At 44.4% G+C, this 52,175-nt stretch overlaps 1 protein-coding gene across 2 annotated transcripts; it reads left to right on the forward strand.

Annotated features, from left to right (window-relative positions):
- The first annotated feature begins 7,185 nt into the window (after positions 1-7,185).
- Positions 7,186-51,411, forward strand: CD44 (CD44 molecule (IN blood group)). 2 transcript variants are annotated; one of them, XM_069738879.1, is made up of 8 exons: positions 7,263-7,750; positions 35,389-35,548; positions 36,406-36,545; positions 37,643-37,717; positions 39,612-39,965; positions 42,453-42,587; positions 43,370-43,448; positions 48,592-51,411. In XM_069738879.1, the coding sequence occupies exons 1-8, from the start codon at positions 7,681-7,683 to the stop codon at positions 48,800-48,802; spliced, it is 1,224 nt and encodes a 407-aa protein (XP_069594980.1). In that variant the 5' UTR covers positions 7,263-7,680; the 3' UTR covers positions 48,803-51,411. The 2 variants fall into 2 exon arrangements, with proteins under 2 accessions (XP_069594981.1, XP_069594980.1); XM_069738880.1 differs by lacking the exon at positions 39,612-39,965 and having other exon boundaries at positions 7,186-7,750.
- Positions 51,412-52,175: the final 764 nt, after the last annotated feature.

Genomic DNA, 52,175 nt, shown 5'->3' on the forward strand with positions numbered 1-52,175 from the left:
AAGGAGGCTGGGTTTGGTGATTCCAGGAGGACGTTACCCGCATATCTCAGCGAGGAGGGAGTGCCCCTTTAGCAGTCGTTAGAAGCCATTCTCACACATGCTGGTAGATGGAATGCGTCCATTAGTTGTGAAGTGCTGAAATAATGAATCGATTTGTCCATAAATTTATCACTTCACGCTTGACGGTATTATTGGGTGCGTAGGACAAAGGACGGTCTATGTGCGGTGTCCTCCGCCAGCCCGTCACACACTGCCGCCATTGTCAGGACGTTCACGCATCGCTCACACTGGCAGCTTTGAATATCTGTAGAATGTTAGTTTCATCAAGTCACGCAACACAAACACCGTGACACCCCGAAAGCAGGGAGGAGGCGAAACATAGCGGAAGGAGCCTGAGATGGCGCGTGACCAACACAATCCCAATAGCAATTGTATATCGGCGCTATTCTGACATGGTATAGCGCGGTGATCGGGGTATTTTATGGATTGTGCTCTCGTTTGGTCACTGTATGTTGGTATTATTTGAGCATTGTATGACATCATTATATGAACATTCTCTGTTAATATTTCAGCATGGTAGGTTGGTATTATTTGTGCACTATATGTTGGTATTATTTCAGCATTATATGACCATTCTTTGTGAGTATCATCTGTTTGCTGTATGCTAGTTATATTTCGGCGTTGTATGTTGGTGCACTGTGGTACACAATGTGTATCTTATTATTTGTGCACTGTATATTAGTAATATTCCAGCACTGTATGTTGGCATCATTTGTGCACTGTATGTCGGTGCCCTGCGGACATTATGTTATTATTTGTGCACTGTATGACGCTATTATCCTCCTTGTGGAGTGTCAGTGACGCCTTCTGGACATCTGTCAGGTCAGCAGTCTTCCCCATGATTGTGGAGCTACTGAAACAGACAAAGGGACCTTTCTAAACACTTAGGAGCCTTTACAGGTGTTTTTTGTTAATTATTCTAATTGTGACGCTGCTGCAATGCAGGTAGGTGCAGGCTCCACTAGATGGCAGTAGAGTGGAAGCAGGACTGCACCTAAACAGAGCTGACCTGCAGTGCAACAGTGATGCTACCACAAGAGGCAGCAGAATAGTCAAACAAGCCGGGTCAGATCCTAGACTCTAGTGCAGTCCCAAAGGAATAAGAAAACTCACGGTCAGAGACAAGCCAGGGGATCAGTAACGGTCAGGATCGAATAAGACAAAAGACAGAAGCAGGTCAGGATACAAGCCAAGTCAAAACCTCTGAGTCAGCACACTAAAGGGAAACATTGAGTCAAGACGGGAATAGGGGAAAACAGAGACACGGGTTCAGACAGCAAACACAGCAGGGACAAATCAGAGCAATCAGAGTCAGCTACAGCAGTATAGGCAGAAACTATAACTGACATCGCCTGCAGGAAGCAGCGGCCATAAATAGACAATCTGAACCCAGACAGAGGCTGAGAAAGGTTAACTCTTGTCATGAACAGACTGGGAAAAAGGGAAAACAGGACTCAAAACCTGGTCTGGATCATGACACTAATTTACTGAGATAATGACTTTTGAGCTTTCATAATTCACAATAATCATCAACATTAACAGAAATAAACAGAGGCTTATCTCTTGTCATGAACAGACTGGGAAAAAGGGAAAACAGGACTCAAAACCTGGTCTGGATCATGACACTAATTTACTGAGATAATGACTTTTGAGCTTTCATAATTCACAATAATCATCAACATTAACAGAAATAAACACGTGAAATAGATCACTCTGTAATGACTCTATATAATATGAGTTTCACTTTTGGTATTGAAGAACTGAAATAAATTAACTTTTTGATGATATTCTAATTTTGTGAGAAGCACCTGTATATAAATCTGCCACACTTAGGCTATGTGCACACGTCACGATTTCTTGCAGAAATGGCCTGAGCAAAACCAGACATTTTCTGCAAGAAATCCGCATTCGTTTTTTCCGTGTTTTTGTCACTTTTTTGCGTTTTTTTTTTGCGTATTTTTTTGCGTTTTTTTTCCGGGGATTTCCCAATGCAATAAAATAGTGGGAAATCTGCAAAAAATTCCGCAAAATTAATGAACATGCTGCGGTTTTTACCGCGATGCATTTTTTTTTTTTCACGGAATCATGTGCACAAAAATTGCGGAATGCATTCTAAATGATGGGATGGATATGTATGCATTTTTTATAGCGAAAAAATTTGAAAAAAAGCGCGAAAAATCCGCAACTTGTGCATACAGCCTTACAGTCCTAGAATGGACTTGGTAATAAAAAAAAAAAAAAAAAAAAAAAAAAAAAAAAAAAAAAATCGCTTTAATTCTTGTATCCAACAATGTTCTGCAACGTTGTCATATTCATTCTATTTCAATCTCGCACCATTTTCAAGGTCTCTGCTTCCTGTCAGTGACTAGATCCTTTCTCTGATAACCTCTCCTGATCAACATCGACATTACTGGTGCATATGGGGAGAGCTCTGATACACTGTAACAAGCGCTGCAGCTGTTACCATGACCTGGCCAGGCATAGAAAAGTAAATCGAGAATGTTAACATTTATTTATCTAACTGGGTCGCTGTGACCAGTGGGGTACCGCAGGGGTCAGTATTGGGACCTGTTCTCTTCAACATATTCATTAATGATCTGGTAGAAGGTTTACACAGTAAAATATCGATATTTGCAGATGATACAAAACTATGTAAAGCAGTTAATACAAGAGAAGATAGTATTCTGCTACAGATGGATCTGGATAAGTTGGAAACTTGGGCTGAAAGGTGGCAGATGAGGTTTAACAATGATAAATGTAAGGTTATACACATGGGAAGAAGGAATCAATATCACCATTACACACTGAATGGGAAACCACTGGGTAAATCTGACAGGGAGAAGGACTTGGGGATCCTAGTTAATGATAAACTTACCTGGAGCAGTCAGTGCAAGGCAGCAGCTGCCAAGGCAAACAGGATCATGGGGTGCATTAAAAGAGGTCTGGATACACATGATGAGAGCATTATACTGCCTCTGTACAAATCCCTAGTTAGACCGCACATGGAGTACTGTGTCCAGTTTTGGGCACCGGTGCTCAGGAAGGATATAATGGAACTAGAGAGAGTACAAAGGAGGGCAACAAAATTAATAAAGGGGATGGGAGAACTACAATACCCAGATAGATTAGCGAAATTAGGATTATTTAGTCTAGAAAAAAGACGACTGAGGGGCGATCTAATAACCATGTATAAGTATATAAGGGGACAATACAAATATCTCGCTGAGGATCTGTTTATACCAAGGAAGGTGACGGGCACAAGGGGGCATTCTTTGCGTCTGGAGGAGAGAAGGTTTTTCCACCAACATAGAAGAGGATTCTTTACTGTTAGGGCAGTGAGAATCTGGAATTGCTTGCCTGAGGAGGTGGTGATGGCGAACTCAGTCGAGGGGTTCAAGAGAGGCCTGGATGTCTTCCTGGAGCAGAACAATATTGTATCATACAATTAGGTTCTGTAGAAGGACGTAGATCTGGGTATTTATTATGATGGAATATAGGCTGAACTGGATGGACAAATGTCTTTTTTCGGCCTTACTAACTATGTTACTATGTTACTATTGACAGCAGGTAGAGATCTTGAAAATGGTGAGAATTTGAAACTTTTCTATCCGTCTGGCGAGCTGGATCGGTGGGTAAGATTCTGGATCTGGTTTTATGCATTGTAGTGACAGCAGCTCGTTGCTTCTCATAACTCGCCGCAGACGCGGTGTGGTCTGATCATAAATATCGGTGCGCACAAAGCAACATAAACACATGTAACATCCGCCGTATAGGAGCCCCTCCCCCGTAAGATTGCAATAGCTCTTAATTATTTATGCAAATCAGTTATCATTTATGTAAATTAGGTCATGAAGTGCATTTTTGACTATTGTGAGATGTTCTATGTGTTCTAGTGTCCTTCTATGAGATCTATAGGTGCCTAGGCTGCTGGAAGCTCAGGTCAGTGGAATACGGATTCTTACACACACAGAACTTTACCAGTAATTGCCCCGTTGTGCCTGATCCCTGGTTTCTTTGTAATTAGTCCAGTTAATTAGAATCACCAACTGAGCCCAAGTGTTATATTTGGAATATGGAGTCTAAGGCTTCGTTCACACTTGCGTTGTGTGACGTCCGTCGCAATGCGTCGTTTTCGGGGAAAAAACGGATCCTGCAAATGTGCCCGCAAGATGCTGTTTTTGCCCATAGACTTGTATTGCCGACGGATCGCGACGTATGGTCCGCCGTGCACTGGAAGCGTCGTGTTGTGGCGGACCGTCGTGTTGTGGCGGACCGTCGTGTTGTGGCGGACCGTCGTGTTGTGGCGGACCGTCGGACCGTTCAAGGGAACGTTTTTTCGTACGTCGGGTCCGCCATTTCCTACCGCGCATGCGAGGCCAAAACTCCGCCCCCTCCTCCCCGGACTTTAGAATGCGAAGTGGATGCGTTAAAAAACTGCATCCGCTGCCAACGTCGTGTCAAATTTTCACAACGTGCGTCGGTACGTCGCGCCGATGCTTAGCGACGGACCCGTACCGACGCAAGTGTGAAAGAAGCCTTACACACGAGGACTTGTATCATTCTGTTAGATGCATAGGTGCTTAGGCTGCTGGAAGCTCAGTTCAGTAGAACCAGCTGAGCCTGAACATTATATCTGGAATATGGGCTCAGGTCAGTAGAATCACCAAATGTTTCCGATTGTTCTAGATGGAATATGGATCTTACACACATGGACTTGGGCTTAAACTGCGCTTTCCCCATTGCGCCTGATCCCTAGTTCCATTAAGTTGTAATTAAGCATATACACGACCTTGATGTTTTATGTGTTCTAGTCTCATTCTGTTAGATCCATAGGTGCCTAGGCTGCTGGAAGCTCAGCTCCTCAGAATTGCCAATGGCCTTGATAGGTCGCCATGTAGTGCGACAGAAGGACTACTGGAGGTGAAGATCGGAGACTGCTGCACCCAAGAAATATAAGCATAGCAGTCTATAGTAGTGGGCAGCCTCATGGAGACCCACAGATGTATGGTAGGCCAGGCTTTGTAATTGGCGGTAACTCCTCCGGACTTGAGAACCCCAATTGTGACACCACTGGTACAACCTAAAGCTTGTGATCCCCAATAGCTCCCCAAATATCTCATGTGTACCAAAGTGACAAGAACATATGTACCCAGAGGTAACCATGCTGGTCCTTGGAGAGAGGGACGTAACCATGCTGGTCCTTGGAGAAAGGGACGTGTGTACCCAGAGGTAACCATGCTGGTCCTTGGAGAGAGGGACGTGTGTACCCAGAGGTAACCATGCTGGTCCTTGGAGAGAGGGACGTGTGTACCCAGAGATAACCATGCTGGTCCTTGGAGAGAGGGACGTGTGTACCCAGAGGTAACCATGCTGGTCCTTGGAGAGAGGGACGTGTGTACCCAGAGGTAACCATGCTGGTCCTTGGAGAGAGGGACATATGTACCCAGAGGTAACCATGCTGGTCCTTGGAGAGAGGGACATATGTACCCAGAGGTAACCATGCTGGTCCTTGGAGAGAGGGACGTAACCATGCTGGTCCTTGGAGAGAGGGACGTGTGTACCCAGAGGTAACCATGCTGGTCCTTGGAGAGAGGGACGTAACCATGCTGGTCCTTGGAGAGAGGGACGTAACCATGCTGGTCCTTGGAGAGAGGGACGTGTGTACCCAGAGGTAACCATGCTGGTCCTTGGAGAGAGGGACGTAACCATGCTGGTCCTTGGAGAGAGGGACGTAACCATGCTGGTCCTTGGAGAGAGGGACGTGTGTACCCAGAGGTAACCATGCTGGTCCTTGGAGAGAGGGACATGTGTACCCAGAGGTAACCATGCTGGTCCTTGGAGAGAGGGACGTATGTACCCAGAGGTAACCATGCTGGTCCTTGGAGAGAGGGACATATGTACCCAGAGGTAACCATGCTGGTCCTTGGAGAGAGGGACGTGTGTACCCAGAGGTAACCATGCTGGTCCTTGGAGAGAGGGACATATGTACCCAGAGGTAACCATGCTGGTCCTTGGAGAGAGGGACGTGTGTACCCAGAGGTAACCATGCTGGTCCTTGGAGAGAGGGACGTGTGTACCCAGAGGTAACCATGCTGGTCCTTGGAGAGAGGGACATATGTACCCAGAGGTAACCATGCTGGTCCTTGGAGAGAGGGACGTATGTACCCAGAGGTAACCATGCTGGTCCTTGGAGAGAGGGACGTGTGTACCCAGAGGTAACCATGCTGGTCCTTGGAGAGAGGGACATATGTACCCAGAGGTAACCATGCTGGTCCTTGGAGAGAGGGACGTGTGTACCCAGAGGTAACCATGCTGGTCCTTGGAGAGAGGGACGTGTGTACCCAGAGGTAACCATGCTGGTCCTTGGAGAGAGGGACGTGTGTACCCAGAGGTAACCATGCTGGTCCTTGGAGAGAGGGACATATGTACCCAGAGGTAACCATGCTGGTCCTTGGAGAGAGGGACGTGTGTACCCAGAGGTAACCATGCTGGTCCTTGGAGAGAGGGACGTATGTACCCAGAGGTAACCATGCTGGTCCTTGGAGAGAGGGACGTGTGTACCCAGAGGTAACCATGCTGGTCCTTGGAGAGAGGGACATATGTACCCAGAGGTAACCATGCTGGTCCTTGGAGAGAGGGACGTATGTACCCAGAGGTAACCATGCAGGTCCTTGGAGAGAGGGACGTGTGTACCCAGAGGTAACCATGCTGGTCCTTGGAGAGAGGGACGTATGTACCCAGAGGTAACCATGCTGGTCCTTGGAGAGAGGGTCCTGCATTGGTTGGTCCCATCATCATTGCTACCAGACCCCGAACTCAAAATATGAAACCAGCAACAAAAAAAAGGGTATAGAAGAGTCCCAGGAGACGTGCAAATGGGGCACAGGGGCAATCAAACACGTGTCCCCTTGGCCCATTATACTCATTGTCATGACACCGCTCACTTTATGGGGTTGCAAAATAAATGGCGCCCACTCTTGCCAAGATGGTGATACAGTGTATAGTGGGTGCAGGGGTTACAGTGGCACCTAAGGTGTCCAAAGACCTATGAGAATTAGGGGACCTGTTGGAGATTTTGCATTGGCGCCACTGGATATCGCTATTTGCCATGGTGCTGCCCCCTGTAGGTTGGGCCCGGTGCGGACTCACGGCTGCTCACGTCCGGTATCCAGACACTATAAGGGACAATTTTATTTGATTGTGGGGGGGTTTAAGGGCTCCAAAAGCTGATGGGGTGATGAGAGACGCAGGCGAGGAGCCGGTCCGCTGCCATCTGGTTCTGCTTTCTCCTGGGCACTGGGAGCCATTAACCCTTCCCGGGGTGAAAGGTTTGGGGGCCTCCGGACCCGGCTTCCTGTGTCAGGTTACTGCAGACCCCTGTGCTGCGGGGCTGGGGCGCTCGCTCTCGGGTTTGGGCTTTTTTCTTCTTCTGGGTGTGACTTTTCTTTCCCTCCCAGTTATGACACGACTCCAGCTCCTTTGAATCGGAATAATAAGCCCTTCAGACTTACCAGCTCCTTTGCTGCACGGTGGCTGATTTTGGTGCTTCTTGTGGGAACTCGTTTTAAAGAGGTTTTTTTTTTTTTTTTTTTGAGAATCCCCCCCAAAAAGAAAAAAAAAATGACCAAACCGCTGTGGATTTTCTGTTTTGGATTATTCTCTTGGATCGGAGCGTCCCAGGCGCAGATAGGTAAGAGGCCCCTGATTATTTCACCCATCTGCAAAGTTTCCCCAAAAAGTTATATGTAGCAGAGCCGGACTTGGTTGATGTAGTTGAGCTGAGTTTGTCAAGAAAAAGTAGATTTATTTTTTTTTACCGGAAAGTTTGCAATTGTGGCTTAGATGCAGCGGGGATCAGTTTATTACATATGTTATATTAAGATGTAGCAGAGGCGGCTTTGCTGGATTAAATGGAGCAGTGATTCACATTGTTGGCTTTCTAAGGTGTAGCAGAGCTGGGTTTTTTAAAGAGATATTAAACCCCCCGGGGTCAGATGTAGTGGAGCGGAGTTTTTTTTTAATTTGGTCTAGATAAGTTGGGTGTGTTAGATGTAGTAGAGAGGAGTTTGACATGAGGATTTCATTGATAGATATAGCAGAGCTGAGTTGGTTGAATCTGGCACAGGTGGGCTGGTTACATGTGGCAGAGCCGAGTTTGTAAGTTTTCTCTTGATCTGGTTCTCTTAGATGTAGCAGAGTTGAGTTTGTAAGGTTAAGTCTTATTACAACTGACAAGCTTAGTTTCACTGCCTCTAATCTAACAAACTCAGCTCTACTATGCCTAATAATGGAGTTCTACAGTAGTACAACACATCCAGCCCTGCTACATCTAGGAGATGCAGTGAAGCTGCGCATGTTATATATATATTAGTGATGGGTTCGCTCGCTCTGGTGCTGTGTAACTTGGTATTGTGGATGAAGCAGAGTTGGGTTTGTTGCAAGTAACAGCACAGAGCTGTAGCAGCGTTGAGTTTGCCATTTAGCGCCATTTATCCTCACACCTTTCTTGCGGCTTTACATAGGACTGCAATTAAACCGACCAGGTTATCATGACATGAGGCATGAGCAAAGTACTACAAGTGACAAGCTCAGCTCTGCTACATCTGCAGTGACATGGAGCGAAGCCTCCAGGGTAGACGCTTCTCCTTTATCTGGAGGCAGAGGTCCAGTTCGGAGATGCCCAGGTTATTCCATCAATGCCAGTTACACCAGTTACACCATTGCTTTATTGGGATTTTTTAGGTTTCATCCAACAGATTCTTTTGTGGATCAATGATTTACTGTTTCAGGGGAACTTTGGGAAGAACCACAAGTCCCAGCATGCAAAGAGACAACAACCAACATAATGGTCTCTGATCTGCAGCTCCACCAACTATTGCAGAACTACAACTCCCAGCAGGCTGCATCATTTTTACTTTGCGGAGGTTGCACAACTACAACTCCCAGCAGACTGCGACTTTTTTTTACTTTTCAACTGTTCCGTAACAACTCTTAGTCTGTCTAATATCTGTGGTTTTCAGGGCAATGTCTTTACATGCTGGGACTTGTGGTTCCAACATAAGTTTCATAGGATGCAGCCAAGAAACCGTTCACAAAGCCGCCGACTGTCAAGGTTTGCTGGGAGCTGTAGAGGGGTCTGGGCATGCTGATGCTGGTAGTTCTACCCCAAGCTTTTCCTGTAGCAAAGTATCAATACTACTGCGCAAACCTATGCTGTGACTTGTAGTTCATCCAATAGGATTGTGCAGTCAGACAATGCTGGGTGTTGTAGTTTGGATACATAATAACCATATTCCGCAGCACTTTACAATTCTCAGCATATTTACACAGTCAGGAGCCGGGGGTTGGATGCTGCTCGAAGACATGCTGTGACTTGTAGTTCCACAACATCCAGTGAAGTATGCATGCTATAAGATTGTAAGAGAATAGGCATTTCAGGATTATGACAGCATGCTGGGAGTTGTAGTTCGGCCAGAATGCCACCGGTTGGATGGACAGCGTTGGGTATGACTGAACACTGTACGGTATGTACAACTACTCTAAAATCTGCTGAGACTTGTAGTCCCACATGGCACATCACCCAACACAGTATATAGACTATAAGGGATTGCTGGGAGCAGTAGTCCGCCAGCTGCTGGAGAGGAGCAGTTTAGAGCTCCCGTCTGTAACTTGTGGCCATTGTGTGGGTGTAGCCGCAGACACGTGCTCCGAGAGGGGCTGATAGAGCTCTGCTACATCTCACCCAGTATGGCTGGTGATGTCCTACTATGGGGGCCAAATACCAGACCCCCCAATAGTGCCGCTACCGGGCAGTGGTCTCCAAGAGTCGCATACCCCACAACTGCGACAGTTGGGAAAAAGGGGCACAGCACAATACAGTACAATAAAGCACAAAACAACACAATACAACATAACACTGCAACACAGGACAACACAGCAACACAAAACAACACAATACAGCACAGGACAGCAAGACACAATACAGCACAATACAGCACAACACAGGACAGCACAATACAGCACAGCACAATACAGTACAATAAAGCACAAAACAACACAATACAACACAGCAACACAGGACAACACAGGACAGCACAACACGACACAATACAGCACAGCACAATACAGCACAACAGCACAACACAATACAATACAACACAATACAACACAATACAACACAGCACAGCAACACAGGACAGCACAACACGATACAATACAGCACAATACAACACAGCACAACACAATACAGCACAATACAGCACAACACAATACAACACAATACAGCACAGCACAATACAGCACAACACAATACAGCACAACTCCGGACAACACAACACAGGACAGCACAGTACAACAGCACATCACAACACAGCCCAATACAGCGCAGCACAACACAACACAGCACAGCACAATACAACACAACACAGCACAACACAGGACAGCACAATACAGCACAATACAGCACAACACAAAACAACAACACAACACAGGACAGCAAAACACAATACAGCACAGCACAATACCACACAATACAGCACAGCACAATACAACACAACACAGCACAACACAGGACAACAAAGCACAACACAGGACAACAAAGCACAGCACAATACAGCACAACACAAGACATCACAGCACAAAACAACACAACACAATACAGCGCAACACAACACAGAACAGCACAACACAATACAGCACAATACAACACAGAACAGCACAACAAAACACAACAACACAGGACAGCACAGCACAATACAGTGCAGCACACAAAACAACACAATGCAGCACAGCACAATACAGCGCAGCACAACACAAAACAACACAATACAGCACAGCACAAAACAACACAGAGCACCATGGCAGGTGTTACTCTACATCAGACCTCGTCCAGTCCTTTATATGCGTCCACACAGAAATATTCTCCTAGAGACGCCAATTAGCGTTTCCACACAGTATGGCTCCTCTTTCATGGCCCCCACAGTGCCCCCCACAGTATGATGCCCCCACAATTCCTCCCACTTACTTGCATGTTTGCTCCTATGCTGGCTCTGCTGCTCGATGATGTGATCTGATTGCTGCAGAGACAGAATGGTGGAGCAGAGACCTGACGGCTCCCTGCTCCACCATTATATTATATGTCCTGACCTCTCGGGCCTGTAGAGCCGCAGTCCAAGTGGTTGACTTTCCCGCTGGATCCAGAATGGGTTGGAGATTTGCCTGCAGCTATCCAGCTTTTGCAGAACTACAACTCCCAGCATGCAGTAAATCACCATACCTATCTATACATTTACAGGGTCCACATGTACATTCATTACATCGGGCGTGGGACAGAAAAGTGGAATAATCATGGAAATAAAGTTACTCCAGTGAGTTTCCCAATCAGAGTGAAGAGTAGGGGGGATAGTGTGTGTGACCCACTGACCGCCCTCCGTATAAAGCCCCCACGCTCCGCTTTCCTGGGTGCGGATCTGTACTGACACCTTCTTTTCCTGACCAGCTATGGCGCCGTATATACATTTACTGACGGATTATAACATTTCGGAGGAAAAACTTGTCTATGACCCAAAGAACAAGAGCGAGTGGCCCATAAAATGCCCGTCCGGCCCCTCTAGAGGAATGTGAGGAATCAACGTCTTATTCAGGGGCCTGAAATGTCACCAAGATCAAGTAACAAAAGGGGCTGGGGGGCGACGCCGGGGTCGGCCATTTGGGTCCTATCTGTCATCTCCTCCACATCTCTGCTTCCTGGAGCCATTCATGAAATATTGCCCGAATTAAGGAGGGGTGCAGGCGCCTTCCACGACCTCGCCAGCTCCAAAACTTTTTTGAAAACTTTTCCAACTTTAGCTTTCCCATTCCTTCACATTTCCAAGAGCTCTGCTTGCTGTCGCAGAGTAGGAACCCTTCACCAGTGGGGTAACCTGAAGCTTGTGGACCCCCGATGCCAAATCTCCAATGGGGCCCCCACAGGGCTTTAATAGTAATAGTCTTTCCATATGGGGCAAAGGAACCTTTGGGGCCCCCTAGTCTCCAGGGCCCGGGTGCGATGGCGACCCCTGCACCTATTGTAGTTTTGCTTGTGCTTTTCACAGCTGAGGGTTTGCTACAAAGGTATCTTGTTCAGAAAATCCGCTAAACTAAATGTATCGATCAACGGATTGTTTGTTACAATGTATCAATCACCATCTGGAGAGTTTGTTACAATGTATCGGTCTGGGGGTTCACGCTGTTTATTGGATACATTGTAGCAAATTCTCAGCTGTGGGATATATTAGATCAGGGTAAGTATATAAAGGGTCAACAGGCGCCGTCCAGAGCTGCTCACTTTTACTGTGGGGGGGAACGGTGCCGAATCTGCCGATGATATTCTGGCGAAACGCGTGGTCGTCACATCAGCAGCACCACTCTGACCCAGTACATCTCACAGCTGAGAATTCGCTACAATGTGTAAAGGGGTTGCATGAGAAATAGCGCCACCTTCGTCCATGGCGGTGTCTGGTACTGCAGCTCAGCTACATTGCAATGACTATGGCTGCTTGTGCACACGGTTAGTGCGGTGCTGCCGGGGGCCCACGGTTTGGGGCGGCCCGGCTGGAACAAACGCCCATTGTAATGTGTAGAGGTAAATTTCAGGAATCAATTACTCGGCCCGCGGCCTCAGAGATGGAGCACATGGCAGGGACAGGCCCAGAACTTGGCATAAAGACATGACAGGAGGGAATGGAGATATGGCTTCATAATGGAGCTGATGTAGCAGAGCTGAGGGCGTTCTGTCACTGTTCTTTCAGCTGTCAGGGCATGCTGGAAGTTGTAGTTTTGCACCAGATGGAGAGTCACAAGTTGGAGATTACTGCTGTAGATGTCGTCCATGCAGTGTTTCCTACATCATCCTGCCCAGCAGGGGGCTCCATATTGTTCTTTAACGCTATCACTATGTGGGCACCATATGGCGGTATTTTTTAGGCCCGGTATGGAGGTGTTCCTTGGCATAGGTCATGGCATGTGTCATTGTATGGTGGTATTATTTAGTATGGCATATGGCCATATGCCACAATCGTTTGGGCTCAGTATGGTGGCCCTACTTAGGTCATATATGATATCTATTTTATAGCCCATATTACAGGTAACTGGGCTCCATATACCGGTATTATGTGACCATGTTATGTTACAGCTATTTGGACACAGTATGGCGGCACTATTTAGGCACTGCTTGGTGATATGATCTAAATCACTTTATGGTACTGTTATTTGGGCCGTAGTGTTGAATTATCATTGTCTACCAGTAATATTCGGTCCTATAGTGATATTATTTAGGTCCTGTATGGTAGTGTTATATTTACTATGATGGAAATGTTTGTGCAGTATTATGTACATATACACTCTATGGTAGTATTTGCATTACAAAGGCTGTATTAAATATATGCTCAATGGTAGCAGCATCTGTGCACTATATGGCAGCATTATATATACACTCTACAGGAGTTATATTTCTGCACTATATGACAGTGTTAGATACGTTTATACATATATCTATGGTCGTAGTATCTGTGCACTATATGGCGGTGTTATATGTATGTATACACTCTATAGTAGTAGTATCTGTGCACTATATGGCAGTGTTATATGTATATGTATACACTCTGTAGTAGCAGTATCTGTGCACTATAGGGCAGTGTTATATGTATACACTCTATAGTAGTAGTATCTGTGCACTATATGGCAGTGTTATCTGTATTTGCATGCACTCTATAGCAGTAGTATCTGTGCACTATATGGAAGTGTTATATGTATACACTCTATAGTAGTAGTATCTGTGCACTATATGGCAGTGATATATATGTATGCACTCTATAGTAGTAGTAGTAGTATCTGTGCACTATATGGCAGTGTTATATGTATGTGTATACAGTCTATAGTAGTAGTATCTGTGCACTATATGGCAGTGTTATATGTATATGTCTGCACTGTATAGTAGTAGTATCTGTGCACTATATGGCAGTGTTGTATATGTGTGCACTCTACAGTAATAGCATCTGTGCACTATATGGCAGTGTTATATGTATGCACTCTATAGTAGTAGTATTTGTGCACTATATAGCAGTGTTATATGTATGCACTCTATAGTAGTAGTATGTGTGCACTATATAGCAGTGTTATATGTATGCACTCTAGTAGTAGTATCTGTGCACTATATGGCAGTGGTATATGACTATAGAGGGCACACATATACATATACCACTGCCATATAGTGCACAGATACTATTACTATAGAGGGCACACATATAAATAGTATCTGTGCACTATATGGCAGTGTTATACTGTATGTATGCACTCTATAGTAGTATTATTTTTGCACTATATAGCAGTGTTATATGTATATGTGTGCACTGTATAGTAGTAGTATCTGTGCACTATATGGCAGTGTTTTATGTATATGTGTGCACTCTACAGTAATAGCATCTGTGCACTATATGGCAGTGTTATATGTATGCACTCTATAGTAGTAGTATTTGTGCACTATATAGCAGTGTTATATGTATATGTGTGCACTATATGGCAGTATTTGTTAAGATCTTATTTCCAGCTGCTGTCAGTTGATGTGTCACAGCCTCACTGATTCTATACGTAACATTATTTATGACTTGGAGCCATTGCGGCCCTGATACTTATGGCTTCCAGCACAACATTTTGGTGAGTGTGGTCTGTTTTTGGGGTTTACCACATGCAGAGATGATGGCGCAGTGAAAGTAAAGGGCGGATGGAGGTTCAGTGACTACTGAGATATTGATTGTGACTAATGGATCTCTCATAATTAACACCAAGGAATAAAGCGCTCGTCCGGCGCATTATTCCGACATCATTCAGACTTTCCCAGCGGCCGGCGCTCATCTGTGGAGTTACTGTAAGATACCTACATACAAGTGTGTGACCCGACAGCCTAGAAAGTGAGACGGCGACTTATCAACACCAGCCACGGAATAATCGTTCCGGAAAATAGCGACCGATGAGACGACTCGTACCGCCACATAGTAACCTGCGCTGACAATAATGTGTTATATAAGGCCAGACGCACAGGATATGGGAATATACAGGCAGAAATAGATTACGGGATTACATCTCAGCCCTTACATAATATTAACAGTATTTTCTAGCTCCGGAGAGAACTGGGACACCATCTGTGACTTACAAAGGTCCAGACTGGAGCCCAAACTCCATAGCTGTAACCATGAGCGTTAAAGGGATTGTCTGAGGTCTTGAATAGATGCGAGTCCCTTATTAAAGACCCTTTTTGTTAGCCTCTCCCCCTGGAAGTCTCGGCTCGTATGTGTGTTATATGGACAGTCCAATAATTTCAGTAGTAACCATTGCAATACCTCATTTCACCTGCGGGTGCAGTGTTGGTTTTGTGAGAACTTTACGGCAGCTTCTACTTACGTCTACACCTCTTTTATAGGACATGCTATTACTTTAGGGGGGATTTTGATCTTTTTTCAGGCCACCGGTTATAAGCAGTTCTCTTTAATATTTTTCTCTTTCATCAGCATTTCTGTCCATGGAAGGGAATAGGATTGAGTTCCACTTTCTTGTAACTTTGCTCTGCAGGAAAAAAAATAAATTAACTGGGATCCTGGAGGTCAGGTCATAATGAGATGATAGTTCCCAGTGATAGGAAACCCCTTTAAGAGGTTATACCCTGCCCCCAAGGATCCCAAAATTGGAGTTTTGGAGTGCAGCTCTTGGCTTTCTCCAGCAGTCCCATAGACAGTGAATGGAGCGGAGGCCGAATATAAGGGGCAGCAGAGCCCCATTCTTGGGGTTCCAGAGACCCAATCTTGGGATCCCTGAGGGTCCCAACAATCTGACCCCTGAGGGTCCCAACAATCTGATCCCTGAGGGTCCCAACAATCGGATCCCTGAGGGTCCCAACAATCGGATCCCTGAGGGTCCCAACAATCGGATCCCTGAGGGTCCCAACAATCGGATCCCTGAGGGTCCCAACAATCGGATCCCTGAGGGTCCCAACAATCGGATCCCTGAGGGTCCCAACAATCGGATCCCTGAGGGTCCCAACAATCGGATCCCTGAGGGTCCCAACAATCGGATCCCTGAGGGTCCCAACAATCGGATCCCTGAGGGTCCCAACAATCGGATCCCTGAGGGTCCCAACAATCGGATCCCTGAGGGTCCCAACAATCGGAACCCTGAGGGTCCCAACAATCTGACCCCTGAGGGTCCCAACAATTTGACCCCTGAGGGTCCCAACAATTTGACCCCTGAGGGTCCCAACAATTTGACCCCTGAGGGTCCCAACAATCGGACCCTTGAGGGACCCAACAATCGGACCCTTGAGGGACCCAACAATCGGACCCTTGAGGGACCCAACAATCGGATCCCTGAGGGACCCAACAATCGGATCCCTGAGGGACCCAACAATGGGATCCCTGAGGGACCCAACAATGGGATCCCTGAGGGACCCAACAATGGGATCCCTGAGGGACCCAACAATGGGATCCCTGAGGGACCCAACAATGGGATCCCTGAGGGACCCAACAATGGGATCCCTGAGGGACCCAACAATGGGATCCCTGAGGGACCCAACAATGGGATCCCTGAGGGACCCAACAATGGGATCCCTGAGGGACCCAACAATGGGATCCCTGAGGGACCCAACAATGGGATCCCTGAGGGACCCAACAATGGGATCCCTGAGGGACCCAACAATGGGATCCCTGAGGGACCCAACAATGGGATCCCTGAGGGACCCAACAATGGGATCCCTGAGGGACCCAACAATGGGATCCCTGAGGGACCCAACAATGGGATCCCTGAGGGACCCAACAATGGGATCCCTGAGGGACCCAACAATGGGATCCCTGAGGGACCCAACAATGGGATCCCTGAGGGACCCAACAATGGGATCCCTGAGGGACCCAACAATGGGATCCCTGAGGGACCCAACAATGGGATCCCTGAGGGACCCAACAATGGGATCCCTGAGGGACCCAACAATGGGATCCCTGAGGGACCCAACAATGGGATCCCTGAGGGACCCAACAATGGGATCCCTGAGGGACCCAACAATGGGATCCCTGAGGGACCCAACAATGGGATCCCTGAGGGACCCAACAATGGGATCCCTGAGGGACCCAACAATGGGATCCCTGAGGGACCCAACAATGGGATCCCTGAGGGACCCAACAATGGGATCCCTGAGGGACCCAACAATGGGATCCCTGAGGGACCCAACAATGGGATCCCTGAGGGACCCAACAATGGGATCCCTGAGGGACCCAACAATGGGATCCCTGAGGGACCCAACAATGGGATCCCTGAGGGACCCAACAATGGGATCCCTGAGGGACCCAACAATGGGATCCCTGAGGGACCCAACAATGGGATCCCTGAGGGACCCAACAATGGGATCCCTGAGGGACCCAACAATGGGATCCCTGAGGGACCCAACAATGGGATCCCTGAGGGACCCAACAATGGGATCCCTGAGGGACCCAACAATGGGATCCCTGAGGGACCCAACAATGGGATCCCTGAGGGACCCAACAATGGGATCCCTGAGGGACCCAACAATGGGATCCCTGAGGGACCCAACAATGGGATCCCTGAGGGACCCAACAATGGGATCCCTGAGGGACCCAACAATGGGATCCCTGAGGGACCCAACAATGGGATCCCTGAGGGACCCAACAATGGGATCCCTGAGGGACCCAACAATGGGATCCCTGAGGGACCCAACAATGGGATCCCTGAGGGACCCAACAATGGGATCCCTGAGGGACCCAACAATGGGATCCCTGAGGGACCCAACAATGGGATCCCTGAGGGACCCAACAATGGGATCCCTGAGGGACCCAACAATGGGATCCCTGAGGGACCCAACAATGGGATCCCTGAGGGACCCAACAATGGGATCCCTGAGGGACCCAACAATGGGATCCCTGAGGGACCCAACAATGGGATCCCTGAGGGACCCAACAATGGGATCCCTGAGGGACCCAACAATGGGATCCCTGAGGGACCCAACAATGGGATCCCTGAGGGACCCAACAATGGGATCCCTGAGGGTCCCAACAATTTGACCCCTGAGGGTCCCAACAATTTGACCCCTGAGGGTCCCAACAATTTGACCCCTGAGGGTCCCAACAATTTGACCCCTGAGGGTCCCAACAATCTGACCCATGAGGGTCCCAACAATCGGACCTTTGAGGGACCCAACAATCGGATCCCTGGTGATAAAAAACCCTTTAAGGTTTTGTCCTCCTGCCGACAATGTGCCACCAATGCTGTTGTCTCCTTATTTTGGAGAGGGTTCTCCATTTGGGCCTCTCAGGTTTTTGGCTTAGGTAGTGTCTGCTGCCTCTACACCCCATATATCGACCACTTCATGTTTGCCACCATTTTTAATTTCTTAAGTACTTATTTTCCCAAACAATTTGCCAGGGAATTTTTATTTTTTGGGGATAAAATTACCATTTATTTAAAAAAAACAAATTCCAAAAATACTTTATCATTTGCAAGTCTGCTCAGACTATAGGTGCCGCGTGCCACCGCCGCTGCCATTAGGGCCGTGTCCTCCACGTCTGGTATCTGACAGGCGGTGGTCCACACCCAGCACATGAAAGTGACATTTCCGGGCACGGATAACGCGGTGTGACACATCCCTCCGACTAAGTAGGTGGATTTTTCCTTTGTGTTTTATTTTTTTAATTGGCTTTTTCCAACTACACGAACATCCAGCGACATAAAAACAGGATCATTCCCTCATCACACGGGCAGTGGCATGATAGCAATGGGAGACCTCTGCCCCCTGTGCTCCCGGGGAAGGCGAGAAATAATAATCAGCTGGACGCATAGAGAAGGAAAGGAGACTTTAATGACTTTGCTGAATGATTTGCCCGCGGACGCCAGTGGATTCTTTACCACTGACCTCTGTCATTCATGTCACCAGGCGGAATCCACAGAGGAGGCCAAATATTCAGAGCGCCAATTATGGCCGCAGCTATGACCGGGGCAGTGTATGGCGGCACTATTTAGGACACTGCATATGCTGAGGAACGCTTAGGGGCACTGTGTGTGGAGCACCTGTTGGCATGATATTTAGCTATAGTGGTGTTATCTGGTAGGTGCTGTGCACGGGAGCCTGAGTATATGGAAGAAGTCTCGCTGGGTCGCTATGTATGGGGGCGCTATTTTACATGGGATTTAGTGGCTTTTTCTGGTTGGGATACTGTAAATGGGGCACTAACTGTGGGGCATTATCATTTAGACTGGTATGGGGGCACTAGTATTTAACCTCTGGCTAAGGCACTGTTATGGCGACACTATTTAGTCTCTGGTTACAACAGTAATGTGGGGGCACTATTATTTAGTCTCTTGCTAGGGCACTAGTATAGAGGTACTATTATTTAGTCTCTTGCTGGGGCACTAGTATAGAGGTACTATTATTTAGTCTCTGGCTGGGGCACTAGTATAGAGGTACTATTATTTAGTCTCTGGCTAGGGCACTAGTATAGGGGTACTATTGTTTAGTATCTAGCTATGGCAATAGTATAGGGGTATTATTATTTAGTCTCTGGCTAGGGCAATAGTATAGGGGTACTATTATTTAGTCTCTGGCTAGGGCACTAGTATAGAGGTACTATTATTTAGTATCTAGCTATGGCAATAGTATAGGGGTATTATTATTTAGTCTCTGGCTAGGGCAATAGTATAGAGGTACTATTATTTAGTATCTGGCTATGGCACTAGTATAGGGGTAATATTATTTAGTCTCTGGCTATGGCACTAGTATAGAGGTACTATTATTTAGTATCTGGCTAGGGCACTAGTATAGAGGTACTATTATTTAGTCTCTGGCTATGGCACTAGTATAGAGGTACTATTATTTAGTATCTGGCTATGGCACTAGTATAGGGGTAATATTATTTAGTCTCTGGCTATGGCACTAGTATAGAGGTACTATTATTTAGTATCTGGCTAGGGCACTGGTATAGAGATAATTTTATTTAGTCTCTAGCTATGGCACTAGTATAGAGGTACTATTATTTAGTCCCTGGTTGTGGCACTAGTATATAGGTATTATTATTTCGTCTCTAGCTATGGCACTAGTATATACCGTAGGTACTATTATTTAGTCTCTAGCTATGGCTCTAGTATAGGGGTACTATTATTTAGTCTCTGGCTATGGCACTAGTATAGAGGTACTATTATTTAGTATCTGGCTAGGGCACTGGTATAGAGATAATTTTATTTAGTCTCTAGCTATGGCACTAGTATAGAGGTACTATTATTTAGTCCCTGGTTGTGGCACTAGTATATAGGTATTATTATTTCGTCTCTAGCTATGGCACTAGTATATACCGTAGGTACTATTATTTAGTCTCTAGCTATGGCTCTAGTATAGGGGTACTATTATTTAGTCCCTGGCTATGGCACTAGTATAAGGGTACTAGTCTCTGGCTAGGGCACTAGTATAGGGGTAGTATGGAGATACGGGGGTCAGCGGGTGCTCTAATCCGCTGGCTCGAGACCGCATGGACCATGGATCATCCCACCAAACGCCCGCTCTCCTTTTATCATAGGCATAATACTAATCAGACAACACAGGGGGAGGGTTAATGAGTGGGGCAATACTTTATTGAAGCACAAAACAGGCAAATAACACATAAAACAGTCGCAGCAAAATACCCAAGATGGTGCAAATTACAGAATCTCACCTTTTTGCTGACTCGCCAGGATTAAAACCAGCTGCGCCTTCCAGTGCCGACTACCACCACCTGTGACACACACAGAGAGAAGGTAACTACAAATATAGGAAACTGACAGTCCATTGAGTTACAAGGCCCTGTGACCGGAGGGTCACAACCTGGCTTCTCTGAACATCTCCATGGAGCCAGGTGAATGGTGGGTCCCATCCATGACTTTCCCAAACGTATCCATGGGGCTCAGGTGACCGGTGGGTGCAAATCCTGACTTCCCCAAACGTATCCATGGGTTCAGTGATGGTCAATGGAGCAGATCTGTATTCTTTCAGCCGAGGTCGTGGTCTCCTAAGCTGGCATCCTGTAGAATTTCAAATCTGTGTCCGTCGTGATGGAGCCATGATCTAGCAGCTATCCTATGTTCCTGGCTATGGTTTTGTAAAGAGTCTCTGGTTCTCTGTATCTCTTGTTACACAGGGAGATCTCACTTATATAGCTCACAACTGTTGTCCTTCAAGCCATCATCCAGAGATCAAGAGGAAGATGTGATGAAATTAACTCGCATTGTTTGAATATTTTATGAAATTGCATAGTTTTTACTTCTGTTTTGTAAGTTGACGAGCCACAGGTTCCCACACAATGATCAACCAACATATAATCAAACATCCATTGTTTAATTACCCTGCATACCTGTCTTGCAAAGATAGCCGACAATAAGATGTAGGAGCTGATATAAGAGGCAAACAGCAGCCATTCAAAGATATCAAAGATCAACGTTTAAGATACATATGACAACAGTCAATGTTTCTTAACCAACTGAAAATAGAAGTATGGATAATTAAGATTAGATGCTGTGTCGTCACAGGTACTATTACCTAGTCTCTGGCTATGGCACTAGTATGGGGGCACTATTTAGTCTCTAGCTATGGCACTAGTATAGGGACACTACTTAATCTCTGGCTAGGGCACTAGTATAGGGACACTATTACTTAGACTCTGGCTGGGGCACTAGTATAGGGCCACTATTACTTAGTCTCTGGCTGGGGCACTAGTATAGGGGCACTATTACTTAGTGTCTGGCTGGGGATAGTGGCACTATTACTTAATCTCTGGCTGGGGCACTAGTATAGGTGCACTATTACTTAGTCTCTGGCTGGGGCACTATTACTTAATCTCTGGCTGGGGCACTAGTATAGGGGCACTATTACTTAATCTCTGGCTGGGGCACTAGTATAGGGGCACTATTACTTAATCTCTGGCTGGGGCACTAGTATAGGGCCACTATTACTTAATCTCTGGCTGGGGCACTAGTATAGGGGCACTATTACTTAGTCTCTGGCTGGGGCACTAGTATAGGGGCACTATTACTTAATCTCTGGCTGGGGCACTAGTATAGGGGCACTATTACTTAGTCTCTGGCTGGGGCACTAGTATAGGGGCACTATTACTTAGTCTCTGGCTGGGGCACTAGTATAGGGGCACTATTACTTAGTGTCTGGCTGGGGATAGTGGCACTATTACTTAATCTCTGGCTGGGGCACTAGTATAGGCGCACTATTACTTAGTCTCTGGCTGGGGCACTATTACTTAATCTCTGGCTGGGGCACTAGTATAGGCGCACTATTACTTAGTCTCTGGCTGGGGCACTATTACTTAATCTCTGGCTGGGGCACTAGTATAGGGGCACTATTACTTAATCTCTGGCTGGGGCACTAGTATAGGGGCACTATTACTTAATCTCTGGCTGGGGCACTAGTATAGGGGCACTATTACTTAGTCTGGCTGGGGCACTAGTATAGGGGCACTATTACTTAGTCTGGCTGGGGCACTAGTATAGGGGCACTATTACTTAGTCTGGCTGGGGCACTAGTATAGGGGCACTATTACTTAGTCTCTGGCTGGGGCACTATTACTTAGTCTGGCTGGGGCACTAGTATAGGGGCACTATTACTTAATCTCTGGCTGGGGCTCTAGTATAGGGGCACTATTACTTAATCTCTGGCTGGGGCTCTAGTATAGGGGCACTATTACTTAGTCTGGCTGGGGCACTAGTATAGGGGCACTATTACTTAATCTCTGGCTGGGGCTCTAGTATAGGGGCACTATTACTTAGTCTGGCTGGGGCACTAGTATAGGGGCACTATTACTTAATCTCTGGCTGGGGCACTAGTATAAGGGCACTATTACTTAATCTCTGGCTGGGGCTCTAGTATAGGGGCACTATTACTTAGTCTGGCTGGGGCACTAGTATAGGGGCACTATTACTTAATCTCTGGCTGGGGCACTAGTATAAGGGCACTATTACTTAATCTCTGGCTGGGGCTCTAGTATAGGGCACTATTACTTAGTCTCTGGCTGGGGTACTAGTATAAGGGCACTATTACTTAATCTCTGGCTGGGGCACTAGTATAAGGGCACTATTACTTAATCTCTGGCTGGGGCTCTAGTATAGGGCACTATTACTTAGTCTCTGGCTGGGGCACTAGTATAAGGGCACTATTACTTAATCTCTGGCTGGGGCACTAGTATAGGGGCACTATTACTTAGTCTGGCTGGGGCACTAGTATAGGGGCACTATTACTTAATCTCTGGCTGGGGCACTAGTATAGGGCACTATTACTTAATCTCTGGCTGGGGCACTAGTATAGGGGCACTATTACTTAATCTCTGGCTGGGGCTCTAGTATAGGGGCACTATTACTTAATCTCTGGCTGGGGCACTAGTATAAGGGCACTATTACTTAGTCTGGCTGGGGCACTAGTATAGGGGCACTATTACTTAGTCTGGCTGGGGCTCTAGTATAGGGGCACTATTACTTAATCTCTGGCTGGGGCTCTAGTATAGGGCACTATTACTTAGTCTCTGGCTGGGGCTCTAGTATAGGGGCACTATTACTTAGTCTGGCTGGGGCACTAGTATAGGGCACTATTACTTAATCTCTGGCTGGGGTACTAGTATAAGGACATTACTATTCAGCCTCTCTGGTTAGGACATTGGATGTTGTGTGAATTGTAGCCTACAGAAGGAGGCCATTTTCTGTATGTGGTAATAACACTGTGACTGTTGCCATATGTTACAGCCGGTTTCTCCCTTTTCCCACTTATTGAGCCTCATTAGTGACATGGTGGGCTAGCGGTGGGCTTGTGGCTACACAGAGGCCAGTCTGGACTGGAGCAGAGTTTATAGATAAGTGTGTGGAGCCTCATAGGGTTAATTTCTGCCCGGCGGCGGCGCGTGGTTGTAACTGATAAATTTTTGCCACAGGAAAGCCACATCCTGTTTCAGAGAGCAGATTTTACGTATGGTTTTATGGGTAAAGCCATGATTATCGCTTCCTATAACCGAGCGCTCGCCATAAAGATTATTTTATGTTTGACTGTACGTGGGGTTTTGTGCATTTTCTCTTTGTAAATCCGTTACTTCGCTTTTGTCATCTCTCACCGACCACATGAAACATCACTTCTGCTTCCTTAAAAGTAAACAGGAGGCACAACACAATCACGTTAGTCAAGTAAAAACTGTGAAAAAGTTTATTCCTGAGAGAAGTTATACTTTAGCTTACAACTCATGAGCTTGTTTTTTTGTGCAGTGTAGAATTCCCCACAAAAAAAAACAAAACAAACAAGTTCAAAAACTTTCACATTCTTTATAATAACTTTCTGGGTCATGTCAGAATGATGCCCGATAGAAAGGTCCGTCCTTCTTTGCACAATATTCTATTGTAATATGATCTAAATTAATTTTTGCAGCAGGCTGTAAAGCACGATAAGAAGTGTAGTCCAGATATCCTGACACCTAGTGGCCAAAAATATATTGCACCATCAATCAAAAGTCATATACATCCACACCTACATTTCTCACTTCGTTTTCATTAGGTGCTACCTAATGGCGACAGTAACTGATTAAAGTTCTGTCTCACCGCTAAAGCTTCTGATAATGGACGCTCCAGGCTGTTAGCTACTTGATGCATTCATGGGCTACACAGAAGAAAATCACTTTCATTCTGGCCAAGGGTAATTTCATTCTCACACGTGGGTGTCACGCTGCCGTATTTTGCAACTTCTAGGCAGGTACGATAAAAATAAATTCCCTGAGAAATGCGACACACCTGTTTTTCTGCATGGATGGGATTGTCCTCTGGCGCAGCCATTACCCGGGCAGTGGAATTTTACAGAACATTCCAACCTAGATGATGGGCAGCTTGACAGATGTAAAGGGTTAATAGGAATCCAACAAACGTCAGTAAAATAATTAGCCATTATCTTTACGTCTCGTGACTCTGGTGTATTATTATTCAGGGCGTCCCGCGGTACAGTCCTCCGATCCGAACGATATTATTATTGGCGTCTTCGTAGGACATGGTCATCACGGTGACAGATCTGTTATACAGTTGGCAAGGAGAAGGGAGGCTTTTTTTGGACTTTGCGCTTTTCCCCCCCCAACTACACATACATACATACATACATACATACATACATACATACATACATAGATGATCAAATAGACAGGTGGGCTATGGATTATGGGCCTCTATATACTCCTTGAAAGGAAAAATGCCAACTGGACCACCACCAAAATGGCAATAGGGGTGGAAGATGCCAACTGGACCACCACCAAAATGACATTAGGGGTAGAAGAATAGAAGAAGTAACGTGCACTTATATAAGGCTGCTCCAGCTTCTTTGGCATCTAAAATCCTAAAATGAGAAACCCCTTTAACTCATAATTTGGCGCACATCATGTAGGTTAAACTCATGCCCAAGAGCACGTCCATACCACCGATGATTGGCGAAACGTCAGCTCACATCTGATACGTCTGTAGTATACGTTTTTTTGCACAAATGCCATTTCTCTTGGCTTGAGATATCCCAACTCTTCTGGAAGTTCCCAGAATAAGGGAAGACCTCTGGGACTTCTTGGAGAGTCAGTAAATCTTCTATGGACTGAAGGAACCTACCTGCAACCATCAATTCCAGAAGGTTTTTTGTTCCATGACAACTATTAGCACACTAGATTGTGGCCCGATTCTAACGCATCGGGTATTCTAGAATATGCATGTCCCCGTAGTATATGGACAATGATGATTCCAGAATTCGCGGCAGACTGTGCCCGTCGCTGATTGGTCGAGGCAACCTTTATGACATCATCATCGCCATGGCAACCATTATGACATCATCGTCGCTGTGCCGTTGCTGATTGGTCGAGACCTGGCGGCCTCGACCAATCAGAGACGCGGGATTTCCAGGACAGACAGACAGAAAGACAGACAGACAGACAGACGGAAAAACCCTTAGACAATTATATATATAGATTTGGGGAGGAAGGCATGAAGAAGTATTAAGTAAGGTGTGGAGAAGTATTAAGTAAGGTGTGGAGAAATAGTAAGTAAGATGTGGAGAAATAGCAAGTATGGTGAGGAGAAGTAATAAGAAAGGTGAGGAGAAGTATTAAGTAAAGTGTGGAGAAATAGTAAGTAAGGTGTGGAGAAATAGTAAGTAAGATATGGAGAAATAGTAAGGTGTGGAGAAATAGTAAGGTGTAGGGAAATAGTAAGCAAGGTGTGGAGAAATAGTAAGCAAGGTGTGGAGAAATAGTAAGTAAGGTGCGGAGAAATAGTAAGTAAGGTGCGGAGAAATAGTAAGTAAGGTGTGGAGAAATAGTAAGGTGTGGAGAAATAGTAAGATGTGGAGACATAGTAAGGTGCGGAGAAATAGTAAGTAAGGTGTGGAGAAATAGTAAGGTGTGGAGAAATAGTAATATGTGGAGAAATAGTAAGTAAGGTGTGGAGAAATAGTAATATATGTGGAGAAATAGTAAGTAAGGTGTGGAGAAATAGAAAGGTGTGGAGAAGTATTAAGTAATGTGTGGAGAAGTAGTAAGAAAGGTGTAGAGAAGTATTAAGTAATGTGTGGAGAAGTAGTAAGAAAGGTGTGGAGAAATAGTAATATGTGGAGAAATAGTAAGTAAGGTGTGGAGAAATAGTAAGTAAGGTGTGGAGAAATAGAAAGGTGTGGAGAAGTATTAAGTAATGTGTGGAGAAGTAGTAAGAAAGGTGTAGAGAAGTATTAAGTAATGTGTGGAGAAGTAGTAAGAAAGGTGTGGAGAAATAGTAAGTAAGGTGTGGAGAAATAGTAATATGTGGAGAAATAGTAAGTAAGGTGTGGAGAAATAGTAATATGTGGAGAAATAGTAAGTAAGGTGTGGAGAAATAGAAAGGTGTGGAGAAGTATTAAGTAATGTGTGGAGAAGTAGTAAGAAAGGTGTAGAGAAGTATTAAGTAATGTGTGGAGAAGTAGTAAGAAAGGTGTGGAGAAATAGTAAGTAAGGTGTGGAGAAATAGTAATATGTGGAGAAATAGTAAGTAAGGTGTGGAGAAATAGTTAGTAAGATGTGGAGAAATAGTAAGCAAGGTGTGGAGAAATAGTAAGATGTGGAGACATAGTAAGGTGTGGAGAAATAGTAAGTATGGTGTGGAGAAATAGTAAGTAAGGTGTGGAGAAATAGTAATATGTGGAGAAATAGTAAGTAAGGTGTGAAGAAATAGTAAGTAAGGTGTGGAGAAATAGTAAGTAAGGTGTGGAGAAATAGTAAGGTGTGGAGAAATAGTAAGTAAGGTGTGGAGAAATAGTAAGTAAGGTGTGGAGAAATAGTAAGTAAGGTGTGGAGAAATAGTAAGTAAGGTGTGGAGAAATAGTAAGTAAGGTGTGGAGAAATAGTAAGTAAGGTGCGGAGAAATAGTGAGTAAGGTGTGGAGAAATAGTAAGTAAGGTGCGGAGAAATAGTGAGTAAGGTGCGGAGAAATAGTGAGTAAGGTGCGGAGAAATAGTGAGTAAGGTGCGGAGAAATAGTGAGTAAGGTGCGGAGAAATAGTGAGTAAGGTGTGGAGAAATAGTGAGTAAGGTGTGGAGAAATAGTGAGTAAGGTGTGGAGAAATAGTAAGTAAGGTGTGGAGAAATAGTAAGTAAGGTGTGGAGAAATAGTGAGTAAGATGTGGAGAAATAGTAAGTAAGGTGTGGAGAAATAGTGAGTAAGATGTGGAGAAATAGTAAGTAAGGTGTGGAGTTGCTGAGAATATAAATTTAGAGGACTTGGTTTTTTATAAAGGGCTGATTCTCCAGATGAGTACCTTTCTGCATGTGTCTGTGAGGGAATACATTGACTTTTATATCATAAGAGTTTGGAGTTCTTAACAAAATTTGTGCTGTAGTATAGGTGAACACATCGATGGTGCAGAACTTGATATCACCCTAAAATGTACTTTTTAAAACTTTCTTATGTACAACCTGTGCCCATCTGATCAGTCCACTAGATTTCATATAAAAAAGTCACCATAAAGGGTCCCCCACTGTGCGGCCAGGACAGAGTTAAGCCTTCTGGCCGGACTCCTCGAAAGATTCCAAGAGTTTGTTGTATTCTCCGGAGACTCGCTAGGATAAAAATAACATTTCATTTACAAAAGCTGAAGTAACCCACAACTGATGGCCTGACAGCGCGCTCTGTCTCGGGATACACTGCAGAGCAACAGTCTCCTAGCAGATGTGTTCACTGGGAAGAGGAACATTCACAGGGAAGCAAAAGGCGAGGAATATTGATGCCAAGTAGCAGTGTGGGACCAGGGACCAGCAAATTCTCCGAAATCAGCCAACAGGCCCATATATTTATCATGCAGGCAAATGCCTAGGGCACCACATTTTGAAGGGGCATCAAAACAAAAAGCAACTTTCTCTTAAAACATTTTTTATATTCTCCTTTAGTTTTTTTCCCTCGTGAAATTAATAGACAAAACGGAAATGGCAAATGAGCATCATCGGAAAATTTTTCAGGACAAGAAGGTAGTGACCTATGAGGAGGCTGCGGGCGAAGGCGCAAATTCATCATTAATTAATCAGTGAGGGGAATTCTTTTGATTTCATGTCTCGCCAAAGGGATTTATAGTCATCAAATCACAAGGAAGCTCCAACGCTGAGAGTTATTAGAGAATCCAGACGTGTGTCTATATTGCCAGAACGCCCGGACCACTCACAGCACTCATGTGTATGCACAAAAAGGGGGATTCAGGCTACAATAGTAGTTTTAGTTACATTCTAGAAGTTTTCCCTTTTGGGTAACATCTGTACATGTGCTCCGCTAGGGCCGGCAATAATACCCCTGCATGGGAGTAAGCAGAATTATAGAATTAGGACCACCCAGAAACAACAGTGTGACCACCCATGATTCCTGTGCTCCAGGAAGCTACCCTCAAAGCCCTCCTAAAAGTGGAGAAGAAAGGAGGGAGGGAAAAAGAAGGGAATTGGAAAGATGGATGGAAGGTGGGGAAAAAAATAAAGAAAGAAATAAGAAGAAAGAAAACACAAAGAAAGAAGAACAAAGAATATACATAGAAAGAAAGAAGAAAGAACATACATAGAAAGAAAGAACATACATAGAACAATAGAAACAACATGCATAGAAAGAAGAAATAACATACTTTGAAAGAAATAAATAAGAAGAAAGAACATACGAAGAAAGAAGAAGAAAGAACATACATAGAAAGAAAGAAAGAAAGAAGGAACATACATAGAAAGAAAGAAGAAGAAAGAACATACATAGAAAGAAAGAACATACATAGAAAGAAAGAAAGAAAGAAGGAACATACATAGAAAGAAAGAACATACATAGAAAGAAAGAAAGAAGGAACATACATAGAAAGAAGAAGAAAGAACATACATAGAAAGAAAGAACATGCATAGAACAAAAGAAAGAATATACATAGAAAGAAAGAAAGAACATACATAGAAAGAAAGAAGAAAGAACATATATAGAAAGAAAGAAAAAAGAACATACATAGAAAGAAAGAACATACATAGAACAAAAGAAGAAAGAACATACATAGAAAGAAAGAAGAATGAACATACATAAAACAAAAGAAGAAAGAATATACATAGAAAGAAAGAACATACATAGAAAGAAAGAAGCAGGAACATGCATAGAAAGAAAGAAGAAAGAACATACATAGAACGAAAGAAAGAACATAGAAAGAAGAAAGAACTTACATAGAAAGAAGTAGAAAGAACATACATAGAAAGAAAAAAAGAACATACATAGAAAGAAAGAACAAGAAAAAAGGGAGTGAGGGAGGAAGAGAAAAAAAAGTAAAGGAAGGTGGATAGTACAAAGGAAAAGAGGTATAAATAAGGAATAAATGAAGAAAGATTGGAGAGATGAGTGAAGCAAGGCAGAACAAAGGGAGGAAAGATGGGAAGGAATGGAGAAGATGGAAGGAAGAAGGAGAAAGAGAGAGAGAAAAGAAAAGTGAAAAGAAGGAGGGAGAGGAAGAAAAGAGAAAGAAATGGGAAAAGAACGAAAGAGAATGAATGAAAGAGAAAGAAAGCGAGAAATGTGAAGGAAGGAAAGAAAAGAGGGGCAGTAAAGAAGTAAAAAGCAAGGAAGGTGGAAAGTACAAAGGAAGAGAGGTATAAATGAAGAATGTAGGAAAAAAGAATGGAGAGGAAGGAAGGAATAAAAATGGAAAGGAATGGGGAACAAAGGGGGGGGGGAAGAAGAATGGAAGTAAGCAATGTACAGATATTGCACTTTAAACCCCAAGGTGAGAGGGGCCACGAGATGTCACAAATACAAAGGTCCGAGCCTCGGATGCCCCGGACGGGTCGGCTGGTGCGCTGACTTTCTGGGGACGGAGCTGCTGATTGTTTCTGGTAGGAAAATAAGAAGCAACAAGAAAAGTCAAAATCTTTGTTCTGGATCAGAAAGCTCTGAGCTCGGCGTAAACCCTGCTCTCTGGCCTGTGCTCCTCTCCGGACTCCGGCACGGCTTCCCAATACCCAAATTCAGAACAGGAAAGGGTCATTCTGTATATCGTATATCTCATAACCCCTTAACCCATCGACTACTCTGAAAAGGGTCACTCCGCAAACATTTACAGACTGCAGCGCGGTCATTGACTGTCATTACCAGACACGGCCTGTAGACAGGCGTGGCGCTATTTTTGATTTTAAAAAAAGCACCCAATTTTGTTATCTGATCCACTCCCTTTAATCTTATTACTGGCGTTGGACTTTATTGGTCACAGAAATGATTCTTGTTGGTTACGATTAATTTGTTTTCTGGTAAAATGAGTTTCTAGATGGCACCAGGATGGGGTTATCTTCTCTGAGACAACCTCGGTTTATTGTCGCAGGAGTTTAGAAGCCTCTTGAGGCAATGATTATACGTAACGTAGATTAAAGAGACGCTTTCATGACAAAGGTACAATAAACTGATGTCAGCGCGGTCATTAAAAGCTATAAATGACCGCCTGTTAGTCAGTGGCTCCATTTTATATAATGCAGGATCAGAGAGAAGCGAGTGGCTCCTCATCCTCTGATGTCTCTGGGAAATTAAAGCCCAGCCCCATCTTGGAATTATCTGTTACACATATATTACATATATATATGCAAAGATCAATACGAGTCTGAGACCCCCAACAACCGGCCAGAAGAACTCTGCTCATACTCAATGGGGGTCAACAGGGTTAATAGCAAGGCTGGGTTCATACAGTGTGAGCATGCTCACGCAAGAGACGAGCACTCTCATTTGGTGGTCTTAGGACTTGGACAAAGAATTAATCAATAAAGGAGAACTTCTACTAATAAATAACAGTGGACCGCCATTAAAAAAAAGAAAGCCTCATGCTCTGGAGAACTAATGACAGCTCAATGATCACAGTACAATAGGTGTAATGCTTCTTGTTTCCTGTGGAGGCGCTGTAGAAATTTTACACAGATTAGCGCTGATCACTGGGACTCCCTCTGCTGGATAATAGTGGTTATTACTGAGATAGGAGATGACAGTTGGTGCTTATAAAAGTCTATGGAGTGGGAGGAGCTAGACATTGACACTGACATTCCGCCGACAGTTACACTTCTCCATAGAACTTCGTGAGCGCCAACTGAACTCTGATTTTATTCATGAATTGTGAATTTTAAGAATGAACCAAAAGGATTTCTTTGATAAGATATGTGACAAAGTTTCTTATTTTCATCTGTATTATTGATTTCTGGGGAAAAAAAAAAATAATTAATACGCCGGTGACGCTTTGAGAATTTGTAACTATATTTTAATTCATTGTTTGGGCAAGTTGTAGAATTACAGATGGAGGTTTAGTAAAATGCATTTGTGACTTTATGTTTTATTTCATGTAGGTTTAATATATAGCGGGAAATATAATATAGAGAATCCCGGGGATAAGAAACTACGAAGCCCCCCGGTCCTGAAATCTCCCCCAATGTAATATTAACCCTATGAATATTTTCGGATTCCCTGTGCGACACAATGTGACACTTGTAAACTGTCCAGCTTGGGAGTTTCTGCGGTTTTATAGGGTCCGCTTTTATTAATTGTTTGGAGACGCGGAGTCCATATAAATATACAGAACAGGGGGCTCTTTGTGCGACGACGTTTTATGGGGTCTGAGGAGACAATGATGTGTCCTTACTGCTTGTTGGAAGGGTTGAATGCTGACTTACAGGAAGTTACCCCTAGGTGGCACTAGAGACAGTCTGCCTTCTTCTGGAGGAGAGATCATTTGCATACTTTTTTTCCCAGGGAGCTCTGCCAGCTGTTTCTCCACCAGGAAAATCTGTACCTTCCAAGAGTAAAAGGTCAGAAATGTATAGGAAGAAATGGAAGTCCAGACCAGGCTCCTTGTCGGCCATTTATCTCCAACATCGGGCTGTTGGCTCTTGAGCTTTCCATGGACAATAGATGGTCGTCAGCCAAACGATGGTTCCGCCAATGATTCTGATATCTTCCCCGGCTCCTCCATACGCAGTAACATCGCTCTGCCGAGCTACTGTGTTCTCTATGAGAGAGCACCATTTATTACTGGAGAGTCAGGGAGCCTTCATAGACTTCAGAGGATCGGCAGCTTCTGCTGAAATGGTCAGATTTGGCCTAGTTATTCTATATTGTATGGAGGCTTTATAAGGGCTGGACAGGGACAAAAACAGGTAGAGCCGCCAAACTAATGAGAGACGCCTTCCCTATGTTCACTTGCTAAGGAAATCCCTTTAAGGTGGTCGGTCACTTATCACAAACATGTATTTATTTTATCTAGTGTACATGCCGCTGTTCTCCTGAATCCGGCGACATTTTTCTTTTGTTCCTGCGCCTCTCCATTCCTGAGATATGACCCTCTCTTTCCTGTATATAAATCTAGCGGGTTTTTTTTTTGCCAAGTAGGCGACTTCTTCTTGACCACGCCCACTTAACCAATATTACTAGATTTATAGACCGGAAAGATGGGGCCATATCTCAGGAACGGAGAGGAGCAGGAGCAAAAGAAAAACGGCGCCGGATTCAGGAGAACAGCAGCCTTTACACCAAGTCAAATATTTACTGTATATATATTTATGGTATAAATTAAAAAAGTGAACGCTATCGCTAACCAGTACACTGGCTGGAACCATTGATATCTATATCAGCTGTGAATGGAGGCATTTACTATAAATCCTGCCTGGATGGTACATAGATATATGATACAAGCGAATTCAGTAGCCACAGAGAGAGTGAGCGGCCATCTTGAAGAGCCGGTTGTTGATTATCGCTCGTTGTGCCATCAGTAACTTTACGATCGGTGATAGACATCTGTAGTTATTAATTCTGAGCTGCTTCATTAAAGTTTAATCCGATCCCTGCCTGATACAATCCGTATTGTCCAGAATAATCCGACTAAAGGTAAAGATGGAATATAGTTTTATGACAAACTGGGAATTTTTCGAATCCTTCTACTAATGATTGGAGACTTCAGATGACCCCCAATGGCCTCAGATGTCTCAACGGGTCAGGGGTGGCTCGGGCAGAGATCATTCTTCAGCTGATTTGGCGCAATGTTATTGTCATGGCGTGTCGTACATGATGATGGCCCAGGCTAATTCAAATACAAGCCGGAGATGTCATCAGACAGACAGGGTCCTACATCTCGATCTCCCATCCCTAGACTAAATTCATGAGTCTTAGGATTACTTTGATGTATTTCTCAAGAAGAAACTTGTAGAACTCGTCTACTGTCCATAACCCGATTTCATCCTTTATGGAGACTCTTGTAACTTGAACCCCTTCCTCTTGATCATTCTTTCCACCTTGACCAAGTTCAATGCTCTCTACGGCAAAAATGTTGGCCTACACCAACTACCCGGCCTACGGCTTTCTTTGTTGATCTACTTTTGTTAGGTCGACACTTTACGGGCAGTAGAGTGGGATGTTCTCAAGAAGGTCGACTCACAATCATTATCTCCTGCATCCCACGATCCTTTTAGTTTACACGTGCCAAATTTTCCAAAATGTCTTGACGGCTCAGAAGAGTTGGTCGATCTCCTGGGAGCATGTCAAACCCTATCGAAACCTTCTAGAAAGTAGCCCTTCCATAGGGTTTCTTGTGGGCGACGCCGTGATGCTCGGTTTGACGATGGCGCCATGGAATCCAAACGCAGATTCAGGAGTCTTGTAGAGAGGTGCAGAAGGGGTGTGTAAAAAGTGTGCATGGCTTTAAGGAAAAATTTACAAACCCTTCCCACAACTCCATCCCTAAACATTGGCAAGTTTGCATTAGTTTGATAGTAGCAGTATGGATACAGTCCCGGGAAAGAGCAAGTGCCAAGTTCATGGACCTTGGACGACAAAACTCTCCTCTGAAGTGAGGATATCCCATTGGCATCGTATCATCGAGCCCGACAGGCTCAGATTTCATACTCGTTCTTGCAGCCGCTATGAACCAGTTAATACGGCAAAAACTGTGGCGGCTGCAGATCGAACTAATAGCTCCTTGGAGCAGAATGCATTGTTTGCAGAAGATGACGCCTCCGTCCTGTGACTCATCTGGAACATGATCCTAGCAGTGAGCAGCTGCTATGACCGTACAGTAGGGTTTTATGGCGGTGAAGCTTGCGGTTTACATACAAAATGGAAAGGTCCCAAAAAATAAAGCCAAAATACATGTTCATCTCACGGCTCCGCTTACACAATGCTCCTTCCGTTCACTTATTCCAGATTATTGCACAATGACTTTTTTTTCACTTTTTTATTGTTATAAAAGGGTTTTTTTTTTTTTTTTTTTCACTTAAATGCATATATTTTTGGCTAAAAATATTATTTTGCAAAATATTTTGCACAGTTTGCAAAAAAAAAATGCTTTGTGAATCACTCTAGTCAGCAAACAACCTTCAAGAAGAAGAAGGAGCTGCTCCATCTCCCACCATCAGTGGGTGATATCTGCCACCAGCTTTAAGGTAGAGGTGGTAACTATCTCTGTAATATTCCTCCTCTTCACCCCAATGACGACTATTGTCCCTGTACCTGGAACAGCCAGCAAAAAGCTGAAAACTGAAAGCGTTTATGCACCGTGTTCTGTCCAACCTGTGACTCTCCGCCTGTTGCAAAGCTACAATTCCCAATCTTGCTTAGCAGCCGAGGCACACGAGGAGAGGTGCATGCCGCTGTTGTGGAAATGTGAGGCAACAAGGGGCAAGACTTTTATAAAAATTTGCAAAAAGGATGACTAAATAGCAGAATTGAATTGGACGACATGGTGCGGTGACTCATTTTACTAATCGACCTTTCCTTTGTCTGATTCCAGTTATCAGCTGCCGGTTCCAGGGTGTTTTCCATGTGGAGAAAGATAGCCGATACAATCTTGGATTCGAGGATGCCAGAAAGACGTGTTCTGAACTCGACGCCATCATTGCAACAAAGGAGCAAGTGGACATAGCGCACCAGATCGGCTTTGAGACCTGCAGGTACGGTCGGACTCACCGGCATAACTGTATAGTCATAGAAGGACAAGAGACCGAGGACCCCCATAATCTACAGTCTCAAATGTGTCATCACGGGTCTCAGGATCTGTAATGTAATGTATGTACACAGTGACTGCACCAGCAGAATAGTGAGTGCAGCTCTGGAGTATAATACAGGATGTAACTCAGGATCAGTAATGTAATGTATGTACACAGTGACTGCACCAGCAGAATAGTGAGTGCAGCTCTGGAGTATAATACAGGATGTATCTCAGGATCAGTAATGTAATGTATGTACACAGTGACTGCACCAGCAGAATAGTGAGTGCAGCTCTGGAGTATAATACAGGAGGTAACTCAGGATCAGTAATGTAATGTATGTACACAGTGACTGCACCAGCAGAATAGTGAGTGCAGCTCTGGAGTATAGTACAGGATGTAACTCAGGATCAGTAATGTAATGTATGTACACAGTGACTGCACCAGCAGAATAGTGAGTGCAGCTCTGGAGTATAATACAGGAGGTAACTCAGGATCAGTAATGTAATGTATGTACACAGTGACTGCACCAGCAGAATAGTGAGTGCAGCTCTGGAGTATAATACAGGAGGTAACTCAGGATCAGTAATGTAATGTATGTACACAGTGACTGCACCAGCAGAATAGTGAGTGCAGCTCTGGAGTATAATACAGGAGGTAACTCAGGATCAGGAATGTAATGTATGTACACAGTGACTGCACCAGCAGAATAGTGAGTACAGCTCTGGAGAACAATAAAGGATAACAAAAGGTATAGACAATAACTCTACTCTGTATGTAGACTATATATTACTTTTTCCCCCTTTTTGCTTTCTCTGCAGGTATGGCTGGGTAGACAATGCCACCGTTGTCATCCCTCGCACCACGAAGAATAAGCTTTGTGCAGCTGGCTACATCGGTGTCTATGTGCTTCACACCAATGTCACGTCCCATTATGATGTCTACTGCTTCACTGCTTCAGGTCAGTAATGATGTTCCTTCTATCTCTGCACTGGATCCAAATAACAAACATGTCGGCTGAATAATGAAGACACTGGCATCGCTATATAAGTTGTGAGCCTTATACCAGATAATGGGTAAAAAAGAGGAAATGTTGTGTTGGTTACTTCTTAAATGCGTCTTCTAGAGGTCGAAGTTCTGTTTTCGGATCCAGCGCTCCATATTCCCATTGTGGAGTTTGCAATAAAATTCTGTCTGCCGCCTCTAGGGGGAGCTAAGGAGCTGACTGCATACACATCGTTTTATCCTTTCTGCTCTGTCTGTGCAGAGGATTTGGTGCTCTGTATCAGAAAATGCAGCTCCAAGACCTATGAAGGATTTTTATTCAATCCATCCATACAATTTTTTATCTATTTTCATTAAAAGACACAAGAACGTGTTTAAAGATGGACCTTCCTTTTAGAGGTATTGTCCCATATACGACATTAAAATATGATCATTGGGGGTCTTACTGCTGAGACCCCAACCGATGGAGAAAAGAGGGTTCCAGAGTCCCCTAAGTGAGGGGACAGTAGTGAGCATGTGCGACCACCACTCCTATAGGCTGTGAATAGAGCAGTGGTCGCACATGCTCATTACTGCTCCGGTCACACAGAGGACTTTGAGATCCCTTTTCTCATGAGTAGTGGGGGTTTCAGCAATCGGACCCCCAGCTAATTATACTTTTACAACCAATCCTGTGGATAGGTAATATACAGATTATATGTGGGACAACCCCTTTAAGGCATGCACTTCGTTCCTATGGCGTTGCAGGGGGACACATGACAATATTGAGCGTGTTTTCTTCAGATTTATCTAATTTTTCATTGTGTGGAAAGCTGCGGCTGATTATTTCTATCAGAAGAAGATATTATCCCAAGCAGATGGACAGACTAGAAACTTCATTGGCTTCGTGGAGGATGGGGGTTGGTGATTTATGGGATTTCTTAGAGGATGTCTGAGCTTTATAGGGACCAGATGAACTTATAATTCAATTTCCGTACTTTACTGGCACATTGGATGCAGCTGTAGTGAAACTCTCCGGTGGCACTTATGTGCATTTTTTCACCATTTCTGCAGAAACAACTGAGAAGAACTGTGAACAGTATGATTATCAGAACAAGAGTGTGCCGTCCTATGACCCGACTGAGGAAGGTAAGTCCTTAAATTTTATCAAAAACATCAACATCTCTGATGAAAAAGATGAGAAAGTCAAAATTAGGTTCCAAATTACCTGCCTGGATATAGAGTTAAATAAGTAAACTTTGGCAGCCTGCAGTCACCACTAGGGGGAGCTTAGGAGCTAACTGCAGACATGTTACACAGTGATCTCAATAGTAACACAGTATGCAGTAAGCTCCCCCTAGTGGTGGCCTTGGGTATCCAGAATTTTACTTTTTCAATGGGTTTTCTGTAAGTTTTAAAAATCACAAAACACTTTAAAAGCTTGTATGCCATGTCCAAGTTTTGTGTTCCCATTAAATCCATGTTGCATTTTTTTCCAAGCACCTCATTCCTCATGCAGGCATCGTGCACCAATACTTTTTGCTTTGAGGTGTGTCAGTAGTCCTGCAGCGCTCCCCGAACTGCAGTTCCCAGATTGCAATGCACTTGCAGTCTAGTCCTTTTCTGCACCCTCCCACTACACTTCCTAGCTTTATCCATGGTAGGTCCTGGTGGTCTCCGTTCCTGCCCCGTCTACCTCCTTACCATACTTATATGGGCCTCATGAACTTTCCATAATTTTGTATATTGTGGCGTATACGGCATATTATCAACATGGCGAGCTAACGAGGATGGAAAGCTATCACCTATCCACAACAGTCGCAAAGAGCATGAACGGAGCATTGGGGCACAGGCATGGCCATCGGAGGATTTCAGAGCCCTGTTTTCAAGAGCGGGGTGGTCCCAACAGTTCAGCCTTCATTGATCCAAACAAATGGGGTCTGAAATGCTCTACCAGAATGGAGCTTTATTCATTATCTATGGGGCTGTTGAAAAATGCCGAGTGCTGTCCTCAGCTGTGTCCACCAGTCTCATAGGGAATGAGTGGAGAAGTGACGAGCATCCATGGTCACCAGTCCATTATGACATTGCATTTTTAGAGCTCCATTTTTGGGAAGGGTTGAACCACTGAGACCACCACTGTTAGCGAGAATAGGGCTCTGAAATGCTTCTTCAGAATTAAGCAGTCCAACCACTCCAAAGAATAAATGAGGTGGTTGCACGCATGCCCAGCCATCACTTCACTGTTCTCAAGATCATTGGGGGTCCTAGTATTTCAATCTCCACTGATTCCAAGAACGGACATACTTCATTGAAAATAAATCCGATAAAAAATAAATGGCGTGGTGACATGACTTATTCCAGAGAACTTCAGAGCCCTCTTCTCGGGATCAGTGGTGGTCTCAATGGTTCGACCTCCACTGATCCCAAGAATGAGGCTCCGAAGTTCTCCATCCGAATGAAGCAATGACGGCCGTTCCATTCATTTGTGCAGTGGATAGATGATCACTTTCAATGTTGGGAATAATCCGTTGATTCTATATCAATGCAGGTAACTTGAAGCTCATCATCATAAAAAAAAATCTGAGGTCAAAATACAATTTTTTTTTTAGCAATTGGATAATATCCATAAAGCAAACATAGAACATTATGTGTCCTATAAGTCACATCATTGGAGTAGTCAAATTACTACATGTATGCTGGCAACTTTCTGGCTGCCGAGGGAAGTCAACGTACTGAAGAGAAGAATATTGATCATAGAAAGTTGGGGATAGGCTACAGCCATGTGTTATTGATGTGTGGCTTATGAAATATGTATATGGCTTGTAGTCTGAGCCACCAAAAATCACCTCCTACGTTAAATGGTGGTTTGTCTCTTCTATATATGAAGTATTAGCACTGAGTAGTTACCGATGAGCCTCTACGAAGGCTTTATCCAGTATGTGTAGATGATCATTGCCCATTAAGGAAAAGAAGACCCTAAATGTCCATAGGGAACACTATTCCTTTGTAAGTATCTCCTTGCTCTCTTCCTGCACGTTAGGACAAGTCAATGATGTCAATGATTCTACGTCCAGTAAAGTGAGTCCTACTCACCCTGGACAAGGCATAATTCTGTCATTATCTGAGCAAGGAGGTCCTGTTGAGGACAGTACTCTCGACCCGCTGATGTCTACTGAGCAACCTGAACATTCAGGAGATCACCTCAACCAACAAGAAGAAGAAGAAGGAAACACTATAAGTCCTAACCTTGGACTTGGAGACAACGAAATTGAGAACACTAATGAACAAGAAGGTTTCATCGAAGTCCAGAGCATTCATGACGTTCTTGACCGTTCTGAAGACAATGGAGAAGCTTCAGATTCAACTATTCATCGAGAGACGGGATCTTTCAATGGTAGGAAGACGCTCTTCCATGGGCCTTAGTTTAATATAGTATGTGAATCAAAGGCAATGCAAAGGTCTAACCCTTTGCGTTATTAACATGATTTGTGGTGGAAGTAGTTTGTAGATTTGTTGATGGTGATCATCTTGGTGTCTTGGTGGTGACTCTCTGTCATACTGGTGGTGGGCAAATCTCAGTGTCTCTCTTTGTCCTCTAGGCAGGTTGGGTAAACATTAAAGGTGAGTATTCACACATTTATTATTGGTCATTTCTGTAAAAAGAAAACAGTATAAAATAAAACATTTACATTATGAAGCAAAGCCTGATTATGAATTTGGGACTAAATCGACATCAACAGCAACAAAGGGTTCCTCAATGCTGCCTTCAAAACATTACCGAAATGATCTTTGTCTTAGCCGGTCATTATCTGGTGGAGAACTCATCCATGGAGTCAGGGTTTAGTAAGTACTTGCCCCGAGGCTCGGTTCTGCTTTACACACTTGCCACCATAGTAATTTGCTTTGTGAGCTTGACCGTCACTTGTGGCCAGCTTCTCCTGCCTGCACCCAAGGTGTTGCTTCGTCATTGGGCTTGGCTTTGTACACTAGCCGTCAAACTGGGCCCCGCTTTGTATTCCAGCTGCTGGATCGAGCTTGTTTTCTTGCACTTTTTACAAGTATGTGCTGGTATATTTTGCTCCTGTTTCTAATGGACTGAGCTTTAAAGAGGTTGTACCAAGTCGGGAAGTTTTCCTTTATCAAGTTGGTCTGGGACCCCCATTAAATAAAGTGGCAAGTGAGCATGCCCACCTTCCCTCCATTCATTCTCTATGGGACTGCCGGAGATAACCGAGCACTGCACTCGCTATACGTTTGAGATAACTTTCCAACTTGGTACACCCTCTTTAATGGCAAAATGACTAATTTAAAGATACATTGTACAATTACGTGGCAAAAAATAGTTTTCCCTGCCATGACATTTCATGATTAATATCTAATAGATTATTTTTTAATTTGCCAAAAGTAAGTAGAAAAAGTCAGGGCAGAAGCCAGTCTTTTTTTCCAGGGGTCAAAGGTTCAGTTTGCTGCCACTAGTCGTGTATCTAAATATCCTGGCAAGTGACAGTGGCTTGTTGTGTATCCCTGGCACGAGCCCCAGTTGCTCTCATGTTTTTCAAAAGGAGTTGTTTTCTGTTGGGCCTCTAGGACCTATTTGTTAAAGCCTGGACCAACTCAGAGCCACAGATTTACCGGGTGCAGAGGTAGAAGTTACACATGGGCCTTGGTACCTGAAGATTTTGCAGGTCCTTGTGCGATTTGTCAAGACAACATGGTACCTGAGAGTCTCGAGGGTCCTTGTGCCACTAGTCACGACACCATGATACCTGAGGGACTCAGAGGTCCGTGTGCCACTTGTTAAGACAAAATGGTACCTGAGGGTCCTTGTGCCACTTCTGAAGACAAAATGTTACCTGAGGGGCTCGAGAGTTTTTCTGCCACTTGAGAAGACAACATGGTACTCGAGGGGTTTGAGGTCCTTGTGCCACTTATGAAGACAACATGTTATCTGAAGGACTCAAGGGTCTTTCTACCACTTGGGAAGACAATATGGCACTCGAGGGGCTTGAGGGTCCTTCTGCCATTTGTGAAGACTACCTAGTACCTGAGGGCTTGAAGATCCTTCTGCCACTTGTGAAGACAACATGATACTTGAGGGGCTTGAGGGTCCTTGTGAAAACTTGTGAAGGCAACATGGTACTTGAGGGGCTTGAGGGTCCTTGTGCCACTTGTGAAGACAGCATGGTACCTGAGGGACTTGAGGTTTCTTGTGCCACTTGTGAAGACAGCATGGGGTCTGAGGGGCTTGAGAGTCCTTGAGCAACTTATGAAGACAACAGTATTAGAAATGGCACATGGTAGGTTGAGCAGTTCCCTACAAAGTTTGCATTAGGGCCAAGATCCTTCAAGACTCGGGGTAGCTAGTCTGACCCTGGTGGCATTAGTAATAGAACAGGGGGCAAGTCAATGATCCTGGTTGTATTAAAATAAAAGTTATCACTTGCCAGGCCTTGGGAAACCCATTTAGGATTACATTAATGTACACCATCTAGATCTTCTAAATTCCTTCAACCAATTGCCACCTGAGGGCTATAATAACTTGCACTACAAATGCTACAGAGTAAATGGGATCCTTTATCTCTGGCAGCCATATTGGTGCCACCTATCTCCTATCTCCATATTGGTGCCACCTATCTTTTTCACCTTTTTTCTAATTTATTCATCTTCTGACTATGTTATACCATCACATCCCTGTCCACTATACACATCTTCTCAGCTATGTCTAGTCTAGAAAAGTGATGACATTAGGCCCAAACCCATGAAGGTCCATTATAACTGACTTATTACCATTGGTGCCCCATTTTACAGTAGCGGACACGTGTATGGGTACCGATCACGTGCTCCATTACCCACAATTATATTATATGTGTTTCTTCCACAGATATAACACATTTGTTGGAACATGACCAGGAGGTGAGTGACACAGATTCTGACGTTACTGATACGCCATCAGGATCAGCAGAAGGAAATTCAGGCTCCGCTAAGAACAAGCATCGACGCCGGGCAGAGGTGCCAGGTAAGACGTCACATCTTATATCTAATCATAATACCATATCCGAGACCTCCATCGATCATGAAAATAAATGGCTGCAGCACCTTTACCCTGCACATCTGTGTCCCTGTCGCACAAAGAACCACAGCAAGAGATCGGGAATATACCCCTGTGCAGAGGACTCAGAGCGGAGCTGCTGCCTCCTGATTTCCAGAATCAGTGGGAGTCTCAGATGTCAGACCCCCAGCGATCACTAAGTGATCAACAACTGAAATATGAATACTTCTTTAAGTCAGGGGATATCGTTGCAATATTAGACATCCATATGTCAAGTTTGGGGGGGAGGGGAAGCAGTTGCAATGGATAATTTTTGTTGTCCCACTCCATGATAGGAGGTCCAATCTGAGAACCTGAGAGGTAGCTGGGAAGGTTGAGTGGTGTCCGGCCTCCCTGAAGTGTGAGGCTTGTGGAAGGCGCTCGATGGACAGTCATCTGAGCCTTCTTCAGGTGCTGGTGCTTCCCTCCTGGATGTGCATTTGTAAACCGGGGTCCCGTATGGTGATGAAGCATCGCAGCACCATGCACTTTCGGGTGCGTTGGTTTTCGGAGGCACTGATGGCTCCCAGGAGATTTACCAACTTTGGGTGGGAGGTCCAGGAGTCTCCTGACCAATGTGCAGCCATACTGCCCCGATGGCAGCTCTGCAAATATTCATAGGTTTTTCACATCTCTGTTCTACGATCACAGAAAAATCAGTTCGAGATCAGATCAAAAAACTATAAACGTAATATTTTTGTAATTTACAGAGTGGTTGATCGTCTGCGTCTCCCTGGTGTGTCTGGGTCTGATCTTCTCCGTCTGCATCGCCATCAATGCCCGCAGATTGTAAGTAACATCTCTCCAACATGCTCAACATCACCAACTGCAAAAACATGGCTAATTTCCTTCATCAACAGCGCCACTCTCGTCACTTAGGCTGTGCCTGGTATTACAGCTCAGCACCATTTTACCATCAATACAACTGAGCTGCAATACCAAACCATGGCCATGGGACAAGAGTGTGGTTTTCCCATTGTCTTGCAATCCCTTTAATACTCGGCTTACATGGTGGTTGGAAGCGACAATAGCAAAAAAAAAAATCGGACCATGTTGAAAAAATTGTGCAAGCTCACGTGAGAGCCATCAACTTGTGAAGATGTTATGACCAGAGTCAAGCAAATAGATTGTAGGATCCTGGCCCAGTGGGACAAGAGTGTGGTTTTCCCATTGTCTTGCAATCCCTTTAATACTCGGCTTACATGGTGGTTGGAAGCGACAATAGCAAAAAAAAAAATCGGACCATGTTGAAAAAATTGTGCAAGCTCACGTGAGAGCCATCAACTTGTGAAGATGTTATGACCAGAGTCAAGCAAATAGATTGTAGGATCCTGGCCCAGTGGCCACGTTGGCAGTCCATGGCTGATGGACCAAGCCTCCTACGACCGGCCGGCATCCTTGTGGTGTCATTGTGCTGCATCATTATGGGGCTTACTAATCAGAAAAACCACCAAGGATGACGCAGGTGGAAAGTTTGCAGCCGTGGACTACCAAATTATACTGCCTCTGTACAAATCCCTAGTTAGACCGCACATGGAGTGCTGTGTCCAGTTTTGGGCACCGGTGCTCAGGAAGGATATAATGGAACTAGAGAGAGTACAAAGGAGGGCAACAAAATTAATAAAGGGGATGGGAGAACTACAATACCCAGATAGATTAGCGAAATTAGGATTATTTAGTCTAGAAAAAAGACGACTGAGGGGCGATCTAATAACCATGTATAAGTATATAAGGGGACAATACAAATATCTCGCTGAGGATCTGTTTATACCAAGGAAGGTGACGGGCACAAGGGGGCATTCTTTGCGTCTGGAGGAGAGAAGGTTTTTCCACCAACATAGAAGAGGATTCTTTACTGTTAGGGCAGTGAGAATCTGGAATTGCTTGCCTGAGGAGGTGGTGATGGCGAACTCAGTCGAGGGGTTCAAGAGAGGCCTGGATGTCTTCCTGGAGCAGAACAATATTGTATCATACAATTAGGTTCTGTAGAAGGACGTAGATCTGGGGATTTATTATGATGGAATGGAACTGGATGGACAAATGTCTTTTTTCGGCCTTACTAACTATGTTACTATGTTACTATGTTATTGCATCCCAAAGTGGGCATCCCTCTTGTTTCGGGGGCATTTCCAATCCGGAATCCTTAAATATCTGTGTAACGGGGTCTACCAAGCTGGGGTACCTCTTTCATTACCACCCTGTGTTTCAGGAGGTCCACTCTGCTTTTGCTGGATTCTGAATGAAGGATGCTGGCTGGAATTCCTTGATTACATGAGAGCATATAAAAGCTGACTGCTACTCCACGTATTTCCAGTCTAAAAGAACACACTTTATTTACAACACACAGAATATATAACACAGATACACAGGGCAGGCCAATAGAAAAAATAGGCCAGACATACATTACAATAGCCGCAGGGGGCCGGAGCCTGCTGATATTTACTGTGGGAATTACAAAGGTGGGGGAGGTCAGAAGGAAAATATCTTGTTGACCAGGGGCGCAGCCTGTGGACTGATGCATTTCACATGGAACCTATTATACATAATATATACTGCATAACATATTCTTGGTGCTGGGGGTTCTGTAACAATCTGTATATGGCCAACAGGAACGCTGGGGGGTATGTGTGCCATGATTTGAGAATGACTGAAATGCGCCATGTAGCCCCCCGGGGTATAGGGAATTATATAAAGGTCGTAGTCGCACCCTGGTCCTCTACGAGTTACATAGTTGGGGTCCAGCTCCAGATTTTGCGCCGGGGGTCACAGAAGTTTATAGTTATGGACACAAGATAAAACATCTGATTCCGCATGAAGCATCGATCAGATTTTCCTGCAGTTCCTGAATTTACCGCTTCTGTGGACACAATCCATTTGCCAAAACGTCCCCGGCCCCTCGGAATCTGGAACGAGTTCCACGCTACTGATTAGAAACAGCAAAACTACAAAAAGTTTAAGAGTCCGCAGAGAAAGAAAACTTCTCCCGGTTTCCATGCGCAGTTTGGCAGATCAGCTCCTGGATTGTCTGACATCACAGTAAGGCCGTGCACAGGTTTTATCATGGGGTTTTGCAGAAGATCTTCTCCAAAATCCTCCTCGATAGCTCTAAAAAATCATTTCTATGGGAAATCTGCTTTGAATTTCAGGTGAGGAGGTTTTTTTTCAGATTTTTCCCCACCGATGGGAAGAAAAAACATGGCTGCCCGAGGCTTTGTTTTATGCATGAAAAACTGTATTTTTAGCACTGTTTTGGGCGCATATACATTATATATTACTGTGTGATTTATTTAATTTTTTTGCTGCAATGCAAAAACTGGAAAAACCAATTTCTTTAAACTGAATTCTCCAGGTTCTTTCGGTTGTCTGGCTACCTAATAATATATGTAGGTTTTTTTCTGTAGTGAGCACTTCTTTACCTTTTATTACATTTTATGAAAAAATATACGTTTCCTTATTAGATGAATAATCTTGACATAAATCAGGAAACTGCTTTTAGGCTGGAATCACATATAAAGTGTTAAAAAAAACCACAACTTTTTGATGATTCTTTTGAATAAAAAATAGAAGGAAAATGTAAAGATGTACAAAATAAGAATATTGGATGCTTTTTTGGCTTTGACTAAAAAAACAAAAAACAAAATTAAAAACAGCATAAAACTGCTTGAAAAGTTCACAAAGTTTTTGTGCAACTTGCAAAAGTTTTGCAACTTTTGGAGTCCTGGCAAAGTTCTCAAACTTTTTGAAAAGTTAACGGAGCTCAGGTGGGACAGGATGTGTCCAAGCGCAAGAGACAAATTCATCATGATTTACGTAAATTATAATTTAATTCATTTAATGAATCTACCCCCTAATGCTTCCGGATCTGCTCTCAGGCAGTGACCCCACTCCATGGCCTCAGGGTCGGCGTGCGAGTCTACTCTGTAAAAAGCCAGAACTGCTGGTATCTCCGGTATGCCAGGACCGGTGTTTTCTATTAGGTAGGACACATGTCTTTCATTTCACTTTACATGAAAACGAGTCCCTGATAAAAGACTCGAAGAAATTAAATTGGAAACCGCACTGATTCTCCGGCCGCCACATTACTATCCATGGAATGTTATAATTGCTATTTTTCAAATTTTTTTTTGACAGTAAGAGAAACGACACTTCATATTACATGTCCTCGTGATCCCACATCTTATAGACAGAATTATTACTATTCCACTCATGTGGTGAGAACATCGTTCTGCAGGGAAGTAGGAATTCACCCCGGCCTCCAATGTCAGTGAGACATAACGTCACATCACTGCAACATTGCAGGATGGAACAAATATATAGGGCATGGTGAGCCCCCCGATACAGGCCATGGTGAGCCCCCAATACAGGTCATAGTGAGCTCCCTATACATCTCTTGTTTAACCCCCAATACAGGCCATGGTGAGACCTCCCCATATTGCCCATGCTTAGCCCATGATACAGGCTGTGGTGAGACCCCCCCCTTACTGCCCATGCTTAGCCCACGATACAGGCCATGGTGAGCCCCCAATACAGGTCATAGTGAGCTTCCTATACATCTCATGTTTAACCCCCAATACAGGCCATGGTGAGACCCCCCCCATACTGCCCATGCTTAGCCCATGATACAGGCTGTGGTGAGACCCCCCTTACTGCCCATGCTTAGCCCATGATACAGGCCATAGCGAGCCCCGATACAGCCTGTGGTTAGCCCATGATACATGCCATGGTGAGCCCCAATACAGGCCATGATGAGACACCCCATACTGCCCATGGTAAGCCTCCAATACAGCTCTTGGTTAGCCCCAGATACGGGCCATGGTGAGACCCCCCCCCATACTACCCATGGTTAGCCCCTGATGCAACCCATGGTTAACCCCTGATAGAGATCATGGTTAGCCCATGAAACTTGAAAAAACAAGCACGGTCACAGGAGCGCTGAAATGAAGCCAGGGCTTGTTTTTTCAAGTTTCATTTGTTCCTTCTCGAAGGTGCCCGGCTGGAGCTGCGTTGAATCCTGCTTTCCCTTTTCAATTCCCTTGCTGTCCTCACAGCGCTCCTAAGAGACCGCTATTTTGCTGACTTACACATGGTTAGCCCATGACACAGGCCTTGGTGAGCACTTGATACAGCCCATGGTTAGCCCCGATACATCTTATGTTTAACCCTTGATACAGCCCATGGTTAGCTCATGATACAAGCCATGGTGAGCCTCCTATACAGCCAATGGTTAGCCACAGATATAGGCCATGGTGAGACCCCCCATTCTGCCCATGGTTAGCCCCTGATAGAACTCATGGTTAACTCCAGATACAGACCATGGATAGGCTCTGATATAGCACATGGATAACCCCAATACAGCCAATGGTTAACCCCCAATACAGCTCCCGGATAAAGTCCATGGAGAGCCCCCTGATAAAGGCCATGGTTAACCTTCGATACAGGCCATGGCTAGCACCTGTTACAGCTAGAGGTTAGCCGCCTGCACAGCCTATGGTTGGCCACCGATACAGGCTATATTTAGCATCCATTCCATGGATAGCCACCAATAAATCCCATAGTTATCCCTCGATATAGGCCAAGGATAAGCCGCGATGCAGACTGTGGCTGATCCCCCAACATAGGCCATGGTTAGCCCCTATATAGGTGATGGTTAGCCCTGATATTGTGAGATTTTATTTATCTTGGAGGAACAGATCCCAAACAGAAGTAAGATTTATACTTCACCAACAATGACCAGAGAATATTAACATCTTGCCTCTGGGAATTGCCTTTAGGGCCAAAGCGCCAGGAGCATAACTTAAGGGCCTAAGGGATTTCATGCTTCATGACCTAGTAATGTCCATAGTTCATAAATTATGAAGGTACAAGCCTGATGGCTCATGAATATTTCCTTGTCTCATAACGTTCATAATGTCCATATCCATCTTCTTCGCAGCTGTGGCCAAAAGAAGAAATTGGTGATTAATGGTAACAAAAGCTCTCTAGAAGACGGCGTTATCATGGAGCAGAATGGAGACACAGTGAAGTCCCAGGAGATGGTGCAGCTGGTGTCTCGAGACCAGACCAACGACCTTGGAGAAAGTGATGCCTTGACGCAAGACGACATAAGAAACACAAAAGACGTGGACATGAAAATTGGGGTCTAATCAACTCTTAATCCCTCAGAATAAATTGTGTGGGGGATTTCTATCACAAATTAAAAGAAGTGGGACTGAACTTATAAAATATTATGAGCCACTGATAGGACCCCGTGTTGCTACTTGGCTAATTTGCAAATCATGCCAAAAAATAGTTGGCTCTACAGTCTTTATATGAAGACAGACCCCTTTCACTGCTCATGGCTCGTATTGATGGGATTCTTAAATTGCAATATATATGGGAGTCAAGGGCGGGTAAATGAAGGCCTGAGATGTGCAAAAAAATTGAGATGCAAAATTATGCAACTAAACGCTTGGTTCATAGCTAGCAAACACAGTGAAACCGATTCGTATTATATTACTCACTCGATTTAGGTTAGATAGTCTATAGGCTTCCAAGAGTCATGATTAACTCCACAACATATTTAGATAGAAGGTACAATGTAAATAGGACAGAGTATCCCATATTTATATAAGAAAGATATGTATATGCAGCGGAACTTCCCCAAGCAAAATGTTTGTATGAAGTAAAGGATGTCTGAGGATCACATCAATGGTTCATCCTCTAGAATGATCTGAGGGTCACGCCAATGGAGTGGTCTGAGGGTCATTGGCTCATTCACTGGAGTGGTCTGAGATTCACACCAATGGAGTGGGTTGAGGGTCATTGGCTCAGTCACTGGAGTGGTCTGAGGGTCATTGGCTCAGTCACTGGAGTGGTCTGAGGGTCATTGGCTTAGTCACTGGAGTGGTCTGAGGGTCATTGGCTCAGTCACTGGAGTGGTCTGAGGGTCATTGGCTCAGTCACTGGAGTGGTCTTATGGCCATTGGCTCAGTCACTGGAGTGGTCTTATGGCCATTGGCTCATTCACTGGAGTGGTCTGAGATTCACACCAATGGAGTGGGTTGAGTGTCATTGGCTCAGTCACTGGAGTGGTCTTATGGCCATTGACTCAGTCACTGGAGTGGTCTGAGGGTCATTGGCTCAGTCACTGGAGTGGTTTGAGGGTCACACCAATGGTTCATCCAGTAGAGCGAACTGATAATTAGGTAAATGGTTCATCCACTGAAGAGGTGTGAGAATGGTGTCAAAGTCCATTCCCTTGAGTATTTTGAGTGTCATACCAATGGTCCATTTTCTGGACTGATCAGAAGATCACATCAATAGTCCATCCTTTAGAGTAGTTTGAGGGTCACATCAATGGCCAATCCACTGGAGTGGACTGAAGATCATGTCAATGGGCCCTAACACCATTGGAAAGAGTATCGTGCCAATGGTCCACCTTGCGGAGTGACCTAAGGGTCACGGTAATGGTCCATTCTCTAATGTGATCTAAATATCACTTCATTGATCTGAGACTCACACCAATGGTCCATCCTCTGGGTCATGCTAATGATTTATCCAGTGGAGTAGTCTCATGTTCATGCCAATGGTCCATGCTCTAGAATCTTCTTTGGGTCACCCCAATAGTCAATCCAATGGAGTGGCCCGTCCTACTTCAAAGGCAGTGCTGTCTTGAGTTTCCAATGATGTGTTATATTATGTATATATATGCTCTACATCTTACAGAATAAATTTTCCAACATTGGCCGATGAAAACCTCAGAAAATACAAATGTGTAAAACTTTTCCAATGTCATTAGTCAAATTCTTTGCTTTTGACCATAAAATACAATTTGTTGCTATGAAGAAGGAGAATGTAGATTGCAAGTGTTGCCCAGATTGTGATATGGGGATGTTCTTCACTGATACAATAGATTGTCACAAAGGTTTGTTGCTTCCACATATAGTCTAAAGTTTCATAAATTTGGGGCTCGAGAATGTGTTGAGGTCATTGGACCATGGTCATAAATCGGATTTTGTCAGGCAAGGTTTCCGTCATCTAGGTGGAGTTTCACAATACAGTCGATGACCAACTAGAATATTACTCTATGAAGTTGTTTTGGTGTAAGAACTTGCGCTTCTGCCCAGTATGCACATGTGTACACATCTCAAGGCTTTTTTCTATACTTTTTAAGTGCTTTCTGTTCCCTTTATAAACCAAAAATCAAAATAGTTGATATTTTTCTTTATTTTAAACTCTACAATCCTTCACGTACTAAGAAATGGTCTCTGTTCTTGGTCAGGATCTGTGGTTCCAGTTGGCGACTCCGTCTACAAGACTGGACTAGGATATTATTCACTTTTCCAAACAGTGGATCACCCCATTACAGTTTATTTATTACCTTCTTGTACATAATACAAATACACTAAACACGAAAACACAGTATATTTCCTTACACAATACAACATTGGGAGTCAATGGCAGATTTTGACTCTCAGGACCCTTGTCAACCTGTGTTGTCAACTATCGAGGACAGGAGTCGTAAATCGTAATTAATGCTGCATTGTAATTTATCTTTTGCTATTTAACCCTTTTCAACAAATTCCGTTGGTGCCACAAGGTATTATTAATATTATCCCTTCAGTTTTGCACATCTCCATAGGGCCAGGAAGATTGATTGGTATATGCGATATGTAAATCAGTTGCAGCTGGTTTTCTATCATGTCACTGGGTAGCTTAGTTTCTGCAATTTCAGGTAAAAAGATTGACAATAAAGCAATATTTTTACATGTTACTTAATGTAGACTGAACTATATTTGTGCGTTGCGCAGATAATGAGGGTTGTAGTGCGTTGACTTGAAGAGACCAGCACCACCTCTACCTGTTTCATATAATACTCCTGGGACCCCCCAACCCTTTTGGACCCCTAGAAGCAACAAGTCACCATTCTGGTCTCTAGGAGAGCTAACTCTTGTTCCTGACCAACTCCACAATGAAATGAGTAGGAGTTATGGAAGATACCTTGAGTGAGCGCTCTAGACATGCAATGCATAGGTTTTAATTACTTACATTGATTTAAAGGGGACCTGTCACTCGACATAAATATGTATTTTTATTACCTGGTGTAAATGCCGCTGTTCTCCTGAATTCGGCGATGTTTTTCTTTTGTTTGTGCTCCTCTCCGTTCATGAGATATGGCCCTCTGTTATCCTGCGTGTACACTTAGTTTTCTTAGCCAAGGGGGGTAAGGTCTTGAAGGAGACGCCCACTCAGAAGAGTTGAGGACCACGACCACTTAGATAACGAGACTAGCTTCACATACTAGGATGGGACGGCCATATCTCAGGAACAGAGAGGCGTAGGAAGAAAAGAAAAACATCGGTGGATTCAGGAGAACAGCGGGATTTACAGCAGGTTAAAAAAAATTATATATGTATGGCACATGATGGTTCTCTTTAAGTAGAGTGGTGGCCAACTCAAGAACTTGCTCAATTTTTATCACATGGGTGGTTTGAGTGATGAACTGTTGACCAGTGTTGAATAAAACCTGCCCAAAAA

This window comes from Ranitomeya imitator, chromosome 9 (assembly GCF_032444005.1).
Source record: "Ranitomeya imitator isolate aRanImi1 chromosome 9, aRanImi1.pri, whole genome shotgun sequence".
Lineage (NCBI taxonomy): Eukaryota > Metazoa > Chordata > Amphibia > Anura > Dendrobatidae > Ranitomeya > Ranitomeya imitator.

Bases quoted from the DNA above. Each gene is read 5' to 3' on its own strand.
- CD44 (XM_069738879.1), top strand. From the start codon at position 7,681: ATGACCAAACCGCTGTGGATTTTCTGTTTTGGATTATTCTCTTGGATC. The intron at 7,751-35,388 runs GTAAGAGGCCCC...GTCTGATTCCAG, and splicing joins AGCGTCCCAGGCGCAGATAG to TTATCAGCTGCCGGTTCCAG. The intron at 36,546-37,642 runs GTCAGTAATGAT...CCATTTCTGCAG, and splicing joins CTACTGCTTCACTGCTTCAG to AAACAACTGAGAAGAACTGT.